Here is a 60,388-nt window from a genome sequence, read left to right on the forward strand (position 1 = left end):
CTTGGCAAGTTTAGGAGCTTGTTTCATCTGTATTCATACTTAATATGCAAAGCAATTCATACAAGAGTACAGCCATAGTGATGCCTTGGTGTAATCTTGATAATAAGCAACAGGATAAAAAAAATATTATTCTTACAATTTGCAAGGAGCAATGTTTCTTTTCATGATGTCTTGACATAGGTAGAATATATCTGGTATTTTCTTTTTCATATATTCTATAAGTAAAATACTTTTAATTTCCCTAGTTGTCATGATTCCACCATACATGGCTTAAGAGAAGTAGTTGTGCAAATTTTCCTCATAAGCATGGCACCTAAACTATTGCTATTTCTATGTGTCAGTATGTGAAGTCCCTAAACATTAGCCAGGGGAAATACTAGCATTCACAGTGATACAAACTGCATTCAAGAAGTATCAATTTTCTCTATCAGATGGGAAAAGGAAGATGATGCTAATTCTTTATCTCTAGACACTTCATTATGATAACAAACAAACAAAAAAATAATAATTTTGTCACATTTTCAAGAATGTGAAAATTACTGCGATAACAAAGTCGAGCATAAGTATTTGGTTGTATATATATACCCCCTTTCATGTTGATAAAGTTAATGACATGCATATGAGACCAAGAATAGATAAGCACGCGTAGGCCAATTGTACAGGTACTTGGAATTATGTATATGATGTGCTAAAGAACATCTACCAAATGGTGAAATGAAGCCTGTTATTTTTAACATCATTTCCACAACTTACAGGACAAAACTCGGGTAGATGAAGTGTCGTTGAAGGCGATCTCATGAATGAGACGCATTAATGGAGAATTGATGGCCTATAATAGAGATTGAGATCAACTAGTCTGATTCATGTGACAGAGGTAAAAGATAAAGAGGATGAGAAAGCCACAGTTTACTTTGTAAAAGGAAAGCAGAGTGAAGGAGCAACAAAAGGGTCAGAGAGGTAGATGATATGTGAATGAAGGTTCACCCTCATTCAAGTCATCCTACATGCATATATATATATATATATATATATATATATATATGTATATATATATGTATATATATATATATATACATATACACACTCACATGTTCATGAGACACTTGTAGGGGTGACCCCCAAAAAAAGAAACGTAAGAAGAGAAGAGGCAAAAGAGAGAAAGCAGTGGAGAGGAGGTGGTTGTGAGACAGATTGCCACTCATGGGAAGACCTCCATGCTGTGACAAGGTTGGCATCAAAAAGGGCCCTTGGACTCCGGAAGAAGATATCATCTTGGTTTCCTACATCCAAGAGCATGGTCCTGGAAATTGGAGATTAGTACCTACTAACACTGGTAAGAGGCTTACTGTCCAATTGATGTTTGTACTAATCAAATTGCATTCTTTGGTTTGGTGTTTGATACATAATAAAGAAAAGAAATACACATATATGTTCCTTTTTCTAAGGCTACAATCAACTTTGAACTCCTCAAGTGTAGGTCTGATGAGATGCAGCAAAAGTTGTAGATTGAGATGGACTAATTACCTTAGGCCAGGAATCAGGCGCGGGAATTTCACTCCCTATGAAGAAGAAATCATCATCCACCTCCAAGGTCTGCTTGGAAATAGGTATTTTTTTTTTCTTCTTCTTCCTATTGGTTTCTCCCTCTTGCCTAAAAAAAGGGAATTCAGCTCATAGTAACATGTAAGAATTTGAGATCCCAATATGTCATAAAATGAGAATACATGATGAATTTTGAATAACAGAATGAGGTATAGTATTTGCTAAGTGGAGTATTATGCTAGCCTTACATATAGTTTCAATTCTTTGATTTCCATTTCGTACTTGACAGATGGGCCGCAATAGCTTCTTACCTTCCTCAGAGAACAGACAATGATATCAAGAACTACTGGAACACCCACTTGAAGAAAAAAATTAAGAAGAATAAGATAGCATCTGACAGCTGCATGACTTCATCTGATTCAAGTGCCAGTTGCCATGAAGTCATAACTGAAGGCTGCAACAGCAAATTTGGAAGTCGTGAAATTTCCGTCATTCGATCACCTCTCCCTGGATCCAGTTGTAGCTCCTCAAACTATGCCTCCAGTGCAGAGAATATCTCAAAGCTTCTAGAAGGGTGGATGCCATCAAAGCTTGATGCCAGACCACTTGAAGGACAAGAACAGCAAAGCAGCAATGCCTTTGACAGCATAGGCAGTGATGCTATCATGCCAGACTATTTGACAGAGAACCAAGTCAAGAGTGATCCAGAATCCAATGGCTTCATTAGCCACGAAGAGCTCGAGTCATTGCTCTCTTTCGATCACAGCATTGCCTGGGAGAAACCATCACCTGGATTGGCATTTTACGAGTCTCAGTCCACATTAGCTGACACTAAAACAAACAAGAGATTGGACAACCATCAACCACCATTTTCTTTGCTGGAGAATTGGCTCCTGGATGAATCCACAGGGGATCTGATGGATCTATCTACTGATTGCTACTCGGACCCAATGTTCTAACTATTTATATAATCCTTTCTAGTATCTCCGCCAGCTTTGCATGAGAGAAAGCAAGATCATGTATTAGCTGCCTAGTGACACTTGCATTATTGTCATCATGATACAAGCGAAAGAAAAGGTTGGGAGTTTCTCAGCAAATATAATAGCAGAAATACTGTTCTATTCATTATTCCAAATAAAATTCCAAAATATTTATGTTATAAGAGCAAGAACACTGTTCTATTCATAATTCCAAATAAAAATTCTAAAATGTTTATGTTAATTCTTTGATGTCTCCTTGTCCTGAGGCAGTTTTTGGCCTTAGCCTTAAATTTTCGACACTTTTTAGTGAACTATATGATAGTGTTCATTCATTATCCTCTTGCTTTGAAATTATAAGATGAGATATAAGACAATGAATCTCCTTTAACCTTCTTTTCAATAACGGTATATATGATGGATGACAAATGTATCTAAGATCAAATATGAAGCAAACACCCCATTATGTCGGCAGCTATACGTGGACAGATACTATTAAGTGCAAAATCTAACAACTGTCAGCTTTTTCCAATAAATATAGGTGAATTTATGGTGGATGACCCCACTGTACAAGTGGGCTGTGAATCCCTGTGATCAGTCTGATGGTGGTTATGTAATTCACTGAGGTCACTTTGCAACTGCAACATAAGCAAGGATATGTGACACGTTTTAGTATGTGTCCATGTGCATATTATTGCTGACAGTGAGTACATGAAAGCTCTACAAATTTTTGGAAGTATTAGGAGGTGCATTTGAGAGCTATGGCGTTGAATCACTTTGCTGACAATGAGTACATGAAAGCTCTATAAACACTTTGCAACTGTTCTTAGTTTCTCTGTCTGCGTACCTGCGTCTATCATTGCATATATACGTGTTCACCTTCTTGACTGAGCTTTGAGATCTATATCATCTGTAATAAAGAGGGCAAACACATAGTAAACCACAATGCCTTGTTGTTACATCACAAGTCCTACTAATATTATCTATCATGTCATTAACTCTTGAACTCCCCATACTAAGCCACCCACTCATAAAACTTCTTTCACTAAGTGGAAGTTTTTTAAAACTGAGATGAGATGTAAACTTCTCATGTCATACTACATTCTTACGAGGGAAACAGTACTCATGGCATGGCAGAGAGATTTCCCATGTTATCTTCCTGAAATTTTTGGTATCCAGACCAAGTTCTTTTAAATAGCATAGTTGCCATCACCTTGCTTGAATAGCTTTCTCTGCAACTCGGAATATTAGATAAAGTATTTCATGCAACTAGACCTATTAATGGAAATAAAATAAAATTCCAAAAATAAGGATGATAATGAAAAATCCCTTTACACTTAAGGCTACATTGAATTTAATGCCTATCTTTAGCATCTAGTGCCCACATTTATGACTCCCATCAGAGTTTAAGAAGGTGGACACTAACTGAGGAAAAGTATATTACTTATATATTGTGGGTCACACTATGAATATATGGTATTTTATAAAATGAAGTTAATAGGCATATTTGTCACTTGAGTCCTCAAGAAGCAAATAATCAAGTGCAAGTAATTACCGTACCACTTCCATATATGGGCCACAATGCTATGAATATATAGACTTGCCTGAGGTTGCTGATGATAAATATGTCGTTTGACGTTATACCTAAGAATAAAATATTTAAGCGCAAGGAATTACATCATCTGCAGGAAAAGAGATAATAGTGGAATAATCACACATAGTGATGAGAATGGATACTGATCCTAGTAGGTAAACCACATGACATATATTCCAGTGAATCTACATGATATAATATACAGTAAGGTTAAGCTCTTATATTGAAGATTGAGGTGCTTCAGAAGCATTTCTCCTACTGATCAGATGTTGACTGAATGAACAGTTTCTCAACAATTAAAACAGAGGATCTTCCCCCTATTTATTTGTCTAAGTTATCTAAATGACTCAAATTTTGATGGTTAAGGGGTTTAAGGTATGTGGAATGTGGAATGTGAAAAGTTGCAGACACCAATTCAAACATCACATTATGTGGTCTACATGCTAGGAGCATCAAAAACTATTTTCACAGGAACATGTATGTGTCTACATGTGTGTGAATCTGTGTGATTCATGTTGATAATATCCTTAATTATGATTAAGACCTACGAAAACATCAACCAACAAGCACATTCATAATTGAGTCAATTGACTATAGCCAAACATAATAATCTCTAATTTTAATTTTGTGTGAGAAAAATCTCACCATCTGTCACAGAAAACCATATTGTAACTAACCCTTAAATAGGTGTCCTTGAAGTTGTTCAGCTAATAGACTTCCTATAAAAGAGAGGTGGCAAAGATGCCACATTACCGATTGCCCAAATTGCACGTAGCTTGTTTTGTTTGTTGCAACAAATTTTAAAGGGATGATGAGAACCTGCAGTGGACTTTCACTTGTATTAATAGCGACGCTATGATGAATCCAGATTTAGAACCAACATAAATTATTTTCGTGTTAGAAAGACTTAAAATAGGTGGGAACTAAAAGGACCACCAGTTCAATGCCAATTTTCTTCTGAAGATAGTAACATTTAAGATGTGGTTTCACATATGGATGAACTTAGTATATTTGCTGCCATATGTGCAAGTTTGTTTGACCAGCCATAAAACAAGCAAGCTGCAGTGTTTATCAGGAAACTAACAGCAGGTATAATAAGTCAGATAAATGATGAGTTACCATTGTCGCAAAAATAGTGTGTTGATTAGTGCTTACCTCTCATTTTAGTTAGTATAAAATCAAACATCTCATCTGCATTCACACTGAGCCAAAAGAGTAGTGCCATCTGAGGTTCTCCCCATAGTATCGGCTCACCTGTTTGACACCAAGAAGATTAAGAAAAAAAAGAATCTGCAGAGATATGAAAGTTAAAATCATAATTCTGCTTCCCTGGGTCACTTTTTCTATTTATCAAATGACACCAAAGAACTTCTAGCAGCATAGCACTTTATGACTAAACACTAAAATTTGGTTTAGACTAAGTTTTGTTAACATTATGTTTCATGCAATCATGTAGCTATTCCACTTCCACCTCTGCAATTTACTCTGCCACTCTTGCATGGAAACTTGTCACCATTGCTTATCAAAGACAACAGTAGTTGATAGGAACATATGAGCTTGATGTGTGATCGGTGGAAAATCGTGAAGCTTCCTAGAAGTAAAGGAGCAAGTAAGATCATACAGATCAAGCCCTCGTTATTCACTTGGAACTGAGATTATGGAACCAGGATAGGTGGCATAATTCTCACTGCAATGTCATTTGGTCATAAGAAATAGTTAACGTGAGAAACTGAGAATGACCTCCTTTTCAAACTTACCAACCAAACAAATTTCATGGAAGTAAATGGTAAAAGTATGGCCTCAAAGGAACCAAGTGCGTAACAATAGCCTAGTTTGATTCAGACCAAGGTGAGAATAAGGTGTGGCCTACTGTCATCAAACACATTCACACCTGAATATTAAATGAACTTTAACCTATTTTATCCTAAGTAAACATAAAGATAAGCAATCCTAATAAGAATATCATGTACCTGTAATAATTATCTCCTTCAAGAATAATTTACTTTTGCAAGGTGACAAGTTTATCATTATAAAGTAGGGGAAGGCAACTAATGATTACAACCTTACTTTGAAGATTTTCCCCCCATTTCTCCTCCACCGCATTGCCTCTCTCCCTCTCTCGCGGATTGTCGGAGCCGGAGGCGACGAAGTATCGTTGCTGCCGAAGCCGGACCGAGTGTTGCCGAGCCCGCCGACCAAACCTCGGATTGACACCGCGTGAGGAAGATTTTGGGATTCCGGACTAGCTGACGAGTTTTACCATACCGTGGAGACCCCCCAGGCGAGTAGAGTTATATAAATCTAGAATAACATGATACAGTAGGAAATGTCAGTATTAATGCATGCAGTCGGTACTCCCTGTTATATCTTTTGCATATGTAGTTATTTATAACCTGTTCATCATAGTATCATGAGAATGTTAATGTGTATGATAATGTTTTACATGTGTCCTGTATGATATACCGTTGCATAGATGTATGATTGCTGTGAATATGGACTGTAATGATCATGATGACTATAACATGCTTTATACACGCATAAACACTGCACCACTTCCACCTATCATTAGTAGTCGAATTCTGACTAGACAGTACTCCTACTCACTCAGCCCAGGGTTAAGGGCAGAGTGTATCATATATGTCTATACTATTAGCGGCCTACACCTGAGGTCGGGAAGCCTGTGTGGCATTCAGGTAGTTATACTGCATAGTTAGGACTAGATTATGATGATAGAAGAACATGATTGTGAGGCGGGGATATAACTCTAGCGGTACCCGACGACGCAGGGTTAGGGCGTCTGTTGATGAGCCGAGGGCTCCTGATTCTCCCGCCGAGGGCGGTGATGATTTAGAGAGAGTGAGATATGGGCTTACGACCGGGGTCCTGAGTCTGATGGCCACAGACAACCGGTCACATGTAGTGTCGCCATACACGTGTAGGTGACATTACCGCTAGATGTGTATATATCCCCCCCTCGATGTATGTGATGATGGATGATTGTTTCGTAAGAGTATTTACCCTGTGTGGTGAATAGCTCGGTGAGCGATGATAAGTATGATTATTGTTTTGGCAGACATGAGATGACTGAACTGCTATTTTATTGCTATGCATAACATGTAAACCTATGATTGAGATGTGTACAAATAAGAGATTGTCTCAAACTTTATATCTGTGTGAACTGATCATAATATGTCTGGTAAACTAGCATATTCCAAGATAGTGATTGGTAATCTTTATCAACTGCATTAACTTAGTAAATTGTGGTAAGTCATTTTAATAAGCATGTCATTATTTTAGATTGTATGGATCCTACTCGTTGGGCTGTAAGCTCACCCCTCGTGGCGTATTATTTCAGAGCTAGGGGACGCAGGTGCGGGTAGCGAGGAGTAGCCGCTTTCTTTCTTTTTATTACGTATGTTAGTTGTATTAAGCCCCTGCGAGGGTATGATGATGACGTTGTATCTTTTTGGACTTTAACATAGTATTTTGGATGTATATTTGGAAGGCTTGTTGTGGCATGTGGAACTTGTATCCGGACTCCTTTAGTTGAGTTATTTATGGTGAATTTGTGTGGCCTAACCCATGTTAGTTCAATATCTCATTCTTTATGCTGAAAACAATGTAGCCCTTGAAGTTCTAGTGCTTCACCTAGTCTTATTGGCTTGATTGAGGTATGATTAAAGAGCTTATGATGGAGAAAATATCTAATTCAAATGGAGTTCATGCATAGAAATGTAGGCTTTAAGCCAAAATGAGTCTCATTGTATTTTCTGTTTATCCTATTTGTCCTATTTCTGTAGCAATATGTGTAGATTTGCTGCTAATTAAATAGAGTATGGTGTAGGTGGGAAGAATAATTCATCCATGTTTAGTCATGTTGCCCTAGAGTAGACCACTCGTAATCCTCCAACCAAGAGAAAAATCCAGTATCTAATAGAAGGAAAAAGTCATTCAGAAATTGACCATAATAAGGACCTCTAGAAATCCTACAAGAATTGTGTAGGAGGCTACTTCTCAACTCTATTTAACACCAGATATGTATCAGGAAGTCAGTTCAGTATAAGTTAAAGAAGTGTTAATTTCACCTACTAACTTTCATGCAGACAAACTAACAATGATACTGCTGGATTGGGAGATATCTTTTAGTGTTGTCAACCAGTAGTCTGCAAATTTCTACATATGAAGAATTAATCTTGGGACATAGGTCATGAACAATAGAATTATGCAGACATCACAGAGATAGATACATGCAATCAGGTGTAAGCAGTCAACTTATATATATCACAAAAGGGAACAATTTCTCATTTTTAGAGAAAATTAAGACACCCCATTTGAAATCAAACAGTACTGAAAAAGGGAGAAGTAAAAGGGTACAAATGTAGCAGTACTTCATACAGTTGCATATGAATCCACAGAAAGACACACTTTCTCTCAACAAATAAATAAGGAAATGCATCAAGACAATTTAATCTTCCTTGCTCTTGTAAATGAAGCCTGAGCACATATGTTGAGTTGGCACATCAGATCTTGGATTCTGAGAAAATAGAATGCTGAAATTCTTACTTTCCACTCCCCTCAAACTTATGAAGCAGAATAGTATAAGACAACTCTAACTCAAGAAGCAGCTTGTAGTGAATATGTTCTTTTGCTCCTATGAGTCAAGAAAACCAGTACAAAATTACCTTATTAGCACATCTGAATAGCCAACAACAGCAAAGTTAATAGGCCATCTGTTACATAATACATTTCTTGTTAGCTGCAAAGAAAAAATTGTCTGATTGCACCCTAGAACAAGCTTGAGCTGCCATTAAGCAATGGAAGAATGGCAATTGGATTAAACTTCTTGTATCAATATACCATTGTAAAATTGGCGTAGGATTACATCAAAGCTTCTCAGTTAACCTGATCATGAAAGAGCTAACAGCTACAGTGTCTAAAATTATCCAAGAAGACTCGAACAACTCATGAAAATACTCCGCACCAATTTCCTCAGCTGCAGTTTTAAAAGCGATACCAAATGAGTTGCCTTGAATGGCTCCAAGCCGTGGCTTCCCACACACCCCAACAATCAAAACCTTGTCGGGCTCCTTGGCCAAGCAAGCACATATAAGTGGTTTCATTTTTGCCCCTCTTTCTTTTAAAGCATCCATTAAAAAAAAGCTGAATTTTGTAAGGGCCTGAGGATGACCCAACCTCTCGGCGTCCACTGGATCTTCAAGCTTCACCCAGCGAAATTTTCTTCCACTTCTAATGAATCCAGTTTTAGTAACTGCAGAACTCCCTTGTCTAAGGATAGCTCTCTGTATATCAATTGCACACTGCATTCCTTTTCTAAGCTGATCAACATTGTTCAGGGACAAAGCAGAATAAGCAACCCAAAATTGCTCAGCAGTAGATGATTCTTTTGGCTCTACAGAGGACTCCAACAATGCAGTGACTCCATAGACTACATCTGCAGCTGATACCTTTGAGCAGTACCCATGTATCCTCAAGAAACTGCGGTAATAGAACTCAGTAAGTCCATACTCCGGTAAGAACCGCTCAAACTCATTCTTCATTTTTTGCTTAACTTCCATACTCATGTACTGAAACTTCTTCTGGCAATCCACAAGAGGAAAACCCATCCTGGCCAGCAAAAGCTTCAGTTTTTTCAACCCATTGTCACTCCAAGTCTTCAACTTGGTAGCTATATATGAGGAGCAGAGCATAGAATCGAACAAATTCCATTCCCGCAACAGCATAAGACGTGGTTCATCTTCATAGGCAATACGGGAGTTCTCAGGTGCCTGTATCTTTGTTCCATCCTTGAGTGTAACTGAACTGACTGCATCCAAATTTCCCGAGCTATTTATATGCTGTTCGAGTTCCATAACTCCAGCTTGATATCTCTCATTTGTTAGTCTTTCATGTACGAACTGATCGGTAAGAGATACACAAGCTAACCAGAGCAACTCATTGGTGTTCTTCCTAAGAGCATGAGCCAACTCAAACATCAAACACCCTGAAGGCCTGCCATGGAAAGTACCCAACTTGTAATACTCAGATTTCAACTTCCCAAAAAGCTTCATTGGATCTTCTTCTGACTCACCGGACAACTTCTGGCGCTTCCTATTTCCTTCCTCCTCACCCTCACTATCACTGTCTTCATCGCTATCACTATTCTCATCAATCTCATCATCACTATTCAGATCGGATGCATTAGCCAGAGCAGAAACATCAAAGTCATATGCGAGGTCAGCCTGCTGCTCATCCTCCTGAGTGTAAAGAACAATCACCTGATCATTCTGCTCGCTAAGATTATGCAAATGGATGGGCCGATGGCTATCGATGATAAAGATGCGAGCCTCCAAGCCAAGATTCAAGATCCGACGGAGATCACGGTGGCAACCCCAATTAATGAGCAACACAGATAAACATTGGTTGGACGAAAGGAGATTTAGGCCGACAAGTCTATTGATCTCGTTGAACGAGGACACGGGGTAGACGGAATAACGGATAGAGTCAGAAGAGAGAACATGGGTTACAATTTTTAACGCACAGAGAGAGTCAGCATCCGAAGCTGAAGGGAATATCAAAAGAGGGGAAGATGACGAGGCAGAGGCGGCATCGCGGAGTCGAGAATAGAATGACTCGATGCGGAGCTCCCTCACCATGATTCCCTACTAGGGTTTGATGGTACTAAGAAAGATCTGTATCTAGGAAATGAGAGAATCATCGATAAAAGAGCACAAATTGTCCCAAGATCCAACCTTTCTAATAGAAACCTAGAACTCCTACAGACAAGAAGACAAGAAATTTAGGGGATTTCTATAAAACTCACATAAAAACCGACTCCAAACGAAGAGATTATGGAATTCCTGAGCTAAAAATTATATTTTTCTCGAATTTCCGGGTAAGAACTCTAAAAGGTACCTGAACTCGGAGATGTTTCAGATTCGTAAGAGAGAAGATGAGATCTTCAACTACATACCACAGGAGATGCAAGAAAGAGCTCGAAAGAGGAGAGAGGAAGGAAGAGCTAGAGAGAGATGAAGGAGAAGAGAGGGAGGGAGGGAGGAAGGGATCTGGAGTTACCTAATAGCGGGGATTTTGAATCGAAGGGGAAATTTTCGCTATCTTGATTTCGAGACGCTTCAAATTTCGAACATTTCGTGGTTCCCGCGAGAGATTTGGCGGTCGATTTTGTCGACCCACATGGTCGCATCTTCATCATCTCATTCTCACCCTCGCGACGAAGCTGATCGTCTGTATCCTCGAGCATAGGAATTTCCTACAGTCGTGTCTATACCAAGTGTCCGCCTTGACAACAGTTTGGGCCGTAAAGGGGTCAAGTTGGGCCAAGATCAAAGCAATTTGGATTGATGGCGTAGTCTTTTATTGATCTTTTAAAAGCAGTCTGCGGCTTCTTCTCGATCCACCAATTGAAATCTCACGGGCTCACTAAGGAATACTTTTTTATTTTAAAATATGACTCTTTATTTTAAAATAACAACTAAATATTATAATTTTAAAATATAAATATAATTTATCAAAATTATATCTTATATTAGCTACTAATTAATTACAAATTTACCGTAAGTATTTATCCTACTGACATATTTTATATCAAATCAAAAAATATTATGATAATTTAGAAAAATAAAACATATATTTTTTTTATTTTACTTTATATAACATCAAAATTAGTTATTACACTCTTATTCTAAAATATAAATAAACATAAGATTAATTATTTTTTAAATAAATATTTATTTTAAAAATAATAATAAAAATATTATTATTATTTCTAAAGTAAATGAGACGGATTGAGATGTGAATTGGCATCAGTTGCCGATTGAAATATTTCCGCCACCATAGCTAACAAAGTACGAAAATGAGGTGAGAGGAGAGCAAATCAATCAAATTTATACATCCATGGCTCACGAAAGTCAACCATGGATAGGTAATATCTAATAGCTATATAAAGTAAGTGCGTAATCTTGTATGTGAAATCCGTGAATGTAATCTGAGGGGCCAGAGTTGCTGTGATTAATATTTTGTGCCGACATGTGCCCAAAATTTGTTCCATCATAAAGTCTCCGATGAGCAGGACGGAACGATTGATGTGGCGGCCGCCGGTCCGGTTCGGAGGGGACCATTCACATGGGAGGGAGTTTGAGGCCCAAGTTAGGCCTGCCTACTTTGGACATCGGGGCCTAGTCCCAATTCATAAGCTACCATGGTTGCCCCTTCTTTTATGCAGCTAACCTGTTTGTTTTAAGTCCCTTTCTTTCACCTACTTCTAAGGCTTTGCAGGCACTAAGCCAAAGGATTTTTGTCTCCTCCTCCTCCTACTCTTGATTCCATTATTATTTATAGAAAATCGTCTCTTTCCATTCTATTTCATTCATTCTCCGGGAAGTAAATTTATAGATTTACGTTCTTACCGCAGTCATGGCAGAAACTACAAACAGCGGCGGGCTATTCATGACACCCATTGTCAACCATGGTAGGTGAGAGAGACTTAGTATCCATGACCACTTTGCGTGCTTTTGGATCTATTTTTCAAATGTCTCAAAGCGACAGTGATTAAGAAAAGTGTGGCCTTGTGAACCCCCCCTTCCCTCCCCTGATCACAAGTTCTGGGAATTCCTGACAGTGAAACACTGATGCTGCACCTCTGACACTACTTGCTTCCTTAAAATGCTCAAATTATCCTAAATCCCTCTCTCTCTCTCTCTCTCTCTCTCTCTCTCTCTCTCTCTCTCTCTCTCTCTCTCTCTCTCTATATATATATATATATATATAAACTTTTGCTCCTCCTGCATGAACTTTTGCATCTGATTGCTTCTTTCTTATAACATTCATGAGAAGAACTGCATGCATGCATCTCCACATACATTCAATGCTACTAGTGAAGGTCACATGGGAGAGTTGCTTGTTAATTTGGTTTATGCCACCAGTGACCACATAATAGTGCCAACAACCTGAGCTAGCCCTAGCAAACGCTTAGCCGTCTTATTAAATCTCCTGCCTCACCAACTGGTAGGCATCACTTGCGTCGCACTCATCCATGCATGTGCATTGAACTCATCCATTGGTATCAATCAGACTCCCATCATGCATGTGTTTATCCTAGTGATGATAAATTATCAAACTTCCTATTTCAATCCGCATCTAGCAGTTGATGGCTAGATTTAGAGTCCAATGCTGTTCTTTTATTAATTCTGATGCAATTAACTCCAAGTGATTTAATTGAAGTGCTAAAGTTATTATGCAAGTCATATGTAGAAATTTCACTTATAAGTTCATATATCAATGGCATCCTTGTCACTGGAGAAGGTTCATTAACTGCACCAATACAGTTAGGCCATGTATTAATATGATCTAATAACTGCTACCTGTTCAACCTTAAGTTTTGCTATTAATTATCAAAGATACAGCTTTCATGTTTGTGAGGCATCTAGAACTAAAAAAGATAATATAATTCACCAATCCATCTGGATAAATTAACAGATGGAGAGTCAACTTTTTAATAAGAAAATTAAACAATTGTTTCGATCTTCGCGGCGATATCTATGCAATCTGAATTTTAGACCAGAATCTAATCTTCAAACCATGCATGCACATCTGAAAGCTTCTATCATACAGAAAATAAATGAAAAAAAGAAGAAAAGATGGGGGAATTCTCTCCACCATGAATTCTCAAACTTTGCATACCACTTAGATAACAAGCCCAAAAAGAAGTAATATGTTACATAACCCACAAGATCTCACTCTTCAAGTTATATATATATATATATATAGATATAGATATAGATATCAAATCCTCTACAACTATATAACCTACAACAATCATTCTTCATTAGATCCAATAGTAATTATAAAGGATAGAAATCAACCATAAAAGAGCAAGCCAACAACGATCAGTCTGATGTCGAAAACGACGAGCAGTCGCAGACGGCCTCGACCTCAACCTCGCGCTTGTGGAAGCTCCGGTGGCAGTTACAGGCGGCACAAAGCAAGGCGGCGGTCGTCCCCTCCTCTCCCGATGCCATGAATTCGCGGCATCCGTCCACCGCATAACCACCGATATTGGCGGCGTGGTTCCTCCTGCACTCCCTGTATCTGACCACCTTCTCCTTCCTAGCTACTGAGCCATTGGCATAGCTCTTCTTGGACTCTTGCTGAGGCCCCATGAGAATTGTTGTTGTTGTTGTTGTGTGTAAAAGAAATCTATTTGGTCACTGTAGCTCCTTAGAATCTTAGGAGTTTGAGGATAGTGGAAGAAAGTGGTGGAAGGAAGGGGAGGAGGAAGGTGGGTGGAAGGATATAGGAATAGAGAGGAGAGAGAGAAAAGGGAAGGAGATCAAAAGAGGTCTACCTCTTTCATGTGTTGGGTTGGCTTTATATGGAAATGGTGAGGCCTTGGGTGGGTCTCTTGGTGGCTTGTTCTGATAAACTATATAAAAGGCCACTTCAATTTTCTTTTGGGTGTCTTCTTTTAATTTGCTCCTAATTAGGACTTTGTAGACATAATTGATGCCATGTTAACTCACTCACCGTCTTCTCCAAAACTTAAGCTATGAATTTGACTACTTATTGGTATTTGTTATGATTAAACTACTAATGGATTATGACCCAGACAGCATGATGATTGTTACTTCATCTTTTCAATTTGTTGCAAATTGCAATTAGAAGATGTGTATACTGATGGTGTGACAACTCTGAGAACCTCTCAGTCATTTGGAGGATTAAGGGTAGTAGTTGTTTTGGTGGGTATTGACTGGAATAGTGTCTCAGTATATTAGGTTGGTCACATTACCTTTTGAGAAACTCCATTAAGGATATAAACGTGGACAATGGGACCTAATGGTCTTACTGGGTAAAGTAGGCTTGACTTAGTCCAACTTTTCTTTCTCATGAAATTAATGTTAGCCAGAGCAAGCTACAATATTTTTCTGATTAAAAGAATGAGAAACAAAAGGATTGAAACTTGTTGTCAATTGGATGCATCACGTTTGCTCCTATTTAACTTTGTGACTCTTATCAAGTTTCATGAGAAGTCCTAATCAAAGTGACATTGGTAAGAAAGGTGTTGAGACTAGGGTTTAACTAATCACAAAGGTAAAACTATCTTCTTGCAAACTAGCTAAAGGCAAAGAGATGATAAGGATGTGGGAGAATTGGGACCACTGCTTCTTCTTCTTTGTTGCTCGTTATCACTTCTGCCAAACATAAAAGTAGAATGACTTTCATATCAATCTTATATCAACATATGGCTCAGGCCAACTTGGGTCGCCTTCTGATTGTACCATGTCATTAATTAATAAGGTCTGCTCTCCTTTTTGGTTATAACCACAACCTAATCATGGACTTTTCTCTTTCATATATAGGAAGTGAATCTAAGAAAGATCTTAGGCAGTTAAGGACATTATAATCCCTTCTTAAATAATTTAGGACCTTGCTATACTATTGTGGAGCTTCAAAACAAAGGCAAGAGCTTATTCTTCAATGTTAAAGAGGCTCAAGATTCTCTTCTAAGGTCTGATATGATACGCTCATAGTGTAAGTCTTCATGGGTATCTAGAACTCTGGATTTGCTTTTCTTCTATAGGGGGCAAAGTGGCAAGGAATGAGCATTTATTTGTAGATCAATCCACTGTGGGCATCACCATGCACACCATATATAAATGTCTTCTTATATCTGAATAATTTTCAAGGCCATAGAGGGGAGCAGAGCAGACATGAGTTGACATCTTGTGGGGTTTTAATCCTCCCCACTCATGCTTAATTTTAGGGAATACGTTAGACTTTGGAGCCAAAGAGGATCCAAAGAGGAGAGAGAGAGAGAGAGAGAGAGAGAGAGAGAGAGAGTTGGCATTTTTTGTCATTTATATTATTAATCTCTTTACTGTATCCAAGAGAGGAGGTGAAATAGCTTGAAGGTGGAACAAAGTAGAGTGAATAAAGCAAGCAGATCATTCTCCATAAAGCAATGGAGATTGATGGAAGTTAAAGAAGGGACCGAAGAATTGACTAAAGAAGTTGCAAGGAGACTCTATTCATAAATCATTGCATCTCTTTTTATTTTTTCTTTCTTTTTATTAAAAAACGTAATATATATATATATTATTAATTTATTATCTAACAACTTAAGTTTTTTAATTCAACTGATTATCTAATATAAAAATCCTCTAGGTTATCAAAAAAAAAAAAAAAAAAAAAAAAATATATATATATATATATATATATATTTTCTTTCTTTTACTTCCTGCCATACAGAAATGAATAACTAATGCAAGCAGTTTTTGTTGATATGATGAACTTATCCAAACTGCAAAATGATACATGTATGCCTTTCTATCTGTTGCAATTGACCTAGACCAAAGTAGTGATCATAGATTGCTAACAACAACCTACACTATTGGAAGGGCTGTTAATATCTGAGTCAAAGTGATGATTGTCTTCTCTCTTTGTTAATTTGTCAACAGCAAGTTCCATTATCCAAAGCTTAGTACTTGATCCAATGCTCTCAGTGGATCTTGGGCCATCTCCCACACTGCCAAAGTACTGATTGGACCTTGAGAACAATGCTGGCAATCAAGTCATGCAGTACAATGGGCAGACATTGGAGGGTTCTTCCTCGTTATCTTGTCAGAGATGAGTGGAGTATTTCTCCAATAATTCTCAAGCTATTAGTATCCTATTCCAGGTGATTGGATAAGGGACTTGGGATCAAATCTATCTCTGTTACCCTGTTGTCTAGCACTCTAGCCCACCATTAATTTCTGAACTTTTTTTGGTTGTTGGTAAGAATAGAACATTCTCTAGTGTTTGTGATCACTCTAAAGCTACTTTGAATCCACTGAGTTCAGAGAGGAGATAACCCTAAAAAGGCTACTATGACTTAATGGCCTTGTTGGTTAAGTTTATTTATACTTTTGGTGGCAAATAGCAAATAAGTAGGAGGACAAATATGGAGAATATTAAATCACTAACTTATATCAGAATATAAGCAAAACCTAGTGTTTATGCCCTAGAATCCTACAACCACTATGATCATAAAGTCTGTGAGCATGAGATTAAGCCCACCAAAAGGGTTTAAAGGAGCCCCTAATGTGCCACCATCTAGTGGCCGATTAAAATAAGGTTTGCATTAGCATTCACTTGTTGCCGAAGAATCTTTATCCAATAATTAGAAAATATGATCATATAATTTTGGAGCGTAGATTTGGTGCGGACTTATCTACATAGGTTGTTCTAGATAAGTCAATAACTCTAATTATAATGGAGGAAATACATATATGTAGAATTTAAATAGACATGATGAAAGTTGTCGGATATGTACAATTGAAATGTTAATATGTATTTAATAATGCTCTTGAACCAACAATACAAAGTCAGCTCCTACTAAATCTCAATCTATCATTTTATAGCCATGAGGCTTATATTTTGGCAATATGATCAAAATAATATATATACTAACTGTAAAAGAGTCTAGATTCCATATATACACATTGCCACACTTAAAATGTTTGATGAAGAATATTAAAATAAAAAATAGATAAATATTATCGATAAACAATGTCAGTGAACATTGCCATGAACAATACTAGATTTAAATTGAGAATAGTGTATTCAAATGCATTTGGCAAATTTTCTTAACAATGTGTGCTCGAATACACATGAGAATGTTTAAATGCATATAAGGAATGCAATTTCTAAGAGATCAAGATCGCAACTTTGAGTGAGACCGTGACAAGAGGTGTTGAACTAATTTATATGCATCTCATCTTCTTTTTGTCTTATGAGATTTTTTTTCTCAAGAATTACTGAGACGATAACATTAATCTTAAGGATTATTGAGATTCAAAACTAATCATGGGAAGTATTTTATTTTAAGTTCGAGTAAGCAAAACCTTACAGATATCATCGTGGGAATCCGACGTGTGATCTATAAGTCTACCATCACTGCTACATTTGATATTAATCGATCTTGAATAGGATTCATGCATTTTTACCCTAGGTTTAGAGATTTTTCTACATAAAAAATTGTGTATTTGCAATACCCTCTGTACACTTTATTTTACATATTATTTTTATGATTACATGCCATAGATCTGATCTCATAGGATGTTTTATAATTTTTCAAGGCTAACCTTCCTTATTTATTCCTCCCAGTTCTAGATCATTTTATGAGGAATCTAAACACAGTGGGAAAAGGTAGAAGTGGAGCAACCACTAAGTTACTCCATAAACAAAAGCCTAAATCTATGGATATCCAAAGCCCATGGACTCTTATATTTAGACTATATTTTAGGTGGCCTGGCCCAATAATTTTCTAGGTTGTGGTGACATTGGGCTTGAATAATATAACTTTTGTTCAATTTAGCCTGCTCCCAGAAAAGAAATGGGTAATTCTCTACCCTTCCTAGAATTCCCTCTTTTTTATCCTTCTTCTCAAAGAAATGGGTAAACCCTAGTTGATAGGTACAACAAGAAACACTTAGCTTGAAAGCCACCCAACGTTTCTTTCTACTGAACATTAGGTGAACTTATTCCATCTCCCCATAGACAAGCAAACCATCTCTAATATCAGATGCTGGTAGATGAAAGTCTTTATCAAGAACTAATGCAACTTCAACAATGTGCACATCTTTATCTTGCGCATTATTTACGCTCCCCGGTAAAAAAATATTTTTCATGATAGCGAACAAGATGGTGCGCAAATAAAACAATACTTATTTAATTGGGACATTATTAAGTTCTCGCTAAGAAATTAAAACAAGTGCTAAGGGAACTTATTGAAAGCAAAGTTGTTATCTATATATATATATATATATATAAAAGCTATATTTACAGTAAGAGCAATGGTTATTATAGTAAAACAATACTATTAATGCAAGTTACTTGCAAGTTGCAAGCCACCTCCACCAGTTAGTGAAAAAAGGAAGAGGAAAAACCTCCCCCACCAAAGCAACTAAAATATTCTATGCATCTAGTCATTCACTATTTCCATTAAAACCATCCAACAACTACAAAATTTGAGATGGCCCACTCTGACAACGAGCCTATCGTTGCCTTATTAATGAGGTGTGACTTATACCCATGTCAATAATTAAGCACAGTATACAAAGCTACTCTTAAAATAACAAAAGAGTATTTAATCTTTTAGGAAAATAGTTTTGTTCCTCCATTTTGTCTCCTTATATATATATATATATAAACCAAACCACCTAAAGTTAATTTTATATATGTAAAGAAAAAGTATGGAATAACCTAAGCACAGATCTATGGGGGGTTTATTTTTGAGCAAATATAACCCATCAAAGGAGACTTTTTTCAATAAATTTGAAACATAGGTGGTTATTTGCAAATAAACCTTGCTGGTTTTTTTTTTTTTTTTCAATGTTTATCTCGGCGTAAGATAGCTGAACTGGTACGCCGCAATTCTCGGTGTGAGAGAGAATGAGAGAGAAGGAAGAGAGAAGGTTTCCGGTTCTGCGGGTATGAATACAATCCAATGAGCACCAAAGATTCGATCCCCGTATAGATTTTAACTACCGTTTCTTTCGTTCACGAAGGAATCACCTTCAAGCGCATCTATTCCACCTCTTTGGATAACCTTCCTTGACTTGTTCTTGATGTTCAGATGCGATTTCTCCTTTTCGACTTTTGGGTTTTGTTACCAATGGTCAATCTAGCATCCTTCCCTTAAGCTCGTTTGGAGTGTGGTATATAGAGGCTTTTGGGTAATCGGGTGTTCCGAAGAGAGGATCTTTATTGCCAAAATCGCGCTTTTTTTTGGAATATATTTACCCATTTGTTTGTTATTTCTATTAACCCGCTGTTTGCTTTATGATCTTTACCTGCTGTACTCTAGTTGTGGACTGACTTGCTCCATTGCTCTTGCTTGGGTTGATAAAGATTGGTGCTTTGTGATAAATTTCACATTTTGTCTGAGAGGTTAATGCTGAAATGGGCGATAGAAATATGCAACAATCTGGGTTGCTATGCCGGAAAACCTTGTTCTGTTGGTTCGCAGTTGCGATTTCTCTGGTTATGCTGTCTATGATCTACTTTGGTTCCACTGGTCGGCCCCGTTTTGTTGATCACAACCTCTTGCCCAATGATAAGGTCTTCTCAGTGATTGAGAACCGGATTACTCCTTCTAGGGCTCGAAATGATGAAGCGGTGATTGGAGAACCATCTTTATCTGATGAAAGTGCACGCGGAGAACCAGAAACACAGAATTGTGATCCAAGCAATGCACTCGTTAAAGTTTATATGTATGATATGCCTTCGGAGTTTCACTTTGGTCTTCTTGATTGGAAGCCTGATGGCAATAGCATCTGGCCGGATATCGGCACTGAAATTCCGGGCTATCCTGGTGGGTTGAATCTTCAACACAGCATAGAATACTGGCTCACATTGGATCTTTTGTCATCAAGATTTCCTGATCGGCCTGGCCCATGTACTGCTGTAAGAGTTGACGACTCTCGCCAAGCTGATATTGTGTTTGTTCCATTCTTTTCGTCGCTGAGCTACAACCGCCATTCAAAAGACTTCCCACCTGAAAATATTAGCAGGAACAAGTTGTTGCAACAAAAGTTGGTTAAGTATTTAGCTGATCAAGAAGAGTGGAAGAGATCAGGGGGACGAGACCATGTCATAATGGCACACCATCCGAACAGCATGTTGGATGCTCGGTCTGTGTTGTTCCCTTGCGTATTTATCCTATCAGACTTTGGAAGGTATCATCCAAATATTGCTAATGTTGAGAAAGACCTTATTGCTCCTTATAAGCATTTGGCAAAGACCTTTGTGAATGACTCAGCTGGCTTTGAGGATCGACCAATTTTGTTGTACTTTCGAGGAGCCATTTATAGAAAGGAGGTAAGCATCAACACCGCTATTCTTTCGTGAGATTATCTGCTGCATCTAACATATATTTTCATCTCTTACTTCCATGAGTAGTGTGTGAGCTAGTCATACAATGTTTTTGTAAACTATGCTCACTATTTGATTCGATAATTGGTTATAAAGTGCAGGGCAATCTAGTTGGTGGAAATGTAGTGGTTACTGGTTAGATTGTCCCATCGGAGAGTACATGCATTTAAACAATGTTAATCGTCTGTTGGATCATTGGATGCCATCTAGCATGTGAATTTAGGAAGTAATTGACCTTGCATCTGATAGGAGCTGTCTTTAGTGTGATATTTTTTCCCAATAAAGCTAAGAATGTCTTTACCTGAGAATCACCTCTCCCACCATGTTGACTGTGTGATATCTGATTACACATAATGTGGTTACTCATGAACGCCGTTTCTGGCCTTATATGTTCAACTGTACATGTACTTGAAACTGTACATGAACTGTACAACCATATGCTGAAAGGTAAACATGAATTCAAGCAAAAAAGGCAACATGGTTGAGCAGCTTGCTGCCATATCTGGATTAATGGCAGTAGATGAACATCTGTTGTAGTTACTAGCATGTAGGACTTGATTTCTCTGCTGAAGTTGTTTCAAAGGTAATCTAATGGTTCTGAAATTTTAGTTGCATAACTGTCATCTGTTTGTCTAGAATTGTAACTAAAAAATAAGAGCTATAACCCAAACCTACTTGGGCCCCTGTTACAACTCAACTAGACAAAAGCCCAAGATATCTTTGAATGAAGTGTTGACAGTATTAGAGACTATTGGTTTAGTGGTCTTGCAAGTGCGACTGATCTTTACGTGGTTGAATACTTCAAATCCTTGCATTAGTGGACTTCTGATAATAGATGACTAAATCCTATCATTCTGTAACTCAAATTTTCTGTAGGTATGTGGTTACTGACTTGCCAATGCCACGAGGTTAATACTTCTGTACAAATTTTATATGCCGATCTGCAACCCTTGAGTTATTCAATCTCACACTTGAATTAATAAGTTCAAGCATGTGAAATAAAAAAATTTTGGCCAATGTACCACTTGAAGAGTTGGTAATACAAATTTATATTAACATCATTTTCTTACATTTTATTCTCCTAAGAGCTAAATTTTCGGTTCAGCAAGACTTTGACAGTATAAGATTGTGAAATACCTGTGACCAATATGATCAATGTGAAGATGCTTCTCTCTATCACTGGGGCCATTTTAAATAGTACTTTTATGCAGTCGCTAAGATGGTAGGACTCAAATGACAAGTTGACATGAGTTATTGCTTTGATGCTGCTCAATACAAGTAAGGTGACAGGTTGATTTTCTTTATCAGGCTTTGCTTGTACTTATGGATACCCACTAAGACTGGAATGTTTTGTGATTTTATATATTCTTCTTTGGTTAAATTATAAAATTTAATATAGTATCATATGCAGCCAATTAGGTTTTTGGTCCAGTTGGTGCTGTGTTATGTTAATTTCATTGATACAATTAAAAATATGGGTTTAATTATTTTGTTGGGATTCAGAATCAGATATCTATAAACTTAATATGAAACTCAAAAAGGTATTATAAATCTAAGGGCCTCTGATGTGATTTTCTGTAAGTACATACTTCAAGTCTTGGATCTTACCTTCAGACAGATTATATGAGTTGTTTGCCTTAACCATAACTTTATGCTCGAAAGATAAGTGTTTTCTCCATTTTATAGTGATCTGGAAAAGGATATCCAATGAGGCTCCTGCCAATGCGTGTCTTCAGAGGGTAATGTACAAGAGGTTGTTCCTGACTCATATGATAGCCACATGGTGGAAATCCTAAATCCATTTAAAGATGTTAATAAGACTAATATCCTATTCATACAATCAGAAAATATAGATACACATAATTATTATGTGTTTGATACCAGTATCTCTATATAGCATAGGTACATAAAAAGAGGTTATGAGTGCCAATATTCTGAATATTTGGTTAGTGTGTAATTCTTTTTCAGCTCTGTTGTCCTCAAGGTAATCTTAAACCCATTTTTCCTCTCAGTTGTGATTCATGTGCATTTAACATTATTGTGGCTCCTTCTGTAGGGGGGAAATATTCGACAGGAGCTCTATTATCTTCTCAAAGATGAGAAGGATGTTCACTTCTCCTTCGGAAGCATCCAAGCAAATGGGATCAACAAAGCCAGTCAGGGCATGCATTCCGCCAAGTTTTGTCTAAATATTGCTGGCGACACCCCATCCTCCAACCGCCTGTTTGATGCCATAGTGAGCCACTGCGTCCCTGTCATCATCAGCGACGACATTGAGCTCCCATTCGAAGATGTCCTCGACTACTCCAAGTTTTGCATCTTTGTACGTTCTTCTGATGCAACAAAGGAAGGTTTCCTGATGAACCTCATTAGGGGTATAAGTCGGGAGAAATGGACTAAGATGTGGGAAAGGCTCAAGGAGGTCGAGCGGCACTTTGAGTTCCAGTACCCATCCCAGAAGGATGATGCTGTCCAGATGATCTGGCAGGCATTGGCTAGGAAGGTTCCTGCCATACGACAGAAGGTGCATAGAGCGAGACGATTCTCTTCTGTCTTAAGTTAATGCTATCAGTTGAACAGTACTGAGAAATCTCTGTTCACCTCCAACTAACAGTTATTCTGAGGATTTCAGGTAGTCCATTGATTCCAAGAATTTAAGAAGTCCATTAAAGCTGTGATGCAGAAATAGGAGCACATTTCTTGTAGTTTTGGATAATAAACAATAAGATGTTGACTAGCATCACTATACTGTATTACTTACTGACGTCTTAGGAGAAGCATAGTTTTAACTCTTCTTCACTTCCAAATCAGCGTTCACTGTATCAATGCTATTCATTTCACGACCTTGTTTTAGTGTAAAAAAAAGTAAAATTGCTGCCACCCAAATGGTATTATATTTCATGTCTTTCGTATATCTTTTAAAGGACATTTTTTTTTCGCTAGTTAGCCTTCTTGTTGATTGTGATGTCATTCATTCAGTTGAAGATTATAAACAGCAGGTGTAATTGTGTAATATTATCTTGTTTAGATTGTACATTAGCCATTCTTTTAAATGCTATGTATCCAAAAATTTCTTATCAAAATCTACTCTGCCTCTCCAAGATATACAGATGAGATAGGATATGCTCCTTTAGAACCATCTACCCACGAGAATCACAGGGCTGATTTCCACACCTAATAGAAGTTTGACATCTCATCTCCAACTTTGCTTAGCTCACAGTTGATATATAAATTGTACTTCTCAATGGCTACAAGAATATTAGCAGATTGCGATATCCACATCTAACTCAAGGATATGCCACTGCTCGTGACGGATATCTCGGATGGAGACTATCTTGTAAGTACCTAACAGTCAACTATCACTCCTAGCAACAAACCACTTGTTAAATTTCTGCTAAATGACATGGTGCTCAGATAGTTAAAAGAGATACTCATGGTATATCAGATAGTTTCCACCTCTTAGAATATGTAAACACTTATAAATTTATTCCAAGATTTGATGTCCTAAAGCATAATAATAATAATAATAATAATAATAATAATAATAATAATAATAATAATAATAATAATAATAATAATTTCTGGAGTAGGTAGTTATTTAAATTCCTAATTCCAAACGAATAACGTGATTAAATGCGGTAATCAGGTAGTAAGACAAAGAAAAAGGAAAGGCCTTTTTGTCGCTCCCTCCCAAATCGCCCTCGTCCCCTCAATATTGGCGACAAGAATGGCATTAAGATTTGAAAAGTTCTTTTACTTGTAGAATTTGCAAGAAATTAGGGTTTCGAATTTGTTTCCCCCAAAACTTTTGATATCTCTATTGTTATCTTATTTGGTATCCGTGGCGATTTATAATGCCCTGGTGCTCCTGGTCACTGGGTTCGCGGATTCGGTCGTTTCTTCGAGATTACGATAGTCTCCAAGAACTCGCGGTGCTGCTCATCTACATCCAAGTGAGTGGGAACCTCCCTTAAAATCCCTAATATTTATTTTGGGGCGATTATTTTTTTGTTGATTTGATATGAAATGAGGGTCTTTTCCAAGTAATTAATGCGACCCTAATGTGTTTTGATTTCCTTTTTCTTTGTCACTAGAGATTTTATTGTGGAATCATCTTGAAAATTTCGCACAATTACCAGTTGGTTTTATTTTTTAACTGCACTGGTTCTTGCTTTGATGTGCTGAAGTTGAATATTTTTTACTTATTTTCTTGGGTTAGATTGGCTGTTCTCTGGTCGGGTCTCTTGGGGCGTTGTTCAATGGCGTTCTGCTGATCAATCTGGTGGTGGCACTATTTGCGCTTGTAGCGATTGAGAGCAGTAGCCAGAGCCTTGGGCGGACGTATGCCGTGCTTCTCTTCTTTGCGATTCTCCTTGATGTCGCATGGTTCATCCTTTTCTCGGGAACAATATGGTATGCATACTCAAATTCGGAATTTTGTAAATTTTTAATCTTGGCGGAAACAAAAATATTTTCCCCTATATTTGGTGTCTGTTATCAAGAATCCTTTCCTTTACCTGGTCACTCACTTCCACGATAAAGCTTGCTTTAGATGAACTGTTTGTTCCTATTTTAGATTGTAAAGTGAAGAACCCGACATTTGCTTGCTGTGTGGCGCATAGTGGTAGTTGTCTGCATGAGAATTCCCGCAAATAAGAGAGACAATGAGTTACTCTTTTGTTTTGTCCCTGTAAGTTGCAGTTCTTTGAATTTTCCTTATGTACTAGCCCCCCCGCTAAGCTCTAGTATCAGTGCAAATTAGGGATCCGGTTTCAGGTTTCCAGATATATGGCTTACATTGTAGTTTGTGGGTCAGATTAGACAACTAGGTCTAAGGCCTCCATAGAAGCATTATAGAACTTTTTGCTCTTTCTTCTAATTATTTTCTTTTCCATTTTCATCTTGCTAATTTAGAATTTTCTATGTTCACTATAGTCACACTTGTGAAACTGCTGATTAAGATGCTACTATGATTTTGTTCAAAATTTAAGTAGAGGCAGTGTAACTCTGATGAATAATTTACAATGAATAAAGATCAATGATCATCGTATGTGGATGCTATGGTCCTATGGGATACATTTCCTACTACCTCTGCTATGACAAATTTTGTGTATAACCCTGTTGGAAACATGGACTCATAAATGCACCTTAATTTGTCACTTTTGGCTAAAGTTGAAGTTCAATGTTGAAGGACAAAAAGGTCATTGTAATAGTGTCATTTACATCTGCGATTTATTAAAAAAAGATAATTTTATAATTGTTTTGCTCCTCTCTACAGGAACATCGCCCCCAATGAGAAGCATGGCCCAATCCTTGTTTTCTCAGTTAAACTTGCTTTGTGGATGCAAATCATTGGGTTTTCAGTAAGGTTTTTGTCCTCATTCTTATGGATACAGATGTATAGATTGGGGGTTTCATCTGATAATACAGCCTATCAGCCAACAGATTATGATACGAGAAACAGTTTCTTGAATCCCTCAACACATGTAGTAGCTAGGCAGAACAGTTGTGATGATATTTTAGGAGGTTCCATTTATGATCCAGCTTATTACTCTTCTCTGTTTGAGGATGTTCGAGATAATGGATTCATCCATGAGGTAATTATTGTGGGTACCTTAGTTGCAGATATACTTTTGTAAGTAGAATAATGCATTTGTAATTGTGTCATGTTGAATGTGCTGAGTTCATGTCGGTACATAGGCTTGCAAGGAAAGCAGACTGAAAATTGTCCAAGTCAATTGCAAAAATTGATTGCTTCATTTGATATACTGCAGTTACTTTCTGTCCAAGGCATCTCATGACTGTCTGACTCCATGAATAAAAGATGTTAGATTTGAGACACTAGAATGCGATATACAAGTTGTTCGTTGTAATAGATGTCTTACCAACTGGACCTATGTTCTAATTATTCTTTGGAAATTGTAAATTTGGATCTACAAGTAAACAACCAGATGTCTATTTTTTATTGATATTATTGATATGTGCATCTTTCACTAATGTCTATACTCAAATAGTTTTGTCTTTGAATATGCTAATGGTTAAATGGCTTCTATTTCTTTTTGTAGAGTGAGAAACAAATTATCTGTCATGATGGTGGGTCTACATCAGCAGTTGAATCTCCACAACTTAAATCATGCATTAGTAAATCTTTTCAGGTTGTTGATGTAAGTAATATCCTAAGCATCTTATGAGATATTTCCGCTTCGTGATCAATTTGTTAGCAGAACTATTTCTTGTTTATGTCCATGATTTGGCAATACTGCCAAATACCAGTATTTACTCCACTGTCTTCATGGTAGTTGCATACCTTTCCGTTTTCCTGGTGCTTCCTAGAATGATAATTTTCTGGGAAGACTATGGTCGAAGGAGCAGAAATGATTGCATCTGTCTAATTGTGTAGACACAATTGCATATCTCATCTTGTGAAGATTTAGGGGTACATTGCATCTTTGCTGATACTCACTGCTATTCCTTTTTCTCAATATAACTGATTCTCCTGAGTTGCTTTATCCTCAAAGTTGTCCATAAAGATATTGGAATTTTTGACGACATCTGTAATTGTCTCTGTGTTTGTTCCCATGCATATGTGCAGACTTGTGTGAAAAACAAGAGATGATACTCCTGCTAGCTTCTTGCTTATGTTTTGGTGTGCCAAATCCCTAATCTTTTCTCATTTTATTGCTTCAGTTTATGCATATGATCTATATATCAAACAATAAATTCCTATTTGTTGAAAATGATGAATAATTTGATAATTGAATATTTTTTAGTGCTGTATGATGCATCTTAGAAATGCATATTTATCTGATTAATATTGATATAAAATCTGAATAGAATAACAGTGCCTGTTGAACCTTCAATTTCTTCTCTGGATGTAAAATAGGGTTTTGTTTCAAAGTAGAGGTTGTACACATGGCACTTTATTTTTTTATCTTTTCCTCACGATCTGCTGTTTCTAATCAAAGACAGACTTTTGCAGATCGACACTGCGTTAAGAGAGCCCCTGAACTATTAATCCTAGTATGGTGGACTTATGATGGGATTCTGCTCCTGTTTGTCTGCTTGAAATTTTTGAGTTCAACTCAGGCAATACGATCCTTGTACAGTGACATTCCTTCTTGGCACCAGATGATTCCTGAAGCAACATAGAAGGCAGCTCCTGCTTGTCGTTGAAAGCTGCTTGAAACATGGCCTTTTGTGGTACTACAGATTTCATTGACAACTTTTTCTAAGCCTTTATTGGTTCACCCAGTAGCCTGCTCTGTTCCATCGATTTAGCAAGTGCTATAAGATAAGATACACAGAGATGGAAGCAGGGTCTTTTGGCCTTTCAAGATGAATAAAAGGGGTCATTGAGGAGAAACCATACCACTTCCTAGGAGATACTGTTGGTCCCTCCAAGTTTGGACTACTCTGGTTAGTTCTTCAGAAGATTGTTACGTCTTCAAACTGGTTAACTGGGCAATGCAAGTCTTCTAGTTCGACTTGGCATTGATTCTCATACCTGTGAATTTCTACAGATTCTTCATGATGGTAAATTTTGTCCAATACATGGCCTAGTTCTTTCTTGCTATCCAGAAGAACCTTGGCTTCATATGTTTTGAGTCAGTTCAGTAGCAAAACTATACGGTTGGTTGGTTCTTGAAGTCCTTTTTTGATGAGTTCTTTAAATTTATAAGAAAATGGAGATTTTTTGGATCAGCTTGGGCTCATGATCTTTGATCTGTATGTGGGTTTTCTGTCGAGCCTTTTAAGTATCATTAATTTTCATTTAGGACAAGAATTTCTATTTGCTCTTTTGGCTATATAGGCACACATGTATTCCTGTGTGAAGCTGTCCATATATCTGAAAAACTTGAAGCAAACTATAGCTTCACCAAACCAAATTAGGCGCTATTTTGAGTAAATCAAGCTTCATATTTTTAAAATTGTCTTAACGTTTTCTGACAATCCAGATTCTTAGGGTGAAGCTTGCAAAGTCTATAGGACATGGTAATTAATTTGCAAATCATGGTGATCTTATTTCTTATGCATTCAGTGGTTCCAAGTGAACAAAGCTACTGGCATTGGTTGGTTATTAGCTCTGTGTCTGACGGCTTTGATTACTGATATTGATCTCGTTTGTCGTTGACATGGATGATAATTAGGCTGAACAAACTGTTATTTTTATCATAAACATCAGCATGGCATGTCCAATTTTTATGCTGAGGTAAATGGATGCTGCAGAAGAATATTATATCTTAGATGCTTTGGAAACTATGTTCGACTTTGTTCTACTTGTTGATGTGGGAAAGCAATATAGATGCTGAGTTATCTTTGCTCCTTGGTTTCATGCAGTTGAAAGTGTGAGATCCTGGATAGTGTCCCACTGTTTATCCTGAATAGTATCCCACTGATAGATACACTGATCTTTGCCTGAAGTATTAGGAACAGATGAGCCTTGTCTGATGTCCATTATTTTCCTCCAATTATCTCTTTTTAATTCTTTCTTCATGCTGATTGGCATCATTTGCTCTTCAAGTTTAGAACCTACTGAGTTTCTGACATGAAAAATGTATTAAGTTTTGCTCTATTTGGAGTCAATAATGTTAATAAATTATGGAAACAGGGTGAAAAAAAAATAATAATAACAAAAACAATGTCGCCTGTTTCTTGTTATGAATATTGATTTAAAACTAAGATAATTACTTAAAATAACTTTGACTGTACGATATTCCTCCAACCGAGGCTGGAGAGGATCCGTCGTGTTCTTCCCATGAGAGTCTATTTGATATGATCTGGACCGTCGGATCACCGGATATTTGAGCTGAGACCAGAAAAAAATACTAATTATTTTGCGATTAAGATAATAAAGATCTGAATAATAATTCAAATTTTTTTTTAATCCTTGATCCTTTTCTCTGAATAATAGAGAAAAATTGCTTGTAATATATAAACAACTTCGACTAAGATTTAATGCTATATTCACATAAGCAAGTGAATAATAATTCCATTGTTTATAACTCACATTTGTCAAACTAAATTTCATTTCGTAATGAGAGTATAAGACGTGATATTAACTCGCCTTTTATCAAACAAGGATACCAAGTCATATAGATAATTGATATTTTAGAGTCATTGCTTGCATCAAAATTAAGTTGAATAAAATGGAATAAGATCAAGATTTGGTCGTCAGTTTAAATCGCATAACGTGTGACGACTTAGGTGTAAAGCTTGGTCCAGAAATATATTATTGTATGAAAAGATGTTAATTTTATACTTTACGTGGCAAAGTTTATATTAACCAAAGTCATGGACATCACGATTGTAATGCAAGTGGGCATCTAATTTATTTCATTCTAGGTGAGGATAGTCGTTGACCCCATTATGTTCATGACCCAAGTTAGAAGTTAGAATACAATTTTTCTTCAGGAAACTATAGGCTTGGATTTATCTCAGCTAATTATACTTTTTATTTGTAACATTTTATATTTAAACTGACACTCATTAGTTATATATAATTTAATATATTTTTAAACCGCATAAAAAATAAAATTGATTAGATTTTAGGTGATACAAATATATTAAATATATTAAACATATGTATGTTTTTATTATATCTTTGTTAATTAAAATCCCATGGATAATATTTTAGATGTGTTGAAAAATAAACTTGAATAAATTTCCATCAAACACTTTGGAGGTTGAAGAAATTTCACAAAAAAGTACCCATCCCCTGGCTCATTATATTGATCAAATAGTTGTTTAACATGCATGATGATGATACATATATTTAATTACATTATATTATATACTTAAATTATATATTTTATACTTAAATTATGTATTTCGTATTTGAATGGGACAAACATTACCAATAAAATGATAAAAATAAATTGAGTGAATTGTAGAATTTTATAAAATATCTTAGATGAATAAAGATGAGAACAAACATATCGAATAGAATATTAATCAGCGTCTATTAAAGAATAATATACATTTCTTTATTCTTTCCTTAGTTTGAATTACTACTGAATATGACAAATATCAAATTTATGTACTGATTTTGGTTTCTTACTTTTTATTTTCACTCATGGTAAACACTAATGCATAAATGTGTGAGAAAAGAAATATAAACAAAATATCCGAAGCTAGGATATAGAATTATTTACAATTATTTTGAGTAGAAAAAGAAAGAAGGAAAAAAAGGGATATATATATATATATAGCATTTAATGATAAACTCAAATGGCATAAGAATAAAAGAGAAAAAAAAAAAGTTGACTTTGAAGGGAAACCAAGATGTGCATACCTTGCAAAAAACCGAAATATACGGTGGTGTTTTACATCCAAATCGCTCTTTGAAAAAATCTGAATCATTTATTGAAATGATAAAGAAAAGGAAAATAATCACAAGTTCAGGAGTGAAAGAGAGGAGGAACGGGGGATGGTTATCTCCTTATTCCTTCCCTGCAACTTCTTATCTCTCCCTACCAAACTAATTAGAGGGACACAACAAGGAAGAGCTAAAACCAGTAGGACCCATTACTGCAATACCCAGAGGTGATTTAATTTCTGTCACTTTTAAGTTTTTCTTCTATGATTTGTTGTGGGTGTGCTCATCTGGGCTTATGTTTGGTACTCAGATGTGGTTTTGGTTAGGTTGACCGAGATCTTCAAGCGTCTGGTGTAGGCTTAATGCCCATTTCACAGTTCTCATCCTTTACTGGTTAATTTTCACTATCTTATTCTCTCTTTTCATGTCATTTGGGAAGAAAAAGGAACATTTTGTTGCCTTTTACTTGTGTGGGTCTTCATTTTCTGGACTGGTTTCTTGGTTTTGAAACAAAGCGATCTCCTTTTCCGTGGTGATCTTGAGGTGTGGATATGTGAAGTTCTTTTCTTCTTTTTTTTCTTGTATTAGTCGACTTTGATTTCCATTCAAGTTTTAGATGAACAGAGTACATCAAATTTGTGATTTTTTATATAAATTGTTTTTCTTCCTTAGTACTAAAGAATATTTAGTGATTTTGTAGGTTATCAAGTATGAGTGGAGTAAAGAACTACTTTAATTGAAATAGTTCTTTCTCTGAGGTTGAGATTTATTTAGATCTGCCGTAGATATCATGTTACCACAAGTTATATTGTGTGGATGCCTTATTTGTAGAAGATAGAGAGGAGATTGGAGAGCAAAAACAGTAAGATGGGTGAAGCACTGACAACTAGATATTGGTGCCATGTTTGTGCACAAGTGGTTAATCCGATGATGGAACCGGAGATCAAGTGCCCGTTCTGTGATGGAGGGTTTGTGGAAGAAATGGATGGCAGAAACTTTGAAACTGCCGCAGACGTAAGATCTGAACGGTCTCTTTCCTTATGGGCTCCTATCTTGCTTGGAATGATGGGTGATTCTTCCCGGCCTTCAAGGCTCCGAAGGGAGGAGGACGATGAAGATTCAGATCATGAGTTCGAGGATTTTATTCGAAGGAGAAGGAGGAGCTCTGCCATACTTCGACTGTTACAGAGCATCCGCGATGATGTTAGGTTGGACCCAGATAACCGTGAGAACGAGAGAGAAAGGGAGAGGGAGAGAGAAAGAGATAGAGAAGGTGTGATCTTGCTCAATCCTTTCAATGAGGCTATAATTCTTCAAGGTTCGTTTGATTCAGATGATAACCAAAGTGACTCAAACAGCACAACTGCAGGTGCTTCACTGGGAGACTACTTTCTAGGGCCTGGTTTGGAGCTTCTGCTGCAACATTTGGCGGAGAACGACCCGAACCGGTATGGCACACCACCAGCTAAGAAGGAAGCAGTAGATGCATTGCCTAATGTCAAAATTGAGGAAGCTCTGAGTTGTTCAGTCTGTCTGGATGATTTTGATATAGGGATGGACACAAAGGAGATGCCATGCAAACACAAGTTTCATAGTGGTTGTATCTTGCCATGGCTGGAACTCCATAGTTCATGTCCCGTCTGCAGATTTCAGCTGCCTGCTGATGAGAAAACTTCGAATGATGCTAATAGTGTCAATGGGGTTGAGAATAGTGATGGAGATAGTGGTGATGCGGATGATAGTAGAGGAAATAATAGTAGATCCTGGGTTCCTGTCCCATGGCCTTTTAATGGATTGTTCTCGCTGTCTGGATCTCAGAACAACGGAAATTCTAATCCGTCATCATCATCGTCTGCCTCTGGAAGTAACTCACATGCTCAGGGAAACTAAAGGTGTTCTTACAAAGGTTTTTCCTGCCTGAGCAAATATGAGTAGATTTTGCATTCCAACTCATGATGCCTCTTCTCTCTTGCCATTGTTGATATCTCGCAGTTCTGGAGTTAGTCTTGTTCTCCATTATAAATATATCAAAGCAACTTCTTTGCAGATGAGAAGTGAAAATATTCCTTCAAGTTATTGTCTTCTTGTCTTCTTCCTTGTGTTACTATCTTTTTGTACATCGTCTTCTTATTTTCTTTGTACATCAGTTGTTAAGTGGATGGGAGATGCACTTTTTTTTTCTTGCTTTTGTAGAAATTCCAGCTTTCCTGTTTGTTCCTTGACAAATATTATATATGAATAATGTCTTTTTGGCCTGTAATTTGGTGTACTGGTTCTTCATCTTTTTTTCAAGTGAAGGAATTGGAAAATTAGCAGAAGCCTGGTTTCAGGAATTTTGAGAACTCTTGCTTGATTTGGATCTGTAGTTTTCTTCTGTTAATGGAGGGTGGAATCTGCTCAACAAAGCAAATTCTTCTTGCGCAACTGGTTTATATCATAATTGGTTCTGGACTTTAGTGTAGCAGTAGATTAATTATCTTCCTGTAACGACTGTTGTCATAAAGCCGAAGGGCATACTTTCCATGTTCGAACGGTTTTGCTGTCATTAAGAAATCCAAATGCATTAAGAGAGTCTTTCTTGTGGTCTTACATTTCTAGAACTTAGAATGATCGCAATCATCATAAAGAATTCGATGCTTTCAGAATTCAGAGTAATAAGAAAATAGCTGTTAGTTTCAGTATGGGCAGATCTGTGCAGGTCAGTCTGAACACTTGCTAATTAGATATATGTCAACGTATTAATTATGCGCATCTAACGGTTTCAATCAAGTTGAAAAATGAAGACAAGGAAGCAGTAAAGTTTTGAGCGAACATTGACATTGGTGGCTCACTTGGACCAACCTAGACAAGGTCGGCGGTGCCAAATCCCAACCCTCTAGAAGATGGCTTAACCTTGTTTCTAGTGGAAACCTCATTTGAATATAAACTGGGAAGTGGTCTTTGTTATCCAAAATCTTCCCTCTTCAATGGTAAGACTTATCCAGGCCACCAGGCATCATATACCTCAAACTTCCTAGAACTATAAAAATCCTTGAAAGCATTCCGTTCCTCATGTACAATATCCTGTTTGCAGTTAAACTCGAGAAAAGGAAGAGTTGGATTTCTCTACAGACAGTGGAGGGAAGACCATATGGGTCTATTTCTATGCATTCATATCAGCTGTTTTTGTGACAGAAGCATTATTGTTAATCACTTTGGGTTGGTGTTACTGTTTTCAGGAGAGAGCAAAGATCACCAAGAAACAGAGGAGGGACATAAGGTGATATCGAGTCAGTTCCGAAGGTATATTTATAAAGAGTTGGAGAAGGCTACTGGGTACTTCAAGGATGAGCTTGGAAGGAGAGGATCAGGAACTATGAAAGTGTAGTAGCTCTGAAGAAACTGGAAGAAGTAATGCAAGGAGAAGAAGAATTCCAGTCCGAACAGTGTTTTGTGGTATTGTTGGACCATGATTTTGAAGCCAAGATCACCGATTCTGCTTTGGCAAAAGCTACTGTATTATATATATATATATATATATATATATGATTGCTTGATGGAAAGAACGAGGTCGATATTTTTATTTGTCTTGAGGCAATGGAGTAACAAGGAGCTCAAAGTAGTCGTTTCCGGCGCAATTGAGATTGAGTTTGAGATCTGTTTGATCGCTGTTCCTCTCACAGGCGACATAGCCCTGTCGAAAGGAGAAAACTTTTTCTTTTTCTTTTTCTTTTTTGATGAATGGTGAGGATATATCGAATTTTAGCCAGGTAGAAGGAGAATTTCACATGCAAATGGTGATGATATATCGAACTTTAGTCAGGTATCAACGAAAAAAATAAGTTGATGATCAGTGAGAGAAAACTGTTATTGGCTGACTAGTAGATCGGCAACAAAGAATTTGCTAATGCACAGCGAATAACTAATCATAAAGATTATGAATCTAGTTCTACTTTTGTAAGTACAAAATCTAGCTCATATCAGTAAGCAACAGAACCATTGTTGCATATTAATTATTTAAATGGGGGGGGGGGGGGGGGGGGGGGGGGGGGGGTCAGAACATCACAGGCGACTTGACTCTCAGCACTTTTCATTTCATGATATTCTCAACACAAATGTGAGGAGAATATTGACAGAGAAAACTAGTTGATAGATGTATAACTTGCAGAGTTGCTAGAGGGAAAAGAAAGATGCATCTGGTTTACTTTGGCCTCTCTCTCAACCACTAATGTTAGCTTAAGGTAATTCTGCAGCAACGAAGACCAAACAAACATAGTGGATGTATCTGTTTTGCCTATGGGTACATGACAGCCGAAAATTATAATCCAAACAACAAGGCTGCAAAAGAAATTCCAGTTCACAGCCAGAGTGAATGAAACCAAACAAACTTTCATCATTATTTACCATTATATGCTAGATCAAAAGGAAGAAGATTAAATAAACTATCATGTTAAAAACTAGCTGTGGACAACAACACTAAAGCGAATACCGAGGCATCAGATCCAAATTTGGTATGGCTACCTTCAAGTGCCAACAGTGACAGCTGAACTGCAAAGTACCAAGACAATATACTTTTGGAGCATCTGTGAACAGCAGCAAGCACTTAACCTCGAACACTATACAATAGTAAATAGCAGTTGAAGCATATACTCATTGAAAGAGTCACTAAAAGATGAAGGCAGCTTTATCTAGCACTTATTCTTTCCCCAAGGCGAGGAATACTGAGAACCAGATACAAAAGGCCCACCACAAACAGAGAAAGGAAAAAGAATATCGTAGTATGATAAGGAGCAGCAAAAGTACTGCTCACTGGAATTGTGCTGACAATTTGTGAGACTCAGATGTCCTAAGGCATCCAGGAAAGAATATATGCTTTAAGAGATAGTTTGAATCAGAGAATATATGTTCAAGAACTGGTGCCTTGGGTCAAAGAAGTTTATAGGTAGTTTAGTACCAACTATTGGGTAGATCTGGATGGTCATTGAAGCGGGTGAGTGGCTTCAATGACTTTTTCTGAAGCACAAGATAATCTAGTTGGAATGCATAGATACATATCTTAGCAGGATATTATCTAGACGATTAATTTAGTTACTCTGAAGTGTGCCAGAATATTGAAAATGCCGAACAAGAATCAGATGACTGGTTGATATCTAAAGAAACAATTTAAAACTTTAACTCCTGTCCTTGCAACAATAAAATAAGCTAATGAGACTTTGGCAAAATCAAATGATTCTCGTCATCTAAGCCAATATGCTTGTTAATATTATCAACATATTCAGTTAAGAAATGAAGCTTTCGAGCATCAATGACAAACAGTTAAGAAGGAAACAGCTTTGAGATCACAAAGGACAAAGTAATGACAGATCATAAACAAAGCAGTGAAAAAACGTTTCGACAAATTATTCAGCAATATGGGCAGATAGAAGCATCTATTAAAGCAATAACAAGTTTCCATTCATTCACTTATTACTGACTTTTACAGAAAGGTTCTTCAGGATTGATTTATTTAATGGAATAGCAAATCATGGTTACTATGGCTAATAAGTCTTTTATGCTTTGAAGGAAACTATGGCTAGTAAGTATTCCTGAACTTGAAAGCAGTAGCCATAATTATCAATCATATCATTTAATCAAACAGAAGAAAAAGAGATATATTCCTGCTTGTGCTTTTCATAAAAGATAGATATGAATTCCATCCATTTGAATGATTTGGTTATTCTTTCAAGTGGTCCAGGTGTCAAAATATGCTATAACAAGAGTTCTCTAAAGGTAGCTAAACAGAAGCTCTTTTGTTCTCTTTCTTTCTTTCTTTCTTTCTTTTTTACCTATATGCAGAAAAATAGTAAAGACATGCCTCCTTAAACGCAGTGATAATATGATAATTAGCAAGTTTTGGCATAACGCTTCACTCTGATTCCAAATTGCTTCCAAGAAATCCAAATATTGTTTATACATGTAGAGCAGTTATGTCTTACATAAACTGGCAGAGTAGAATTTAGCATCCTTTTACCTATGCTGTTAATTCATAATGATGTCTCATTCTATACTCATGCTTCTGACACCCCTGAACATAAAAGGCAATTGAAACATGGATACCTCATCTTCTCTCTTCTACATCACTACTTTGTCCCTGAATCAAATACATATTTTCAGGCATCTAGAGAGGAACACAGAACTAAGTGCGTTGTGTGATACACATTATCCTTTATCATGAGAAGATGTAATTGGATTAAAAACTAACCAAGATTTCTGACAAGAGAGAAGACCACATGAGACTTACCATGTCAAAATGACAATATGTAACTGAACCAAGCACTGTGGAGGATCCATGTGAAGATAAGCAACACATGTATGTAACAAATTAATGAAATTTAAGGTTAGTCAAACAAGACAACTGAATGAATGAAACTTAAACTATGTCATCAAACAGGAACAAACAAAACAAACATAATGCAGAACCTTCGTTATGAGCTAAGCTGTCAAGGATATATTTAGTCAGTTATCTACCTATTTTACAACTGAAACAAAATTGCTGCATATGCCCACCAGTGGATAATTAATAGATATTACAAGTCGCTTAACAAACAAAATTGATGCAATGTATGGAGAGAGAAAATCGTCAGACAGGAATATTCAGGTATATGCATACATACATGATACATAGGAATATTACAACAAGTCGACTAATAATAAAGCCGCTGAAACAAATTTTTTGTCCAACACACAGACTGCCTCATGTACAAAGAAAATATACTTTCCTATCATGTGATACTATAATGCTGTGCTTGAACGTACTTAAAATTGGAAATATGTAAAAATATCCTGATTGCAGCCTCCAAACCAAGTCAAAATGGGTGCAGGGCTCTAACCTTTTATATTTCCTACATAATAATTTAGTACCGATATTAACAGAGACAAGGGAATTCATGCTTATTCCATATTCCATAATTGCTTTCGAACATTACAAATGGAGCATCAAGTAACAGAATTGATTATGTTTCCTGAGAAACTATGGCCTGTTTCTCAAATAACCAGTCAACAGAATCTTATTGCTCCTAATATCATTTACTATTAACAAACTAGTTCAAATCTAGATCTCATGGCCCTGCATGTGGACCAATACAATTTACAGATCCATTACCTAAAAACATTATGTAAATTTATCAAACAAGTGAGCCAACTACAACGCGTGACCCTTTGAGTTCCAAAGAAATGAGATTTTGACAATTCACATTAGCTGGGTCCAAAAGCTGCATCTATATACCTGATTAAGACTGGAGACCCATTGATTTTCAGAACTATTAGACGACAGACCATTATACCATAAAGTCTTCCTACAAAGGAAAAGGTTCCTTGCTTCAGAGATTGATGCGCATGATGTGGAAGGATATATTCCTCTACATATGCTGAGTGAATGCACGAGCAAAAAAGTTGCTGTGCAGAATTCATAGAAATATTGGCTGGAGAATTGACTGAAAAAGCTGCAGGGCCAGCTCCATAGATAACTATAGGGTAGAATATCTTGTATTAGTTTAAAGATGGAACTGCTTAAGTGCCATTTTCCACAGATTCCATATTCTGTTTTGCCTTATAAGGAGTGCCTCAAGGGCTCTCCTTATCATCATGAGAAGGGGATCACAAAGCTCCAGTTTATTCCTAGAAGCAGAAACCCTTCAAAGAGCACTTCCCGTTTTTCCCTGCATCGAAGCAAAACAGTGTTCCAGATTAGAAGTTTCCACATGGATAATAGCAAATAAAAGGGATAAAGAGAAGAAACAGGTAAGAAGTTAAATACTAAGTGTATCTGGTGCTACATATGACTGTTTTGATCCTGATATATGTTCACTAGCAGGAAATGTATCACCAACATCAAGGCCAGAATGATCCCTTCTCTTCCAGAGCAGCCTTTCCACCAGAGAGGCACCTGTTTCTGCAAGGAGGAAATGTACCAGGGGATTCTGGACTAGTTCTCTCTACCGATGCCAAACCTAGATTAAAATGGACGCCTGAGCTCCATCAACGTTTTATAGAAGCAGTTAATCAACTTGGAGGAGCAGAAAGTGAGTATACAAGACAAAAAAAAAAAAAAAAAATTAAGGATGACTAGAAATCTTTTTTTATGAATAGATATTATATCCTACACTTAAGCTAAACTAGAACAATCACCTCTCAGAAGCAACTCCTAAGACTGTCATGAGGCTTATGGGCATTCCAGGACTCACCTTGTATCATCTAAAAAGCCATCTTCAGGTACCACAAGCTTCTTAAGTTTCACTTGGATTGTTTGATGTTTAGAGAGTCAAAACAGGTTGTTGCTTTGGTTCCTTCAGAAATACAGGCTTAGCAGAAATCTACAAGCTCAAGCTAATATTGGAACATCAAAGAATGGTAATATAACATTCCCACGATCTTCATTTTCCACCATTTAACATGTAAAGAGATACAAGACTAAGCACCACTGCGTCTCAGTTATAGGATGTATGGCAGCAGCTGATAGGACACCTGCAATAAGTGGCGGTTCAGTAGTAAGCAATACAAACAGTGCATCTCAGGCAGAGAAGTAAGAAATTGCACAAGTGAATTTTTAAATTGTTTTTGTGTAGAACTTTGTTTTTGATAGTCTGTTTCTGAATCACAGAACCACACAGATAAATGAAGCACTTCAAATGCAAATTGAAGTGCAACGACAACTACATGAGCAACTTGAGGTGAGGGTTGTATATTATTGGTACTAGTCTGACTGGAAAATTAATTTGTCAGCTCTGGTTTGCTATGTAAGCTAAGAAAAGGCTTTAATATAACATATAAACCCTAATTAAGTGGACTAATAAGCACCAAGTCGAGTTCATTTTAGGCATTGTCACACAAAAAAGTGCAAATCAAAGTACAGCATTTGCTTGAATGCACGCGCAAGAGCCTGGATGCTGAACATGCATAGATACAAGTATAAGAAAAATTGCAATCTTCATACTTCATTATACTGGTTAACCAACACTCATGAAAGGAAGATGTAACATGATAGGTATATATTGGACCATTTTTATGGCCTACTCCAGTTAAAGTACTTGGTCTCAGAAAATAACAGCCGTAAAACTTCTGAATTGCGAGGAAGAGCAGAAAAAAATATAATTATTTGTAGATACGCAAGAAAGGAGATTAAAGGTACTAAGGATATATATGTTCATTTCTCTGACATACTCAAGTTGGGGTACTACATCCCAAGAAATAGAGAAGAAAAAGGACACTTATTTGGCATCCATAAATTACACTTGACTACAGTAACCACCTTCTCGAAATTTTTTGATCCGTGATATCCTGTCAGTCCTATTAGGAGAAAACATGATATTACTTCTAACTTCACTATATGCTTAAATGAAATAGGTACAACGGCACTTGCAGCTCCGAATAGAGGCTCAGGGAAAATATCTACAGACGGTTCTCGAGAAGGCAGAGGAGACTCTTGGGAAGCAGAACGTAGGTTCTGCAGGTCTGGAAGCTACCAAAGTGAAACTTTCTGAGCTGGTGTCTAAAGTATCAAATGAATGCCTTAGTAGTGCATTCTCAGATTTAAAAGAAATTTCTAGTATGCACAACCTGGAAGCACAGAGGACCCAATTTGCTGATTGTTCAATGGATAGCTGCTTGACTTCATCTGAAGAACTTAAAAGGAAGCAGGCAATACATAGCACCACCATGGGATACAAAACCTATCATGATAGTTCACCATTTTGCACAGGTCAGACTAGTGAAAACAGCAGACCTGAACAGACTCAACTTTCATGGGGTGGAAACTTGAATGAGCACAAGATGGTCCCTTCTTTAAAGACAACAGAATATGAAAGGCTGAATTTCCCAGTTGAGAGAGACACCAACTTTATATCCATGCACATTAAGTCTCAAGAAGAAAACAAAGACAGTATAAATATTTCTCAGTCAGGACAAAAAGAAAGAGATGCAGGGAAGATTTATCTCGAACAACCAAATATCAAGAAACCATCAGTCCAACATGTGACAGGAAACCAATCAAATGATTTTGGACTTTCATGTCTAGGTGCACAATTAGATCTAAATGCCCATGATAATAATGACTATGATCCAGGTAGCAAACAGTTCGACTTGAATGGTTTCAGCTGGAGCTGAGAATATTATGCAAGCATATATGCACAAAGGATGAGTAAAACTGATTTAGCTTCCTCAAAGATCACCTATAACTGTATATATACTGTGTATATCAAGTACCGGCATTAGTAGTTGATGAGTACCATAAATAATCAAGCATAAGGTGAAGTGTACGATAATGACTAATGAGAGTCAGCTGAGCAGAAAGAGAATGAATAAAATAAGCGAGTATCAAAAGTAGTATTGAATAGGATCTGACATTGTGTTTATTGTTAGATGCAGAGCACAAAAAACATTTGTTAATATCTGGTACTGCAACTTATATTACAAGTTCTTACTGGAAGATTTGATCATTTACTGGCCTTTGATATCGATATTATGACATAGTTTAGCATTATGCTTATGTCGCAGCAATTCATTTTGACAACAAAGAGTTATAAGCTGCCTATTTCAGCATTATCACAGGTGAAGAGGAAAGGATGGTCTTCAATAGATGCTATGCGCTGACCCTTGAACTGAGTCAAAATTAAAAAGTTGCTATTATGATATCAGGCCACAAGAATGGTTAGTCAAAAAGTATGAAGTACAAACACATCCTTAAAGGGGAGGTTGCTTATGTAGAATTAGTTCCAATGTGATAACCTACGAATTTCACCACTTATTTCTATTTGTACTGTAGACAAGTACTGCATATTTGATATTAATGTATTATCCAATCAGAAGGCTTAGAACTTCTTGTATATGCACATTTATATGCTGTCTTTCCTCATTGTCAAATAAATAATAATAGCTTCTGCATTTTCATGGTACCAGACTATTCTTCAACTGTAGAACACAGCAATTATTTCCATTGTTATGTCGGCAAGGCTTGCCGTCTTGCATCCTAGCGGTGTAGATAAGAGTCGTCAAAACCGTCCACCAAGTAATGGCTGTAAGGCTTAATAAAATATTGCTGTTCCCTCACCTTGCATTTGAAAGACTAGTGAAATACAAATAAGAAACTTATCTCAATAAAACAATTTTCACATGGAAGAGAAATTAGTTTTCTACCCATTTAAATATTCTTCTAATCATGGATGGTCATACCGACTGGCACTTCTCGTGTTAGTAATGGCACGATACTTACCGTGCTAGTTATTGTGCCATATGAAGCTCTTTTTTTTTAATTTTCTTATTTTTATTAATTATTATCAAACCAACTGATTAGTTGATCATTTAAAAGGCTTAGATAAAATTGATAATAATAATAAAAATGATGGTGATAATAACGAGACTAAGCCTAATGTAGTAATGATGGAGATGAGACATACGTTCCTGTTAGACAATCTTCTTAGAAATATATTATTTTTACAAAGCACTTGAGTCTATGAGTAGCAGAACATCAGAAAAAGTGCACCCACAAGATAATATGAGTTCATCATAGTTATGATTATATCAATCACACCCATCATAGCCAGAACACCCTTATTATACTTTATATCCATAATCTACATATGCATATGTTGTATCTATGCCTATCTGATGACGCTCATTTTCGTACATGTTTAATATCCATATTAAATCATAGGAGAATTACAAAATTTTTATTTGTATGAAGACTATGTAAGACATTACAACGAGCAATACTATCAGTGAATGAATTTTGAAAAATATCGACAGCATTTAATACAATATTTTTGTGCTATTCTTATGCCGACAAATGAAATCTTTAATCCTCCTCGTCATTTTACGTTCAATTAGATATTAATTTTAATTATTAAATTATTATCAATTGATATTATGTCTTCAATTATACTATGAAGTATTCAATTATATAATAGTGTGTTCAATCATTATTAGTTTTAAAGAATATCTTCAATCATAGTATGTGTTGAATAATATTTATATTTAACTATTGCTTTATCTTTAAGGATAATAGTAAGCCTATTATTAACTAGTTTATTTTCATTTATTAATTTATGTATTAATTTTATAGTAATAGAAATACATGTCCTACTGAGATAGAATTTGTAACTTGTTATTCTCTTGCCTAGCAAGCAAAGATCTACCTCCGATCCTACTCACATTGGACTTAGTGCTTAGGTAGTTTGACCAATAGTAGGTCAAGAAATATCAAACGATGATGTGGACGGGGATTTCCGAGGAATATAAATAACCTTAGTTTTTTTTTTAAAATATGTCATTTACAAAAATAATCTAAAAATAAAGCATTATAATATAGGTTTTAAACTTTTAATATATATATTTAAACAAAAAACCAAAGAATGACATATCAAAGACCCCAAAATATCTTTAAATATTCTAAAAAGTTTATTAAAAGTATTATATGCGTACAAGTGATACATAGGAGCGTGCCACTGGCACGGTGGGGCTTGCTGAGGTGTGCTGACCAGCACGTGCCACCGGCACGGCTATCGTTGCTTCTAATATATAACTATAATCAAGTCATCAAGCTAACCAAAGATAGAAATGATAAATAGTTTTCTTTAACATCTAAGGAAAATTTCCTAAAATAGAGTCAGATAACACATTAATAGAGTCAACAATAACCCACGTGAGCCATCAACAATAACACATTAATAGACTCCACCAAGAGCTACTGTTATCTACTTAATCAGTTCTGCATTCATCTGCTTTCTAGTTCTGCTTTATCTCCATAGACATCTGCTATCTACATAGGATAAATTCAATGTCAGATTACGGCATAATTCCGATTGATTTTAAACAGGTAACTTGGTATTTGCTAAATTAAATTGTCAACTTTTTTATATTGCAGACTTCATTCTTATTGGACTTTTTCCTTACACCAACAACTTTTCTAGTTTTCAATTTTCTTGACTAGCTTAGCATCTAGGATATCAACCTAGCATCCACTTAAAGCCCAGGAACTAGTCCGGACCACTGTCTGCCTATGTAATGCTCCAGTTGAAAGGGAACTCCAACAAGTGACTAAGTGAGAACAAGAGGCATCATCTGAACAACAGGAGACACCAATTAAAGGGACAGTGAATATGGTGGATACATGCAATAGCTCATTCAATTACATGAAGCATCAACTCTTATAGGGAGTTTACAGGAAATAGAAAGGTCTTGGTCTTCATCTTGCTGAAAGGTCAATGATCTTTTGCAATAAAAAACCACTGTCCTTACAAGACAAGGCCAAGCTATATCATCAGAGTCATGATTGCTAAAAGGGTTCCATGCCAATCACTCGTTCCACGGAAAATAGATTATGAGCTGCCAAAGATCTTAAGTTTAAGGAAGATGTAAAAAAAAACAAGATTGAAAATCCTTATAAAGACAGTAGCAAAAACATTATAAAAATTGCATAGTTTGGTAATGGAACATAAAAACAGTGGTCTATAATCTATAGGAGGATATCAGACAAATAATTCATGCATATAAGTTAGAACATGTTAGCGGTACATAAAGAAGCAAAAGAAATTTACTGGAGAGTTTAAAAAAAAAGAAAGAGAAATTATAGAATAACCAATGAGAAATTCTTACCTTCATAAATTGCACATCTGATGATGAATGGTTGCACTACAGGCAGGTTATGTACAGAAAACTACATTCAGTTTCTCCTCATAAAGAATGAACTTAATGAAACTTGTCCTAAAAGGCTGATTATACTGATTATTGATCTCTTGATTTACTAAACAGAATTAACAACATTATCATCAGAAAGCATTAAGAAAATATTAAAATTCAAAAAGGGGTATGCTTCCATAATGTTTGATGTCCTATGATTGGCTTGAATCACAATTGTAGCTCACAGTGGTTCATAAATACATGAATCAGAAAAACTCTATGTAATCACGAGGAATTGTTCCACACCAATGACAGAATAATAGAAAATTATCATCTTCACATAGCAAAAGAAGGAAGTACAGAGAAATTGGTCATTTTCTTCTCAAGGGTAATTGCAGTGTGTTGCTGATATTAGAAATCAAAAGATCACCTTCACGCATGGTGTGCTTTCAATAATTGAAAATTAATCAAGAATAGGACACCCACACTGGAAAAGATTTAGAAAGACCACACTGAAAGAAATTTGCCCACAACAAGAACTAATCAAGGTAGACTGCATTATGATATAACTCCCAGTTTATAAATTAATAAACAACCCTTCTGCTCAGTGTGGAACAATACTAGGTAAATAGTAGTTAACAGGAAAATAACATCCTTCACAATTTGTTTCTGCTATTGAAGGAAAACAGATTCCACTAATGGAAAATCCTAGAAAAAGAACTAATAGAAAATTAACAAGCATCAGAATAACTAATATAATATCCGAAAATTTGAACTATCAAATTTGAGACTTTCCTATTTATGAGCAGAAAAAGGAAGTTCATACATTCCCTGTTGAAAGTATATGCATCTAATGTTCTTATTTGATCTAGAATGAACATGGATCACAGATCAAGTAAACTATCTGCGTATGTAATACCCTGCTCTTTCTAAGCTTATTTCTATCAAACAAACTCCATAACTACCAACAGCAGAGATCTATCCAACTACTTTTTGATCCTGCGAGCTTTCTTCGGACCCCAAACCTCCATCCTCCCCTCTGGGCAACCGCACGGCGCGCGAAAGATAAGAACGGTCCTTCCATTCGGCGGTGCCATCTTCTTGAGCTCCGCTTCCAATTCCTTATGGTCGCTCCCGAGCTCAAGCGGCGGGGTCCCAAACAAATCCTTCGGCAACCGCGGCAAGCACTTCACGCACTCCTCCGACTCAAGTTGTATATCAAATTCGACGGCTTTCCTCAGCCCTTTACAATACGGACTGCCGCATTTCCTCGCCTGATGACTGATGAATTCCCAGGCGCCGATCGCCATGAGAAACATGAGAATGAATCCGGCGGCATAAGCGACGGGGGCGTGGTAGAGCACATCGCCGACGAGCTGGGCGGCGGCAGGGAGGAGAGCGTAGAATTCATGGCAGAGGAAATTGAAGTAAGGGATCGTCAAGAAACCTAGCGCTCCGAGGACAAGAATCAGCATGACGACATCGATCGCGGCCAAGGGGGAGTGCTCGCAGAAGGGATGGGATAAGGGGTTTAGGGATTTGGATCTCCGAGAGCGAGATTGGGTGGTCCGATTCTCCAACGAGGCCATTTGCCGATGCTGCTCGAAGGCGCGGCAGAACTCGATCAAGCTACGGCAATCCACCATCGGAGAACAACAAGATCCGGGCTACAGAAATCGCCAAAAAGTCCTCAACTTTGAGCCGATCTCGCTGATAGGAATCTCGAACCCGAGGCTTGATCCAATCGAGATCTGATTTCGTAGAATCTGGGGATGGATCGATAGGAGATTAAAATCAATCGAACAAGAGATCGAAATCTAGAGAGAGAGAGAGAGAGAGTTGGCTGGGGTTGCTTTCTTTTAATTGTTGTATCGAGAAGAGTGGAGACGAAGCGAAGGGGAGATCACATCCGAATGACGTGTAGATAAAAGAAAGCGTGGGTTTCAGGGACGGAGAGAGAAGAAGAAGAACAGGGTGAAATGAGAAGGGATATTGATACACACACACACACACACACACACACACACACACACACACACACACACACACACACACACACACACACAAAGAAAGAGAGAGAGAGAGAGAGAGAGAGAGAGAGAGAGAGAGAGAGAGAGTAGTATGTTTACATCTGGGATTGAGATGGAGTTAACTTGAGCCTCGAGGTAACTTGGTTTGACTAACAAAAACGAAAATAGAATGAAAACGAAAAACATAAAAACTCGGTTTGACCGCATTTACTAAATGTCCAAATCGACCTTCTATTTCATGGGTAACAAAAAACAAATGTAACTTATCATCTTTCTACAATATTCTTAATTTTTTATAATTATACAATTAGATTTTTAGAGTACACTCGTTATATAAAAAGATATACATCTAATATAAAATAGAAAAATGAGCGTACTCACTTTCTAAGAGCTCAATTTTATTATCATCATCACTTAATAATCATCATGATACAAGTTTTGAATAAGAAGCAGCTGATTGTTGAATAAAGCTGGCTCTCTAATATCTAAACCAGACGATGGGAATTATTTATTTAGTTATTCTTCTTTTAAACTATAAGAAATCTTTCACCCTCGAAAGTTTAAATGAAAAATATCAAACAGTCATTTTACTCTCTCTAAAATAGGATAAAATGGTTCCTTAAAGAGCCTAACATTAATCACCATACTCACATTTCATTTTTCAATAAAAATATCAAATGAGGGAGTCCACGTAGAAATGGCCCATTGTAACCCTAAATGAAGTATGTAAACATTATCTTTATATATATATATATATATATATTAGAGAACTTTGCTAATGCTCTGCATGACATTACAATTTTAAAGAAAAAAAAATGGAAACATAACAAAAGAAAAAAGACTTTCAAAAACCATCTGATTAGTAAAATAATAACTACAACTATTATTCTAAAAAAAATAATAACTATAACTATGACTTTCCGGTGGGCTCCTTTTCCAGGGGATGCTTGCCTTCCTGTAGACGTTTAGTCAATTAAGAAAATTAGATCCTTGCATCAGAAACAACAGTGATTGAGATGGGCAAGAAATAGTTCACAACTATAGGACATTAGTAGGGTTCACAAAGTCTAAAGTTAATCCCAAGCAGGACATCATCCCCATTGATATGGCAAACAGATCTAGCACTTATTGTTAGATGGACAAAAAATTCCTTATCTATGATATTTAAGTATTCATGGGCCCTGAGTGCAGGGAATAGAATTGAAGGAAGAAAAGAATGATATGACTTAAGTTTTTCAGGTGAGAATATGAATTCTCCCAGATATGGATCACACCTATACCAAGAAACTTTTATCCATCAAGAAGATATAAGAAAAGTTTAGAAGTTTTATTTCTTTTCAGACTTTCAACATTGAACTCGTACTATTAAGAATGAACCATAGATGTTGACTGCTACGTCGGTGGCACTTCACCAGAGCTTTGCAAACCCCACGTACCTCCAAAAAATTCACTCAATCTATGGGCTAAATTAAAAGTAAATAATCTAAGAGAGGAGCTATCTAATCAGATACTGTAAAAATCTATGAGTAACCCTATAACTTTTCTAGCAAAACTTGGTGGAAATCAGAGCTAGCAGTTAATCATTGAGAAAAACATTCTTCCACCTGTGGCTCCACTTCTGAACATCTTCTTGAATATTCAGAGGGCCTTCCTTCAGGTACCACCATGATCGAATGGAAAATCACTGCTTCACTTTCGACTCTAATAACAATAATAAGATCCAAAGTTTGTCAGTACAAAAAATTATTATGTGGGTACCTGGTACAAATGGCCATCATAAGCACCAAGTTTAGTTAGTCCTTTCTTCCTTATTAAACTAGGGAGCCCTTTTTGATTTCCCACTTCCAGCTTATCCTTCCATCACCTTTTGCTTATTCTCCAGTCTCTGTCTCTCCCTTATTTTATGTTTGGATATGTTTGCACATAGTACTGAAGTCCACTTGACCTTTCAGTTATGCTAAATCCTCAAGCCAAAAATCTCAAATTACCCTTTATCATGTGTTCAACATGGGGTCCATTAAGTGAGGCATTCCCAATATGCAGAATAACATAATTTATGGATAGTGCTATACTCACTTTTTATCCATGGTTTAAAAGAGAATTATCCTTAGTTTTATTTTATTTCTTTTATATTTCGTTGCAAACTTGCAATAGTAGAATAGAGGGTGTCCTGGATAAAGGGATATTTGATCGTTAAAAGATAAAATAAAGAGGATTAAGGCCAAATATCAAAATAGTACAATTTTTTTATGGGCATTTCAGTAAATATTTATATTAATCTAAAACATGGTTTAGCCTTATCTGTTTTGTTCCAACTTTAAGTTGGAACAGAAAAATTAGGATAAGGGGTCTGATATTCATAGAATTAATAATACTATAGAAACATTAACTATGACATAATTATACTAAATTTATGTGGTGTTTGACTATAAACTATGAATAAGGGATCTCGAACTCATAGATAATAGTACTTATTCTTCAACCAAACAGGTTAAATTATTAAGAATACTGTACTTAAGTACACTTTCTCTGTTTGGGGACTGAGCTTTATTAGAGCTTCACAGTGAAGCTGCTAAAGGTGAGAGTAAAATTAGTCTCAACTTAATCATGATGTGCCCCACTGGTAGATTCTAGCTCTTTTTAGGAGAGGATGAAGTTAAATTATGCAAGAAAAGAAAAAATATGCAGGTCCATGGCTGTAATCATTAATAGAAAATAATCCTGGGGGCTCGGGTTTCTCTACCAGTGAGGTAACCAATTATCTTAATTATACATATAATATATATGAGGTAACAAATATATGCTATGCCTTGCCAAGTTAGGTTTACTTTGTGCTTGATTCGGAGAGGCTCCAAGATCACTACCCTAACAACTAGTAATCAGATTTGGCTTCCAGGATCAGATATCCTTGCCAGTGGGATAATCCTACAATGAAGTACAAGAACTCTCTCCTACTAATAAAACTAAAGGTCAGGCATTGACAAGAAACTATGTGATGTTTGCATTCCATCCTCAACCACTTTGATTGATGTTGCTGTTGTTGTTGTTGTTATGTGGGTGGCCCTGGCATCTGGTCAATTCTTTTGCTAACCTCTATCATTTTGTCACATACCCTAGCATCCAAATGATCTTTCATGAGCACCAACCTGACCACTACATTATATCATGGAAATGCAATTTCTAACCACAAATCATCTTATATCAATGAAACATCAAAAGAAGGATGCTTACAGCGACAACACCTAAATTAAAGTAAATAGTAAATGACAAATAGTCAACAATGACACAAGGACGAAATGAAAAGTCACACACTATGGGAAGCCAACCACCCACTGTAATAAATTAAAGGGCAAAATCGTCATTGCCATCATAAAGGATTGCCTAAAGGTCAAAGGAATTGCACTCTGTAATAGTTAGAGTTGCACTTACCATGCGCTAGGATTCAATGGGGCATTGCAAACGACGTCAATGCTGGGCATAAATCCAAATTCTGCAAGGATGAAACGAATTATGTACATTAGTAAAATAAAATGCACAGAATAGTGAGAAGTTTATACCTGAACTATATACAGAGAACCAAAAGCCAGAGATCTTGGTCCTGACATGCAGCACAAGATCATCGTGCTGCAGATATACTATGTGCAGACTCCCAGCATAACTGTCTCTGAATCCCGTGTATACATAAAGCATGCCATTCAATAAGGAGCTCTAAGTATGAGCTTAATAGACAAAGAATTGCAAATGGTACCTTGACCGTTTAACAATCCGATTCATAGACATAGAGCATGCAATATTCAAATAAAGAGCTCTCACATGATTTCAATAAAAAAGAATCCAAAGATCTTCCAAGTTCTATGTTGATGATTTCCAATTGGTTAGACATCTTACCACTTAATTGAAGTGATACTGCACGAAATTAGGAAGAGTCCTTGGTTGGCTCAAATTTGTCCATCATATGTTATATATCATACTCATGTAGAAGACATAATAGGGTAGTTTCACAAAGCACGTCAAACTTCAAAGGCCACTTTCATGTCCCCCCATCTAGATTGAATGATCTCCTTTCGGTTTATTTGGACCACAACTTTTTGCTAGAGGTTATCAGCTCCACTTTAGCTGCTATCTGTGAAGACACACAGTCATTTATACATCTCCCAATAGTTCTCTTCATTTATGCATTCATCTTAACCAAAGCACTGCTCCATTCTTAGAGAAAAGTATAACCTGTCCAAAATTATTTTGAACTTGATAAGAGGGAGATGCATTGCTAAATCTAATCTGTTCTCATAAAATGAAAAGAATGTCAGATAATTATTACCTTTGAAAGGAAAAAAAAAAAAAAAAAAAAAAACAGAAAGAAACTTACCTTTAGGATATCACACTACAGATTTGGAAGAGGAAGGTTATGAGTAGTATGGGGAACCAGCAAGTAAGCCACCAACCAAATTTCCCAAGTGTAATTAAGGTAAAGTGCATGGCATTTCTATAGATATTGAGTACATGGCAGATGTAGAGAGAAAAGCATTGCACCATCGATCCATGAAGCACAATGAGACTTGATTCAGTGAAATATGAACATGGAACCAATAGATGGCTTTGATTTCTTTTTCCAATTCTTTTTATATAGTTTTCGAAAATTAAATTGTAGTGGCATATTTTATCCAGTCAAGACTGATAACAGATATTAGTAGATGTCTTGTTAGGTATTCTAAATTAGATCCACAAGAAGAGCTTTTCAACCCCTGTTAAAAGGAAATCTTCTGTAACCTACGAGACATAAGAAATGTGGAGCAGCCCATGTATTAAAAGAAAGATCTTTCAATGCAAGATTACTGATCGACAACATCTACATAACTAACAAGTAACCTTTTATGCACTACTGAAGCAAGAAGATGAAAATAAAACTGAGGAAAATAGAAACTTGAAACCCAGCATCTTTCAGTTGGTCCCTCAAATTATTTGGCCAGGAAGAATGACCATTTTTTTGGCAGGTCCACTTCTTGGCAGGTCCACTTATTGTTTGACTCTACTTTGTTCAAAAATTGGACACTAGCTTGTAGGGTTGGTTTGAGTGATACAGTCCAAAATCAGCCAGATCCACCACCCTCGGGTCTAGGCATTCGAATGCTAAAGCCAGAGAGTAGAAAGCCTCTTTTGGCGTTCAAACACCCTTGACCCCGTTCGAATGCCCAACAAGGAAACTTATTTGAACTTGATTTATTTATATGTTTTTTTGCTTTAGGAAATTGTTTTAGAATGTGGGTTAGCCTATAAATAGGTGTTGAGGCAACCCCTTTTGATTCTGTTTAGATTAATTGAGAAATATTGGTCTTTATCTTCCTCTCTCTTGCTCTCGTTCTCTTTTGTTTGACTCCAAATTTTAGCCAATTTAGCTTTTGATATAGAGACGACATTGCTTCCTTCCTCCTCGGCTGATCGCCCCTTTTGCCTCGAAGAAACGATCCAACTTCTCCCTCATTTCATCTTTCGTTTTACCAAGTTATCAATGCCTACACAATCTACCCTAGTTTACCACGTAAACTTTACTCAGAGTTATCATCTATTAAACTACATCCTTTACTCAAACCACCACCAACGCATTCTTCTCATCGATTTAGACTACTCACACGCCCAATTCCGCCACCATTATCATATTCTAAGTCTTGTTGCAACCATAAATCCCAAAATTAAAGTTTAGATCGATATGAACCCCGATACGTTTTTAAACGAAAATTACCATTGAGATTGTCTGTCACCATGAAACTCTGACAAATCTTGTAAAGCCTCTTCAAATCGTGTCAATTCTCTTAAAGTCTTCTCATCTTTGAGCTATGATCTATTCAATCCAACATTTTTGCAAAGAGTTTTCTCCCAGTACAACTCTTTACAACACAGACAATAACATCTTCTTCCTATTAAGTATTAACTAGGAATAACTGCATGAATCCTCTATCTCTATTTAGCTCTTCTATTAATATCTACTGTCAATCTAGAATCATTTAGAATTTTCTTATTGTTTCTACCCAAGACTTCTTTAATGTGAAGTTATCGACTATAGCATAATATACTCTCCTTATAAGTGAACAATGAGGTCTTCATCGATATCGTGCCCACATTAAACCATTTGAATATTTTCTTCTTAGATCCATCCTACTCCTTTTTATGGTCAGATGGTGGTGGTAAATTGATATTTCCCTCTACTTGCCATGAATAAGATTTTTCTTATAATATCTTTTCAAGTGAGACCAGCCATCCTCAAACTATCATCTCAACACTCTCATTCACTATGTTTTCTCTGAGATGCCCAAGATTCAGATAAAAATCATAAAATGATCTACATAAGTACTACATAAGTTAAGAAAGAAAAGAAGTAAACATATCAAATTGCACCCAAGTAGAACAATAAATATTCACCCTATCCCAAGTCCTAATGAGAAGGCAATTTATCCTTGCAATACTCAGTGCTATAAAACCCCTCAATGTGGTATTCAGCTTCACTAGCCAACCTCACCAAATTGAATGTAGCAACATTGCAAATCTCTCCTACCACAGGAAAGCAAAGAAGTAGGCTCAGTTATATCCTGAAATATGAAGAAGATTTTGTGAAACTTCTGACATACTTCACTTACATTTTCCTTCAAATTCCAATCATATGCAAAAGATAACAAGAGCTTGAAGATTTCTATCTCAAATTATGTTGTTACAGTAGTGAAGTGTCCAAAAATTGCAACCTTCAAACATTAACTCAATAGGGTAAAGTACAGATCTTAACAATGCATCTAAAAGTTTGGCAAACTAAATGGAAGTGCACTTTCCTATCAGCACCAATCAAAAAACTTTTCGAAATAACCAAATTGTTTCGCACCAATTCGTCCCGAATCAATCGAGATTCCAAATGAAGGGCCGGGATATCTCTCTGTTTTAATCTGAAACATTGAAAGAAAAAAGAAATTTTGGGGGAAAAAAAATATCTGACATCAAAAACATACAGGAAATCGCTAATGCCTCTTCAAATTCGATTGATGCAGCTAAAATAAATGGGATAAAGACATTCATTAAAATATATTAAAAAAAGGTGTCAAACGGACATTAAAAACGACCGAGATAATAGAAAAGAACACAAGAAACCCAAATCGCACCTTTGGACGAGGAAGAGCAGGGGGGGGATGGGGGTTCGATTTTGGAAGCTGCGAGGGTTGAAGACTTCAAAGTGCAAAAAGTCACATCACGCATGATGTGAGTCTCTTGTCTGGATTAAGAAATTTTATGTAGAAGTCGGCAGACTTTAATTAGACGAGAACAAAGTCGGCGCCGTCGATTAGGATGTTTCATTTTTGTAAACGATCACCGTTAGTGACGTAATTCCCGTCGATCATATGGTTTAATTATTTGCATTCAGGTGACTTTCTCATTCGGGATAAGAAACTAGGAATGATGCATTATTAACACAAGAAATATGTTGGCCATGGATAGGTGGTCATATCAATCATTATCATATATTCGCATGCATTACCAGCATAACATTTAAAAGCCGTATTAATTTTTTTTATCGTATTTTCTAAAAAATATATACAAATTAAGGTTCTTAAACTATGGACAAGTGAGATCTGAGCATTATCAATGCATTGGTGTGTTTGAGATCTGAACATAAATTATGATCTATATAAAAAAAAAGGTTAATATCTAAAATAGGACAACAGTCTCTTTCTCCGTTCTCAATATCATTCAGAATTATCATAGATACAACCACATATGATATTATACAACTTCTAGTAGCTAGCCCAAGAACTAATAATAATATAAATTACAGTCACAATGGCTCCTTGGTTTCTCTACTACCTCATAAGAGTAGCAGATGCTAAGAGTTCTAAGCTCTCCCAGGGCTCTTTGGATCATGGCGATTATTTGCACCTGATCCTGGGTAGTCACTGCTCTCAATATCCATCGCTGCAATCTCTTCTTCCAGCTTCCTCACTTCCTGACTCATTACCTGAACAAAACAACTCAGCTTAATTAAGACTGTAGAGTTGAGTTATTTATATATTTATATTTATGTGTACTTTTTTCCTTACTGAAACTATGTCAAGAGGGAGGGAGAGATTATTACATTATCCGCTGCCTCTAGAACTGGCACTTCTTGGCTCCTTAATGCAAAGCTCCCTGCAAAAGAAAACAAGAGCATAAATAAATAATTAGGCCTCTTAATCTCAGACAGAGAGAACCAAGAAACTTAACCCGAGCAATCAAGAAGATTACTACTTACTAGACAGAGGAACAGCAGCAGCTAAAGGAAGAAGGAGGCATGCCAAGAAGAGCAACAGAGCAAAGAGACGAAGCATAGTCTTCCTCTTCTTCTCCATCATATGAACAAAGGGGAAAAAAAAAAAAGCTTTTAACTTCTGACTCAAAACTCAAAGCTTGTATGATTAGTATATATATACCGATATAATTAATTGGTTTGGACCAATCTATAGGGCGGTGGGTGGTGGGACTTTGTACAAGCCTTAAGGACAAATCAATCTCACGTCTTAAAGTCAACCTCATTTCGTTATTTTAATTATTTAGGAGTTGTTGCTCTCGAGACCAAAGCTTTTTCTTTCTTTTTTTTCTTGATGCCTTTTTTCCCTTATCCTGGTTGTCTCAATACTGATGACATAGACTGCCCATAAAGCTTAGTGGCCCACATGTTATATATGCATCACATGACCTAACATATGAATCATACGAATGGTTTCCAAGAAAAGTTCCACTTCATAATTGCACCAGTGAAAAAAATGGAGCAAGAAAGGCTATTCATGAAAAGGTGCACTGATTAAACTTATCAAAATAATTTTCTTATAATGTGTCCACCTTTAGTAAGCAAACCAGTTGCATATCCTACCTATAAAGCAATGATTGCAATCCAAGAACACTTCACCACACACACAAATTCTCATGATGAGTGATAAAAGTTTATGACAGCCCACCAATATAAACAGATGACCGAAACAAAAAAAAAAAAAAAAGGATCATTACTAGCTTTGAATAACATTTTGCCCCACCACCACTTCTCTGTGTGTGTGTGTGTGTGTGTGTGTGTGTGTGTGAGAGAGAGAGAGAGAGAGAGAGAGAGATGAAAGAAGACCACCAAATAGGAAAAAGTCCAACATGAGAATGAGAAGGATCCAATCTTATCAACCTTTTATATTCTCAGGAGTCAGAATTATTGACATGTGGCCTGTAGATTATATAGCTGAAGTATCGTCGACGCCACGGGGTTTTATCCTCTTAATTTGTCGTGTTTATATCATTAATATATGTTTGTAAGTTTCTTGGATTAATGGCAATAATTTAAACTTGCAGAAGGTAACGAAGGATTGATGAGAAGAAACGTACCGTGGTTTTGTTCTTGTCTATGAACGCATCTAATCAAATGATTTGGTGTTTGATAAGGAGGAAAGTATTTCCAAGGCAATCTCTTCGCTGATGCCATGCTTCGATTCTTGGATTGGCTTATCGAAGTGTCCATGGTGTCTACTGTGATGGATGATACTGACATGGATGCTTTTCTATTTCTTGGAGAAGTTTATCGGAATAGATATTTGCTTCATGATAAGTTTCAGAAGGGGAGAAGACGATCGAGTAGAGCCTAAGACCAGGTGGGTCACCTTCGCAAGCCTTTCGTCAGCTCTACATGAACAATAATAGTTGGACGATTAAGAATGAAGGGTACTAAGCACCCAAATATATTCATTTCACTCTTTTCATTGAAACTATCGGTACAAATGGTTCAACTATCCTTACCAAGCAAACTGTATTTATGTAGGAGCAATTAAGTATTTTTGCATCCGATTAAATGCAACTTGATCACGAGGCTAAGTGCTTATGTTTAAAATATATGGGGGTAAGACTGTAAGCTGAAAATCTGACTAGACCATAAGGATTAAGGTGTAGTTTAGTCTTAAATTAAATATCAACCTGGAGGGTTTATTTGGGGGAGAATTTTCTTTTAGAAAATTTATACATTGACTCACTATAAGAAGATGAACATTGAAAAGTAATGACATGATGTAGTCATAACTACATCTGCTTCCATTTACTATGGCATTACTCCAATTTACTATGACTCTTTCCAAATAAAGCTTCCATGAGTCAACATAGACTATGGTCTATGGGAAAGGGTTGCAGTGACATGGATGACATGATGTAATCATGGTTACATCTGCTTCCATGCATCAGACATTCAATCTTTGAAGCTTCACACACCCAGACGTACCAATTGATTGCAATACAATCCATTCTCCTCTTAGCTTTCAGAGTTAAATAAGACCCAAAGTCTTTCTCTAACTCAATTTCCAGAGCACTACTGGGAATTGGAAGTACGTATCCAAAAAAGTCATCAGTTTACCAAAGTAATTAAATGGCTACTTGGTTTAGAGATATTTCAGTGAAAGAACTGGAAGTTTATATAAAAGAGAAGACCAAGTAAAGCCCACCTTATTTATTTACCATCTGATTCATGGCAGTAGATTTGGACCATGCCAAAGGTGTTGCTTGATCTAGTTCTTTGCATAATTGTTTGATGTTTAAACTGATCTGAGTATGAATGAGAATAAGTGTTTTTATGGTTAACACTCTATTTTTTTTTTTTTTTTTGAAATATTATTATATTAAAATTATAAAGATACCCCTGAGACAACTTTCTAAACGTAACCAAACTGAACCAGAAATTTGGATTTCCTAGTAGTAGTATACGAAGGGGTATTTCAGGAGTTAAATGAGATGAGGAAGGAATAGAAAGACAGGCGTATTTTTGATGTTTTAAAAGATAATTTAGTAGCTTTAACACAATATTCCTTCATATTTAGATATCATCTTGTTACTTTGAGATTAGATAGCTTAAATTAACCCAGGTGCAAAAATAAAAGGTTGAATCATTTGTTGATTTCCCTGGAAAGGGAACATAAATTCTCCTTGTCTAAGGGTTGTCAAAATAGTCAAACTTGCTCGTGCTCGACTAGTTTACATTCTAAAAGCTCATAATATTACTATATTAGTTCTTATACATTTAGTTTGATTCAATAATTACTCATGGATGAGCTCCGTTAGGTTTAAGCTGAGCTCGAGCTCGAAATTAAGTTCGAATTAGAATTATTTTAATTCAGGTTTAATTTTATAATTAGGCTTAGGCTTATGGTTCAATTTACACCCCTACTGATGCGTCCCCCGAACTGAATTTTAGGTGTTAAAATTAGCCGACCTATTTTGTTTGGTTGACTTCGTCGAAGATACGATGTGAAGAGTCAACAAGCATTATCTTTGTATGCCATCGCAGTCTGCAGAGAAGTTTCAGAGGAATACTTGAAAGCAAAGAATCCACACAAAAAAAGATTTCTTCCTACAAACTTCCTTGCATTTGCGTTAGCTTTCTTTTTATCCTATTGGATAGTATAAAAACAATGTGTCGCATTTGCTACAATCCATAATTGGTCTTAATATCATTTCTCATTGCAAACTTTGATAGCAGTAGGTAGCAATGGAGGATTGCCTCATCTTGGACTCAGTTTCATACCTTGCAAACTCCACTTTTCCATGTAACATAGCCAACTTGATAATAGAGGTCTTCTGGTGCATCATAAAGATCATCTGCTGCCTTTTAAAGCCGATCAAACTTTTTGTCGAAAACGACTCCTATATCGAGGAGGAGGGGGAGGAAGAAGAAGAAGATGGCCTTTTACCAGTTGGCCATTGTCAGAGATGTTCTGACAAAGGAGAGCTAACTTATGATGATATCAAGTTGGCCATGAGGAGTATAGGGATGGTGGATTGGAGGGGTGAGGAAGTGGATCAGGATGGAGGAGCAGGTAAATGCAAAGAATGTAGATTGATGGAAGGAGCTTATGAGTTGATGGAGGATAAGAAGGCTAGTTTGGAGGAACTGGAAGAAGCATTCTATGTGTTTGATAGGAATGAGGATGGATTTATAAGCCCTGTGGAGTTATGGAGTGTGATGAGGAGGTTAGGATTAAAAGAAGGGGTGAAGTATGAAGACTGTGAGAGGATGATCAGAGTTTTCGACAACGATGGAGATGGGAGGATTAGCTTCCATGAATTCAAAAGTATGATGGAGAATGTTAGATGAACATAGCATTTTTTTTTTCCTTCCTTTTACTACTGTTTGTGAACGTTTTATCTATATCCTCATATCATGTATCTTCTCTTTTGATTAATGATTAACAGCGTAATTAAGAGCGCAAACCTACTTATCTTTGTATTGTACGTGACCCATCGAATTCAACTTGAGAACTGTAAGTAAAGGAATTTCATATGAGAACATTTCTGGAGGTCAAAAAGCTGATCTCTTTGACAAAAGCCATCTCTAAGCTCCTCAGAACTTGAAAATCATAAATAAACTCGAAAATGCGCATTTCAAGTCAACAATCATCCATATTTGCAGACCTTGACGTAAATTCTTGATCTCTTTCTCATATATTACAGTAGAGTTACAATGGTTGAGCTCTATGTTGAACATATGGCACAATACCCTTCTCTCAGAACTCACAAACAGAAGGGTTTATTCAGAAAACAAAACAAAAGGGATTGATCCAAAATGAAACAAGCTCCAGAATCATGTTCAATTGGAGCTTTCAACTTCAACAGGCTTTTCCAAATCGACAGCTGGTAGATCAGCCTCAGCTCCAGTTCCAGCTTCCTCTGTTTTGTTGGTGGTGTCAACTTCTAATTTTGATACACGAAACATTGCTAAGTGGGTATCACCTGCAAGTACAAGAAAATAAAGTGTATATACATACACCAAGAAGACAAATCACATACATACATATGAACTTCATCGTCTAGCAACTCAGTAAGTACAAAACCATGAAAATAGTTGCCAGATGTTTTTCTAAATGTAGTACCAAATGTTATAACACTTCCAGGGTATGCAGCTGTCACAGCACCAGGTCTAAGCTTCTTCTCATTGATATAAGTTCCATTTGTGCTGTCCAAATCTGTCACCAGCAAATCTCCATTCCTTTTCTCCAGCCGAGCATGCAGACCAGAGACTGTTTCAAATTTTAATTTGTGAAGCTAAATAAGTAACTTAATGATGAAGCAAGAAAAAAGTCGCTGGTACAACAATAAGATGATAGCAACTAATTGGATTTCTCTATTTTCAAAAAAAGCTAACAACTCAACCAAGATAAAGCTACTAATACATACAGCTACCATGAGGACGATTGACTAGCTAATTTAAAAAATAATCTAAGCTCAAACATTTTAATGTTTTCCATGGGAAGTTTCCTAATAGGATATTACATGTTCCATGACTGTAGGATATTAACTTGCCGGAGATGGTCATAGGTTCAAGAAGTCACACAGAACAGTATCT

General features: G+C 36.6%; 10 protein-coding genes across 21 annotated transcripts in view; 6 read left to right on the forward strand and 4 right to left on the reverse strand.

Annotated features, from left to right (window-relative positions):
- Positions 1 to 1,083: 1,083 nt before the first annotated feature.
- LOC140776203 (transcription factor MYB60-like) lies at positions 1,084 to 2,763 on the forward strand. Of its 2 annotated transcripts, none has more exons than XM_073119826.1 (3): positions 1,084 to 1,333; positions 1,478 to 1,607; positions 1,832 to 2,763. In XM_073119826.1, the coding sequence occupies exons 1-3, from the start codon at positions 1,201 to 1,203 to the stop codon at positions 2,499 to 2,501; spliced, it is 933 nt and encodes a 310-aa protein (XP_072975927.1). In that variant the 5' UTR covers positions 1,084 to 1,200; the 3' UTR covers positions 2,502 to 2,763. The 2 variants fall into 2 exon arrangements, with proteins under 2 accessions (XP_072975927.1, XP_072975928.1); XM_073119827.1 differs by having other exon boundaries at positions 1,204 to 1,333; positions 1,473 to 1,607.
- Positions 2,764 to 8,385: 5,622 nt separating this feature from the next.
- LOC140776208 (uncharacterized) lies at positions 8,386 to 11,271 on the reverse strand. Its single transcript, XM_073119835.1, has 2 exons — positions 11,026 to 11,271; positions 8,386 to 10,886 (listed from the first exon to the last, which is right to left on the reverse strand). Exon 2 carries the CDS (start codon positions 10,764 to 10,766, stop codon positions 8,997 to 8,999), a length of 1,770 nt encoding a protein of 589 aa, XP_072975936.1. The 5' UTR covers positions 10,767 to 10,886; positions 11,026 to 11,271; the 3' UTR covers positions 8,386 to 8,996.
- A 2,747-nt stretch (positions 11,272 to 14,018) lies between these two features.
- LOC140775742 (mini zinc finger protein 1-like) lies at positions 14,019 to 14,291 on the reverse strand. Its single transcript, XM_073119153.1, has one exon. The coding sequence runs from the start codon at positions 14,289 to 14,291 to the stop codon at positions 14,019 to 14,021; it is 273 nt and encodes a 90-aa protein (XP_072975254.1).
- A 5,227-nt stretch (positions 14,292 to 19,518) lies between these two features.
- LOC140776158 (probable arabinosyltransferase ARAD1) lies at positions 19,519 to 23,946 on the forward strand. The gene is made up of 2 exons (XM_073119771.1): positions 19,519 to 20,991; positions 23,102 to 23,946. The coding sequence occupies exons 1-2, from the start codon at positions 20,074 to 20,076 to the stop codon at positions 23,606 to 23,608; spliced, it is 1,425 nt and encodes a 474-aa protein (XP_072975872.1). The 5' UTR covers positions 19,519 to 20,073; the 3' UTR covers positions 23,609 to 23,946.
- A 732-nt stretch (positions 23,947 to 24,678) lies between these two features.
- LOC140775994 (uncharacterized) lies at positions 24,679 to 28,946 on the forward strand. Its single transcript, XM_073119518.1, has 5 exons — positions 24,679 to 24,998; positions 25,265 to 25,458; positions 26,324 to 26,642; positions 27,111 to 27,209; positions 28,025 to 28,946. The coding sequence occupies exons 1-5, from the start codon at positions 24,900 to 24,902 to the stop codon at positions 28,058 to 28,060; spliced, it is 747 nt and encodes a 248-aa protein (XP_072975619.1). The 5' UTR covers positions 24,679 to 24,899; the 3' UTR covers positions 28,061 to 28,946.
- Positions 28,947 to 31,437: 2,491 nt separating this feature from the next.
- On the forward strand, positions 31,438 to 33,620 carry LOC140776145 (E3 ubiquitin-protein ligase SIRP1-like). Of its 11 annotated transcripts, XM_073119744.1 has the most exons (4): positions 31,439 to 31,587; positions 31,671 to 31,753; positions 32,199 to 32,633; positions 32,730 to 33,620. In XM_073119744.1, the coding sequence occupies exons 2-4, from the start codon at positions 31,723 to 31,725 to the stop codon at positions 33,248 to 33,250; spliced, it is 987 nt and encodes a 328-aa protein (XP_072975845.1). In that variant the 5' UTR covers positions 31,439 to 31,587; positions 31,671 to 31,722; the 3' UTR covers positions 33,251 to 33,620. The 11 variants fall into 11 exon arrangements, with proteins under 11 accessions (XP_072975844.1, XP_072975845.1, XP_072975843.1 ...); XM_073119733.1 differs by having other exon boundaries at positions 31,442 to 31,587; positions 32,199 to 33,620; XM_073119734.1 differs by having other exon boundaries at positions 31,524 to 31,587; positions 31,671 to 31,903; positions 32,061 to 33,620.
- A 5,342-nt stretch (positions 33,621 to 38,962) lies between these two features.
- LOC140775663 (myb-related protein 2-like) lies at positions 38,963 to 43,307 on the forward strand. The gene is made up of 7 exons (XM_073119052.1): positions 38,963 to 39,118; positions 39,192 to 39,399; positions 39,513 to 39,589; positions 39,670 to 39,727; positions 39,809 to 39,899; positions 39,978 to 40,047; positions 40,721 to 43,307. Exons 1-7 carry the CDS (start codon positions 38,963 to 38,965, stop codon positions 41,477 to 41,479), a joined length of 1,419 nt encoding a protein of 472 aa, XP_072975153.1. The 3' UTR covers positions 41,480 to 43,307.
- A 2,451-nt stretch (positions 43,308 to 45,758) lies between these two features.
- On the reverse strand, positions 45,759 to 47,017 carry LOC140775664 (uncharacterized protein At5g19025). The gene has a single exon (XM_073119053.1). It carries the CDS (start codon positions 46,633 to 46,635, stop codon positions 45,976 to 45,978), a length of 660 nt encoding a protein of 219 aa, XP_072975154.1. The 5' UTR covers positions 46,636 to 47,017; the 3' UTR covers positions 45,759 to 45,975.
- An 11,517-nt stretch (positions 47,018 to 58,534) lies between these two features.
- LOC140775743 (calmodulin-like protein 3) lies at positions 58,535 to 59,140 on the forward strand. The gene has a single exon (XM_073119154.1). The coding sequence runs from the start codon at positions 58,535 to 58,537 to the stop codon at positions 59,138 to 59,140; it is 606 nt and encodes a 201-aa protein (XP_072975255.1).
- Positions 59,141 to 59,458: 318 nt separating this feature from the next.
- The window catches only part of LOC140776103 (zeaxanthin epoxidase, chloroplastic), a 2,463-nt gene continuing 1,533 nt past the window's right edge, over positions 59,459 to 60,388 (reverse strand). The window contains exons 4-5 of the mRNA XM_073119678.1: positions 59,916 to 60,062; positions 59,459 to 59,775 (exon numbers count right to left, since the gene is read on the reverse strand). Of these exons, the coding sequence (XP_072975779.1) occupies positions 59,633 to 59,775; positions 59,916 to 60,062 (290 nt within the window). The 3' untranslated portion in view covers positions 59,459 to 59,632. The remainder of the gene's footprint in view (positions 59,776 to 59,915; positions 60,063 to 60,388) is intronic.

Source organism: Typha angustifolia, chromosome 14 (genome assembly GCF_048772165.1).
Source record: "Typha angustifolia cultivar Huaian chromosome 14, ASM4877216v1, whole genome shotgun sequence".
Taxonomy (NCBI): domain Eukaryota; kingdom Viridiplantae; phylum Streptophyta; class Magnoliopsida; order Poales; family Typhaceae; genus Typha; species Typha angustifolia.

Excerpts from the sequence above, each read along its gene's own strand:
- LOC140775742 (XM_073119153.1), bottom strand. The coding sequence starts at position 14,291 with ATGGGGCCTCAGCAAGAGTCCAAGAAGAGCTATGCCAATGGCTCAGTA.
- LOC140776203 (XM_073119826.1), top strand. The coding sequence starts at position 1,201 with ATGGGAAGACCTCCATGCTGTGACAAGGTTGGCATCAAAAAGGGCCCT. Across the intron at positions 1,334-1,477 it reads ATTAGTACCTACTAACACTG|GTCTGATGAGATGCAGCAAA; the intron begins GTAAGAGGCTTA and ends CCTCAAGTGTAG. Across the intron at positions 1,608-1,831 it reads CAAGGTCTGCTTGGAAATAG|ATGGGCCGCAATAGCTTCTT; the intron begins GTATTTTTTTTT and ends CGTACTTGACAG.
- LOC140776208 (XM_073119835.1), bottom strand. The coding sequence starts at position 10,766 with ATGGTGAGGGAGCTCCGCATCGAGTCATTCTATTCTCGACTCCGCGAT.
- LOC140775664 (XM_073119053.1), bottom strand. The coding sequence starts at position 46,635 with ATGGTGGATTGCCGTAGCTTGATCGAGTTCTGCCGCGCCTTCGAGCAG.
- LOC140776145 (XM_073119733.1), top strand. The coding sequence starts at position 31,723 with ATGCCCATTTCACAGTTCTCATCCTTTACTG. Across the intron at positions 31,754-32,198 it reads ACAGTTCTCATCCTTTACTG|AGAGGAGATTGGAGAGCAAA; the intron begins GTTAATTTTCAC and ends TGTAGAAGATAG.
- LOC140776158 (XM_073119771.1), top strand. The coding sequence starts at position 20,074 with ATGGGCGATAGAAATATGCAACAATCTGGGTTGCTATGCCGGAAAACC. Across the intron at positions 20,992-23,101 it reads GAGCCATTTATAGAAAGGAG|GGGGGAAATATTCGACAGGA; the intron begins GTAAGCATCAAC and ends CTCCTTCTGTAG.
- LOC140775663 (XM_073119052.1), top strand. The coding sequence starts at position 38,963 with ATGAGAAGGGGATCACAAAGCTCCAGTTTATTCCTAGAAGCAGAAACC. Across the intron at positions 39,119-39,191 it reads GGGATAAAGAGAAGAAACAG|GAAATGTATCACCAACATCA; the intron begins GTAAGAAGTTAA and ends GTTCACTAGCAG. Across the intron at positions 39,728-39,808 it reads TATTGGAACATCAAAGAATG|TTATAGGATGTATGGCAGCA; the intron begins GTAATATAACAT and ends ACTGCGTCTCAG.
- LOC140775743 (XM_073119154.1), top strand. The coding sequence starts at position 58,535 with ATGGAGGATTGCCTCATCTTGGACTCAGTTTCATACCTTGCAAACTCC.
- LOC140775994 (XM_073119518.1), top strand. The coding sequence starts at position 24,900 with ATGCCCTGGTGCTCCTGGTCACTGGGTTCGCGGATTCGGTCGTTTCTT. Across the intron at positions 24,999-25,264 it reads TGCTGCTCATCTACATCCAA|ATTGGCTGTTCTCTGGTCGG; the intron begins GTGAGTGGGAAC and ends TTCTTGGGTTAG. Across the intron at positions 27,210-28,024 it reads AATCTTTTCAGGTTGTTGAT|ATCGACACTGCGTTAAGAGA; the intron begins GTAAGTAATATC and ends AGACTTTTGCAG.